The sequence below is a fragment of the Scardinius erythrophthalmus genome (assembly GCF_964197995.2).
Source record: "Scardinius erythrophthalmus genome assembly, chromosome: 8".
NCBI classification, from domain to species: Eukaryota; Metazoa; Chordata; class Actinopteri; order Cypriniformes; family Leuciscidae; genus Scardinius; species Scardinius erythrophthalmus.
In genome coordinates, this window is record NC_138228.1 from 6230497 (window position 1) to 6302585 (window position 72089).

Here is a 72089-nt window from a genome sequence, read left to right on the forward strand (position 1 = left end):
GGTCAGAATGGCTCTACATTTTACCTGAATTTGAAGTTAAATGGAAATCAAATTGATCTAAAAGCTGCATATTGTGCATAATCAGTGTACAAAGACAACATCAAAGACCACAACCTTCAGTCTTCAGGAAACGTCCTATAGACGTATTGCAGATGAGCAAACACTCCACTCTTCCAGATGTAAACACGTACAGCAAATAGATGTCTCTGTGATGTATGTGTGCTATGCTCAGATTGCTGCCAGTGAGTTTTTATTACTGTATAAATGTTCTGTATTCAGGCATAAAAGTAATTTATATTCTACAATGTGCAACAGTGGCATCTAGCGTCCAAACTGTCTAAAGCTGGTAGTGTTCGTACACCTCACTGCAGTGCTGTCTCACTTTTTAGTGCTTTAAAAAAAAAAAACTGCTCATCTATAATGAGTATTATTCTGAGGGTCATCAGTAGAGCTGAAACAGTAGAGCGTTGGCGCTTGCAATGCCAAGGTCATGGGTTTGATTCCCAGGGAGAGCAAGAACTGATAAGAATGTAAATGTGTACCTTGAAATGCAATGTAAGTCGCTTTGAATAAAAGCGTCTGCCAAATGCATAAATGTAAATGTAAACATGGCCCACCCATAAAAGTTGCATTGTGAATCCAAACCAAACTGTATGCTGCTTACATTAAACAGTAGACTTTAAAGTATAAGAAGTCTGAACATTTTTCGTTCTTCAGGTATATATTGTGTTTTGATATTGATTATCATGTTTTTTTGTTCATCTTGCTTCAGGCCCGGCGCCATGGACATCCCAGCTCTATCCATACATCCATCCCAGGTCTATCCCTACACCCATCCCAGCTCTATCCCTACACCCATCCCAGCTCTATCCCTACACCCATCCCAGCTCTATCCCTACACCCATCCCAGCTCTATCCCTACACCCATCCCAGCTCTATGCCTACATCCATTAGATCCACAGAGAGATGGATGTCCAGAGAGGAGGAGCTGGAGGTCATTTGGCTCTGCAGTGAGCTATAGTGCAGTGAGTATAAATTTGTTCTTCACTCGCTGAAATTGAATCGGAATGATCAGGGAACTGAGTGAAATACTTCACACTGCATGCTAAAGAGATTTAAAAAATATAGCTAAAAAAGGGAAAAAATCATCAATCTAATTGAAAAAGTTTGCCGGGTCAGCGAACATCGTTCAACATGTGTTGGTTTTGACAAGACGTTTTTTTTATGCACAAACTACGCATTCTGATTCTGACATTCCTGATTTGATTATTTTCAATAATTTTCTTTTCTTGACTGATCTTTTTTCATAATTTTGGCAATAAATGAATTGTTAAATGAGTGACCTTGAGATGAGTCCATGTAGTCGTCTAATTTGACTCTTATATGCTTATGTAATATATTATAAAAATGTAGTATCTTCTCAGTTGTTTAAAAGGTTATTAAAGGAGAACTCCGGTCAATTTTAACATTGAGCTCATTTTTTTGTACATTTGGAGTGCTGTCAATACAGAGAACAACGACAAAAATCGTTGTTGCCTACACCGTGTTATCCTATTTTTAAAATTTGCACCCTGTTGACTTCAATAGGGCAAGTACTAAACCTGCTTTTAGCCTCTTAACATCCTTGATGTGTCATTACAAGTGCACAGAAAATGTGAGTGATTCCTTCAGAGTGAACACGAGTGGATCTGACTGCAGTAGATGTGAAAGAAATGTATAAAAATGATGTTATTTAAGCCAGCGCAAATACCTTTGTTTACATCCTGTTTTCGGGTGAAGCCCAAAGTAGTCGATTGCCGAGTTCACGCGTGTGATCATAGGTACTAAACCTATGCGCGTGAACTCGGCAATCGGGAACAGGATGTAAACAAAGGTATTTGCGCTGGCTTAAATAACATCATTTTTATACATATCTTTCACATCTACTGCAGTCAGATCCACTCGTGTTCACTCTGAAGGAATCACTCACATTTTCTGTGCACTTGTAATGACACATCAAGGATGTTAAGAGGCTAAAAGCAGGTTTAGTACTTGCCCTATTGAAGTCAACAGGGTGCAAATTTTAAAAATAGAATAACTCGGTGTAGACAACACCGATTTTTGTCGTTGTTCTCTGTATTGACAGCACTCCAAATGTACAAAAAAATGAGCTCAATGTTAAAATTGACCGGAGTTCTCCTTTAAATTATTAAAGTTTAATAATTTAATACATTTGAATTGTGTGCCCTGGCACTGGGCCTGTTTTGGGCCAGTAGTTTTGATTGGTAATTGAGCGCTCAGTGTTTTATAGTACCAATATATAGATAATTATGGATAATAATACTGGCCACTCTGACTCTCAGACTCTGCCTCTGGGACGGCCATTGAATGGCAGGCCCTCCGTCACGTTACATTTTTGTTGTTCCTGATAGTTTGTTTTCCTCTACTTTGTATCTTGTTGGCCTCTGAAATAAGGTGGAGCTTCACTGTAATAAATGATAAAAAGATGCTGTTTCATGACTACCACACTGACTAGTAATCTGATAGCAATGTGCAAGTGTCTTAAATACAAAAACATTAGTATGTAGTTAATTAGTGATTTCCAAGTGAGCAGAGTATATATTCCAGCTCAAGGTTCAAGACCCAGCAGTTGTCAGAGAGAACGCAGAATGAGTAAGCCATGTATTTACTTCTCTATTCTTTAGAGATTTATTCTTCAAACAGGTATTTGAACAGCTGGTTTTACCATGGTTAGCATAAAGGAGGTGTTGGTTTCGTATATGTAGGCACTGGGCAGTCGTTAATGATTGTTTGGATGAAATGTGAAAACGGACATGCTTAAAAACTTGCAGATCTTAAGAAATTGCTGGATCAAGGTTCATTAGAGCTGGTAAAACATTTTTCTAATACTTTCCTAACAGCGGACAAAGAAGATTTACAGCTGACAACCGTCTCGTCTGGGAATGAACAAGGTGTGGACAATCCAGCATTTGTGAAGGTAGGCTCGAGGAAGTATGAGGAAGTTCTCTGAAAAGTTAACAAGTTAAAAAGCTCTTTTTTTTATCTTTAGGAGGATAAATTAACAGATGATCTGAGTGACAGTAATAAAGAAGAGTCAGAGGAGTCAAAATCATGCCTAAGGTGTGGTTGTGAATTTAATCAGTGAATACGAGGTCATTCAGATTACATTGTCACATTATTTATTTTGTAATGAAATTCCTTTGTAATTGCATAATGCGTCATATTAAGCTTATCCTAACCCAATGTCAACCCAGTTATGCTGTTACACCTCACATGTTCAAGATCTTTAGCTATTATTTATTGTTTACCACAGCAAAGCATGCATGCCCATCACTGTCGCAGAGATCTTCTGCAAGACACACTCCAAAATAATCAAATACATCGCTTTGGGAATCTTTGGTGCAGGTAACATATTTTCATCTTTCCTGTTTTACACCCTATAAAATAAAGGTTAAAAAAGCAGATTTCAGTGAACATTTCTTAAAAGAACCATTTTGTTTTCTTTGTGTCATTTTAATAATCAGAAGAACCTTTTTTCCACTTTAAAGAAACTTTTGTGTGTTTGGAAAGTTCAAAAATGTTCTTCATGGATCCATTGATGTCAAGAACAGTTAATCTTAAGAGTGTTATTGTTTCTAATTAAACATAGGGATGCATTATCCATTGGTGATTTCTTTCCCCCTCCCCAAGTGAACAGTGTACAATTTTCGTGTTTTAAATTGTAGGTTATTTGGCATACTTCATTGCTGCATGTTATTTGGACTTCAAGAGGGCAGTGGCTCTGGTTGTCCTCACTTGTCTTGGGGTGTTCATCATCGCGTGCGAACTAGTGAATAAGTACTTTGGTGACAGAATAAGGAGGTTCTTCAAGCCTGCTCAAAGGTGTTTCAAATCCAATATCAGATGGATAAAATGGTGAGTAGGACACTTTGATAGACTATCGTTAAAAGGTTTGTGTCTGTAAGATTATTAAATGTTTTTGAAAGAAGTCTCATTTATTTAATAATGCATTTATAATAATGGGAAATATAATTAACAGTTTTCTATTTGAATATATATATATTAAAATGTAATTTATTCCTGTGATGGCAAAGCTGAATTTTCAGCATCATTACTCCAGTCTTCAGTGTCACATGATCCTTCAGAAATCATTCTAATATTCTGATTTGCTGCTCAAGAAACATGTCTTATTATTATCAATGAAAACAGCTGTGCAGCAGCTGTGCACGACATTATTCCAGGATGGAAAAGCATTTCAGCATTTCAAAAGCAGCATTTCAATGGAAATCTTTTGTAACATTATAAATGTCTTTACTGGTTTGACTGTCAATTTGACCCTTGCTCTAGTATATTTATCTTGGAATGGTTTGGAGGTGGCTGATTTAAAGGAACACTCCACCGTTTTTTGAAATAGGGCTTATTCACCTTCTTTCATACATTTAGATAGGTGGGCAAATGCATTTTTGTCTCAGTGCATGCATTGTTTTAGTTTGACAGGGTTGGCGCTAGCTTAGCTTAGCATAATGAATGGAATCCTTTGTTGCCAGCTAGCATGTCCTGAGTAAAAGTGATATAAAAAAACCCACCTAATTACTTCTTGTGGCCTGCGTATTCACAACAAGTACAAATAGTGATGCAGATTAACACTAGGCGATTTCCTGTGCAGATATTGACTTTGAATGGCATTTAAAATGTTGCAGAGATATCACGCCCAAGTAGCAGTGCTTCGCCTGTGCTTCCCCCTAATATAGTCCTTAATATATAAGTCAATATCTGCATAGGAAATCGCCTAGTGTTAATCTGCATCGCTATTTGTACTCGTTGTAAATACGCAGGCCACAAGAAGTAATTAGGTGTTTTTTTTTAGTTTTTTTATATCACTTTTACTCAGGACATGCTAGCTGGCAACAAAGGATTCCATTCATTATGCTAAGCCAGGGGTCTCCAACACGTCGCTCGCGAGCTACCAGTAGCTCGTGGCCTGATTTGAGGTAGCTCGCCAAGGGGCCGTTCACATATCGCGTCTTTTGCGCGCTCAAGTTCATTCAAATGTAGGCGCGCGTCAAGCGTGCTATTTTTTTCCAGGCGCAACTTTTCAGAATGCCGCACAAACCATATGACAAGAACCGACCAATCATTACAGGTGTTTTTCTCTTATCTGTTAATAAATCTTGTAGCAAAGCAACAGCAAGCATTTTTCGGTGGTGGAAATCTTTGTCGTTGTGGAGAGTGCATGGTTGCATAGTAACGACAGACACCGACCGAATCTTACTACTAATAATAAAAGATAACCTAATCATGTGCATTGTAAATGTCAGTAATTTATCTTCTTTGACTCATTCTTTTTATAAAAAATGATTTAAAGGCTGAAATATGTGAGGTTTATCTTTTTATAAAAACTTTTCGTCACAACTTTATTTCAGCCCGTTCTCATCCCAAGTCGTCATATAGGCCTACTGACGCTTTCAAAATTTCTTCAATATCTGACGCACAAAGCACCCTTAAGCGTCCATATGAGACGCCTAACCCTACCACAGACCTAAATCTACCCATAACCGAAGCGTCTCATATGGACACTAAAGGGTGCTTTGTGCGTCGGATATTGACGAATGTCAGAAAGTGACGATTTGTGTATGAGAATGCGTTGTTTATTTGAACGTGTACATGTTAGTAAATAACGTTGCAAGTCACTTTTAAAATCTGGCTATCATTTTTAATGTTATTATTTTAATATTTATGTAAACAAAAAGTGTATATTGATGCTAATTTTATTTGTTATTTGCTGTTTTTCGACATAAAACTTGGTGAATTGATTTCATTGTGTAGTATTTATAGCCTACTTTTTGAACAGGATTCTGTGATATCCATGATTATTTTGTACCATAAAATGAAATGTTCATGCCATTTCATCTCTAGTCTTGGTCAACTAAAAAATAATCTCTGATTCTGTTCTTTTCTCTGACATTTAAGGGTGACATATTTAGGCCTACAAAAACTCATTTGGGTTTAAAACAGTTTTGATAGTTAATAATATGAGAGTTATGAGGCATTATTTAAGAGATTTAAGTATTGTATACATGAGTAGCTCTCGGCCACTTTCCTTTTTAAAAAGTAGCTCTCAGATGAAAAAAGGTTGGAGACCCCTGTGCTAAGCTAAGCTAGCGCCGACCCTGTCAAACTAAAACAATGCATGCACGGAGACAAAAATTCATTTGCCCACCTATCTAAATGTAGGAAAGAAGGTGAATAAGCCCTATTTAAAAAAAACGGTGGAGTGTTCCTTTAAGAGCACCATTCCCTCTGGAATTTCCTATGGCATTTTAGAAGTGTTTTTTTGTTAGTTTTGTTGCTAAAAAGTAGCCTTATAATGGATACAACTAGTACAACAATGTGAGATATGTATTGTGTAACAACTTGTTAGCCACTTATGTTTTTAAAGATCAGAAAATTCATGTATGAGGTTTTGACTGTGTGTAATTCATTTTGTAGGACAAAATTAATGTTTATCACAGACCTTTAAGTATTTAAATTAATAAATTGTTATTAATATAGAAACAAAAAACAGCCAAACTCTAATATAAATTAAAATGCTAAAACATTTTAATTCAAGATTTAAACTAAAAATGATTTCTAATAATTATTTGGTAACACTTCAGTGGTCAGTGGGTGTTATGCAGTGCACACTGAAGAAAACAGTCTTTAATAAATCCACAAAGAATACACTTATGATACCGGTTTCTGAACAGAAAGAACTCAAGGCTTAATAAAAACACAAGGAATGTAATTAAGGAGAACAGAAGCAGGTGTGTGGAATTAACAGCCAGGGAAACTAACTAGGTACTCAGGTGAAAACCAAACAAAACAGAACTTAACAGAATATGCATGTTATAACAACATTAGTTAACTACATTAGTTAATGAACAACATTTCTACGACATTTATTAATCTAAATCTCGAACCACTGGGGAATCACCCGTTTTAAATAAACACCGAACAGAGGAGAGACTGTTGGCAGAAAGAGAACGACAGAGCTCGTAATAAAACCAGAATCAACAGTAGCTTGACTTTTCGGAGATGATGAGAACTGAGGGGTTTGAAATGTTGTAAAAGCAACGCGGAAATGGCATTGTTATTTCTCAACAGGAGAGTAAGATATTCTATTGAGCAGATAAATCATTTCTAATAATGATTATTATAAAGCATTAAATTGTGAAATGATAATCTCATTTCATTATAGTTGTTGTAGGGCTGTGCTGGGATTTATTTTCAAGGAAGTACCGTGTCTATTAATGAGTAAAGCTACAGTAACGTCTTCAGCTGGTTAAACTGGTTATATCTCTTAAGCCTTGTAGTGATGTTTTACGAGCAATAGGATAATCTCTCTCTCTTTTTTTAGTTACGAGAAAGTACCATATTCATCCGCACAGTCACACAGAGCCGAAGCACATCCAAAACAATGTTCTTCTGCAAAAAGCATGCAGTTTTGTTTTTTAACTGCTAGAGGGCCAAAAGTTGCATAGTGTACCTTTAATCTCAACATTTACTAAGACATTATTAAAATTTAAAGTTGTATTTGTTAATACATTAGTTAATGCACTGTGAATTAACATGAACAAACAAAGAACAATACTATTAGATTAATAACTAATTAATTAGTTCAATCATTGTTAGATCATGTTTGCTAATGCATTCACTAATGTTAGCAAAAGTGTTACCAGTTATTTCTACAATATAATACAAAATAATAATAAAATTGAAACATAAAAATATTAAAATAATAAACATATATGTAGTTCTCCCCTTCAATAAATGAAGAACTTTGAAAAGTTCTTTGAAAACTGTGTTGGACCATGTGAGACCTTTGAAAAGGTTGAGAACCACTGCTCAAAATATAATAAAAATATGCAATGTGTGCATTTAATAATAAAAATATGTAAATCATAACTAAACGCATGTGTCATGGTTGATATGTCTCTGTATGTTGCAGGGTGTTCATAGTAATTGTGCTGGGACTGCTGGTGGCATGGCTGGCCATCGACACACGACAGCGCCCAGAGCAGCTCATCTCTTTTGCTGGTGTCTGTCTATTCATTATTGCCATTTTTCTCTTCTCTGCACACAGAACTGCGGTGAGTGATAAAACACACACACACACACACACACACACACACACACACACACACACACACACACACACACACACACACACACACACACACACACACACACACACACACACACACAAACACAGACACACACACACACACACACCTGTGTTACATGCTTTATTGAACGTGCTTATCTCGGACTGCATTTTTTTTAGACTTTGGAATTCCTGCAAACCTTATCAGATTGTTGAGGCTGTCATTTCCTTACAATAAAACAGTTGTATAGACAATGATTTTAATAACACTGCACTTTTAAAAAAAAGAAAAAAAGTGTGTTTTTGTTCCTTTTTTTGTGGTTGTTAACAAAAACATTGTTTGCATTGAATGCTGTGTAGGTGAGCTGGAGGACTGTCTTCTGGGGACTTGGTTTACAGTTTGCCATTGGCCTGTTTATCATTAGGACAGAGCCTGGTTTCATGGCCTTTGAATGGCTTGGAAAGCAAGTTCAGGTATAACATGAAACAATTATTATTAGTAGTATTTTATTAAATTAGAAAAAACTGAGCATTTTTACTAGTGGCCTCAGACATTTGGACACCTCTAAAAAAATCTCCATCCTACTTTAATATATATATCTTATTAAATTAAGTTAATATTTTATAATCTGTGGTAACTTATTGAAACAAAACAATAATTGATGATTTAAACTACAAGAGAGAAGGAAAAACAAAAAACATTCCCTGGTCTAAATCATTTTTCTTTGTTTTTTTCAGATATTTCTGGACTACACAAAAGCTGGTTCATCATTTGTGTTTGGAGACCTCATTAATGACAAATTTGCTTTCCAGGTTAGTAATGAGACATGCTTGGCATGAAATGCATGGATGGGTTTATTTTTACTACTGAATGTTGCTCAATACTCGCAGGCTCTGCCTATAGTGGTGTTCTTCAGCAGTGTAATGTCCGTGCTGTACTACTTGGGGGTGATGCAGTGGGTCATCACAAAGGTAAAAGTGACTCAGTCCAGTCTTGTATCGATTCAACCTATGAGACCTTTAGAATCTTAACAATGCATAATTCTGTGTCAAGATTTCCTGGGTAATGCAGGTAACGATGGGAACCTCCTCTACAGAGACTCTCAGTGTGGCAGGGAACATATTTGTTGGTCAGGTAATATCATCGTTCACTCTCAGAAAAAAAAGGTATAAAAGCTTACACTGGGGCAGTCCCCTTTCAAAAGGTACTAATATGTACACTTTAGGTACTAATATGCAGTGTTAGGGAAAGTTACTTTTAAAAGTAATGTTACAATATTGCGTTTCTCCCTAAAAAAGTAATTAATTGTGTTAGGTAGTTTTTATGGAAAGTAATGCATTACGTTACTTTTGTGTTACTTTTTCTCACCTGGGCTGGGCTTGCTTGTTTTTTTAATAATTTTTTATTATTGTTTAATTACTATTTTTTGCAAATGTAAAGACCCTTTCACACCAAAGTGAAATGAATAAGCCCCAGACTGAAGGAAATGCAAATTCACGCCTGTACAGTTGAAAACCAAACTTTTAGCTGTGCTGCTATTCTGGATTGCAGAAGAATTGGACACAGGTGAAGAAACTTCAACACTCTGGCTGCATCCGAAATCTGAAACCTACTCTCTTGAGTAGGTACTCACTTTGAATAAGTAATTACTTTGCGACCTCTAAAAAAGTATGTTCTATATAGTATATGAATGTGTGTAGTATGAATGTTATCTGGATGTACTACATTTGCCATGTTGTCAATGTCTCTTCACTGCCATTTATAAATCTCATCCTGTGGCCTCATGGGATAGTAAACTGTCCATCGTATGTACACTTCAGAATCTCGCCCGGAAGTAGGAGGTCATCCAGGTACTTTTTGCCTACTGTGAATTCAGACATACTTCTTTTGTCACATACTGTTTTTCTCCTACTATATAGTAAGTGTGCGATTTCGGATGCAGCCTCTTACTTACTTACGCAATAAAAAAAGAAAGAATCTAAAGTCCTTTTTGCTTATTAGTATGGTTGAATCGGATCATCAAAGGTTGGCAGCAAAGACATTGGTTAATAAAGTGAGATTAAATAAATAAAGTATATTTGTGCAATTTAACATATTTAATTATTGCAGGTTAGTGTAATATTCTGAGTTTGCATTTCACTATTTTTATTCATTTTGAGCAATACTGAATATTGTGCAAGTGAGATGAGTAAATGCATGTTCATATTTAGTCTAGATCTAAAATACCCATCATGTTCACACACAACGCCTCTGCACTCACTCCTGATTTCTATCAACATGATTGAGAGAATCATGTTGATTACATTACATTTGAATCTGATTACATAACTCATGTTCCTAACTAATGCGTTACCCCAACACTGCTAAGATGTACACTTTAGTTACTTAGTTAGTTACTTAGTTAGTTATATGCACCCTTAAGGGATAAATAAGGTACAAAGGTGTACCTTCTGAAAGGGTACTGCCCCAGTGACAGCGTTTCTACCTTTTTTCCATAATGTACATCATTTTAAAATTAAATAAATTGAATTAAATACATAAAGATGCAACATTATAAATGCACTCAAATTTCCTAAAATATTTCTTGCCGAATTTAGATGCGCATCAGTTTCTTAAGCGAAAAGATCCTTTAAAAAGTCAGGCGATTAAACAAATTTGGGTCAATGATAACGTGATGTTTTGATGTGTTTCAGACAGAGGCGCCTCTCCTGATTCGTCCTTATTTAAAGGACATGACCAAATCTGAGATTCACGCTGTCATGACTGGAGGATTTGCCACCATTGCTGGGAGTGTTATGGGGGCATTCATCTCATTTGGGGTATGGCAACATGTACTTCATTTTATTTGGTAAAATTCTCCCATGAAAAGTTGGAATAAAAAAAAAATCCGATTTAGTTACAAGTGAATGAGTTTAGTTCTTAAGCTGCTTTAAAATGATATGTATTGTGAAAAGCGCTATACAAATAAATGTGAATTAAATTGAACTGAATTACCGTTGTATGTTACGTTCTCTATGTGATCATTAAAGTCTCCTCCACACAGATTGATGCCTCGTCTCTGATTTCTGCATCGGTGATGGCTGCCCCATGTGCTTTAGCCATCTCCAAACTATCCTACCCTGAAACTGAAAAGAGCAAGTTCACATCTAAAAGTCAAATTAAAGTTGACTCTGGGTGGGTTCACCTCTCAAATACGCAGTTTAGGTTTCTAAATATTGTATGTTTTGTGTTAACATGTTTTTATCGAATGTCTTGTTGTTTGTTCTCAGTGGTGAGCAGAACGTCCTTGAAGCTGTCAGCAATGGTGCGTCTGCATCTATTGGGCTTGTGGCCAACATCGCTGCTAACCTGATTGCTTTTCTCGCCATTTTGGGCTTCATAAATGCTACCCTCAGATGGTTTGGAGGCATGGTGGGATACCCAGATATCAGTTTTGAGGTGTGTATTACCCAAACCTAGTGCGCACATTGCATTTATTTGATCAAAAATACAGTAAAACAGTAATATGAAATGTTATTACAATTCAAAATAAATGCTTTCTACTTGAAATGCTTTCTATCATATTTATTCCTGTGATGGCTGAATTATTACTCCAGTCTTCAGTGTCACATGATCCTTCAGAAATCATTTTAATTAGATGATTTGCTGCTCAAGAAACACTTCTTTTTATTATCAATGTTGAAAACCGTTGTTCGGCTTAACATTTTTGTGGAATCTGTAATACAATTTTTAAAGGATTCTTTGATGAAGAGAAGACATTTAGTTGAAATATAAATCTTTTGTTTACTGTCACTTTTGATCAAATGAATGCATCCTTGTTGAATAGAAGTAATTATTTCTTTAAAAAACAACAACTTTTGAATGGTTATACAGTGTATATTCATGTTATATCAAAATTAAAGGGTCATAATCATCACCCTACAACTATTTATATTCAAAAGCCAAGTGTTTTAACAGAGCCATTACTTTCAACCCTGCAGTTGATCTGCTCCTATGTGTTTATGCCGGTGGCCTTTATGATGGGAATTCCATACGACGAGTCTTTTACAGTGGCTGAACTTATTGGCACTAAACTCTTCCTCAATGAGTTTATAGCCTATGAGAAGCTGTCAGAGCTCAAGAACAACAGACTTAATGCCACTTTAGTAGATGTTGCAGATCAAACATTTCTCTCAGTAAGTAATGTCTCTTCAAATTGTGTATAAATATGCCGTTAAAAAATATAATAATCAGTCAAATGCGAAGTTTGTCTGAAGCATTACAAGTATGCTGTTCAAACCACTTGCAGGTTCGATCAGAAATCATCTGCACCTATGCCTTGTGTGGCTTTGCTAATTTCAGCTCTCTTGGTATTGTGATTGGAGGCCTGTGTGAGTATCTATTTAAAGCATTTATATGAAGTGTGCTTAAACAATGTACCTTGAGACATCTTTTTGCCATTGTTCAGTTACATATTTTTTTAATAACACAATTTACTGAGAATTTTTTTAATGTTTTTATTCCACAGCTTCTATCTGTCCATCAAAGAAGGGTGACGTATCTGCTTTAGTGCTCAGAGCCTTGTTCACAGGCACATGTGTTTCTCTGATCAATGCCTGTATTGCTGGTAAGCAATCTCTAATTCAAAGTCAAACAAACATCACAGCTTTATGTATCACCACACGCCATTGAGTTGTCATTTAGCAGACATTTTTATTTAAAGCAACTTACGTTACACATTAGAGTCTCCATGAAGCCTTGCTCAAGAATACAATTATCAATTGCTAGGGCTGTTCAATTCCAAACAATTTGGATCTTGATCCCTTCGATTCCTCACTGTTGCTTTTCTTTTTTTAAAAGAATGCTTTATTGAAGCATGTTTCACCTAATCTCACTTGATTACATGATATGATATGAATATATCTTACATGACACAGAAATGTTAAAAATACGTATTACTGACATCATTACGCAACGATGTAAAAGAACGGCTTAAAGGGATAGGTCACCCAAAAATCACCCTCATATCATTCCAAACCCGTAAGACTTGTTTATCTTCAGAACACAAATTAAGATCTTTTTGATGAAATCTGAGAGCTTTCTGTCCCTCCATTATGCCCAGTGCATTATGGGTGTTAATGTTTTCCTACCTATTTGGCAAAAGGGAAGACAACAGCCTTTTATCTCTGTTTTCTGTAGTCAGGTAGCACCAATTTAATTTAATTTCCGCCTTTCTACTGTAAAGACAGCCAAATTTGATTATAAAAAGGGAATTTTTCCAGCACCCCCAGCTGGTGGTTTTGATCATGTACTATCTAGTATTGACTTAAAGGTATAGCGGAGGATTTTCCCGAATTTTAGAAAAGAACCGCCCTCTCCACTTTTTGAAAAAAAATGCACATGCGCAACACTCTACCTGCTCCCGAGAGGGAACGCCTGTTAAACGTGTGCACGAGAGAGCATGCACGAGCTAATCATAGCTTACATTAACTTTTACTAGCAGTGATTTTAAAGAGGCTACATGCAACTTTTTCCCCAAAATAAACGTAACAATAGCCTTTTTATTTGACCATTTTGCATACTGACACCTTGTCAGCTCACGAGTACGAGAGCGAGCAGAAAGGAAGAGGTTCCGTTTTTTGGCCACAGGTGTCAGTCGCGAGTTTAAATTTCAGAAAATCGCATGTAGCCTCTTTAAATCGATTTCTCCAAATAGCATGCCAAACTTTACCTGTCGAGTAGAAACTTCATGACTGAGGCATCGGTGGGAAGCCCAACCTGTGTTTTGAGCGCACGCCATTGTGTGAATCGTGTGCACCGTGTGCACGAGCACGTACGACGGCTTTACGTAAACATATCACCAGGATGATTGACACTTAGGAGGACCAATAGTCTTGACGATCCACCCGGAAAAAGAAAATCCTCAGCTATACCTTTAAGATTGTTATCATTATCATTGTTCTACCTGTAGGTATCCTTTTCGTCCCTCCGCTCGACTGCGTGGATCTGTTTCAAAACACAGCCTTGAACACCACAATGCCCGACATTAAGACTTGCTGTAATGAACTTTTTAAAAGGTAAGGACAGAGAATATTGTTGCATTGTAGTAATCTAAAAGCACTCTGGATATAAATGTGTAAATATTGACTTAGATTTCGATATAATTTATTTATTTATTTATTTATTTTTGCAGCACTATCAACAATGGAACAATTTCTTTCGAGGGGTCCTGGAGTGGAGTGAAAAATGCTACAATTTATTTTGCTAACTGCTGTGATCTCTATCAGGGAACTGTGTGCATTTAGATTGGCCAAGAGGTAACAATACAATACAATACAATACAATACAGAAAACACATCTCAACGGAATATAATGACTTTATTTATTAAATTCCCACATTTTAAAATGTATGTTCAGTTGATATACTGTCACTCTACAAAAATGCTGGGTTGTTTTAACCCATGTTTGGGTCAAATATGGACAAACGCAAGCATTGGGTTTAAAAATTCTAATATAAAAATTTTAACCAACGATTGGGTTTGTCCATATTTGACCCAACCATGGGTTGAAACAACCCAGCATTTTATGGACACAGTATATTTGATCGTTTACCTATTCAAACATAATTTCTTTATAGATATAACAATGTGTTAGAGAACAATGTATGTGTAAGTATTTTATTTCTATGGTTTGTTTTTATGTAAAAGCTGTAAATTTAATTCAATTTGTGTTGTCCTGTCTTACATAAATGTTCTAATCATTTTTGGAAGTTACATCCAATGACGCGATAGATAGATCCACAATAGATATTAAGACATGTGCTATGCAGTGTTTTATTGAGACAATCATGCTGGAATTGCAGTGACTACTGCGTTATTACTGCAATAATGGTCATAGGGCTCTTTGGTCAGGGAAAGAGATATGAAGCACTGGACTCTGTCTTTGGACAGTAAAATAAGTCAAATTAATTTCTACTGCTATTTACATGTTTATTTTACAAAAATAAATAACAAAACACAACAAAAACACCTAAAATACTTATCCTTATAAACATATTCTGCTAAGCTCTCTCTCTAATACTCTAATACACTACAATCCGCATTGTTTCTATAATATAAACCCCTCTTATCGTCTTACCACTATCTGTGGTAAACCTTTATAAACATCTAAACTGTGTTCATGTATGAGTCAGTCTTGCTGTTAGCATGAGCAGTTTCCACAGAATACCGATTACTAGTTCTTGTGAATGGAGTAAAGATTTAGACAGCTACATTTATTGATTTATGTTATTTTAAATGAACATACATTTCGATATGTATGTTGTGTGAGTATCTCTGTGTGTGTGTATATATACCATTTAAATTTTGGAGTCGGTAAGACTTTTTAATGTTTTTGAAAGAAATCTCTTATGCTCACAAAAATATTAGCCGAGTTGTGTGAAGTTGCAGGGATCTAGAGAGATATGACACATGAAAAGTTTGAAAGGTCAGTAGTAAATGGCTTTACTGTGACAAAGTTCATGATTTTCGCACATTTGAGATAAAAACAAAATGATGCTAATAGTTTGATGCCCATATACAACCAAGATTGGTGCACTGGTGTTGCATATTTATGGCCATATTCATAAAAGCAGAACAATCCACTATAAAAAGCCTCTCAGTGACAAAAAAAAGAAAAAAAAGCTGCATTTCTACACAGCTGAGACACGTACATCACAGATGCTTGAGGAATCCTTAAGAAACTCCCTCTCTCATGGTTCCTCAGTCATATAAACTTGACATAGGAACATTTGAATAAATCATAAAGTTCCAGAGTCTATCTGAAAACATTGTTCATCCGTCTACAGGCGGTCCTGGTTTTACATCTATCTCCAGTGATAGTCTTGAAAGGAGATAGCCTCAATTCAGCTCTTAAAAATAAAGTGAAGGTGCTCTCAGGAGGTATAAATGGTGACTTATAGCTGCAAAGCAGTTCACAGTTATATTAAAAATGGCCACAACACCTCTGGTCAATCATCCATTTACTTTTCATGTTTCTATATAGTCATTTCTTCCTTAGTTGTTGCATTTTAGACACTATGTGCAAAGACAATGGACAGGATCCATTTATAGGAAGCCAATTGTCCTGTACAACAGTAGCTATAGATAATTATACAGGCTCCAAACTAAAGTTTGGAAAGAAAATCAAAAAAAGTATGCCCTAGTTTGCTTTAGCTTTGCATTATGTTTTCAAGAGCTCTAGTCCTTCTCTCTACCTCATCCTGACAGGTTTTGGGACCTCCACAGCTTTGTGTTTGGTAGTGGAATTGTTCTCCCCGGATTCACTTGTCTTTTTAACCACTTTGGGGCTTGACGTGCCTTTCCTGGTGGACTGAGGGCTATTTACTTTCTTCTGAAGCTGAGGGCTGGATGAGCCTGTTACACCTCTCCGGGCCAGTAGAGGGCTCCTGGAGGTCTTTATCTTAGGCTGCAGGAGAGAATCCACTGGCTTTAACGGTCTTAGGCTCAACAATCCACAGTAGTAGTTGCACTGATGTTGGGTAATGAACTGCTCGATTATCTTTGGAGATCCTTTATCGGTGAGGCCCTGATACCTGCAGCATGAATGGAAATATTAGTCTTAGAAGAAGTGGAAATATAAGAAAAATGGCTACAAATTTGAATCTTGTATAGTAAAATATACCAACCCTTTAGACTTAGTAGCAATTTCAATGCTTGTGATCTTCGTATCGACACCTGAAACACACAAGAGATTATTTTATGCTTAAATATTGGGAATATATAGCACTAAGCAACATATCAAGTTGCAGTGTTGAAGTAAATTTCTCTTTACCTTCTAAACGGGTAACCAGGATGTTTCCATTGGTCCACTGATGGATCCAATGCTGGAAAGCGCAACACTTCTGCTCCACTTCAGAGGTGGTTCTGGCGATCAGTCTCCCTGTGCGGTCCATCAGGCAGTATTTCAAAAACACACCCTTCAGATCAGTCTCTACTGAAGCATATGGAACTGTATTGGCGGGCCGATACATCAGATGAAGGGGGATCACTCTGAATTTTTTCAGAGGAGAAACAAAGAATAAAATTGGATCATTTCGATATCGTCTCTTATTTGAGCCATATGCATTCCACAGAAACATATTTTAGTCAGTATTACTTCATAGAACATCAAAATCATCATTACTTCAAAATGTTTTGACAGATTTGTAGCACGTCAGAGACAAATTAGTAGTTATCAAGTTCTTAGTCTTAGATACTGATATCTATAATGGGACCTAGTGTACATATTATATATATTCAGAGACAATATTCATAGTTTGAAACGATGTTGTATTCCATGACCTACTCTAATGAGAATCCAAAGTTCTCGATCACTCTGGCCTCAGCAGCAAATATCTTGCAGTACTCCCGAACGGTATTCTGGATTTTACAGTCCTGAGGATAAGAAAAGAACAAAAAAAATTATACTTGAACAAAAAAAACCCAGTCTGAAAGTCATTGTGGTAAAAATCTGTGCATCCCCTCCCAAATTACAGTAATTGTTTATTCACAAATGTTTTTCATCATTCTGACAGAATGTCTGAGAGGCTATTTTTCTGATTAATAATTTTCTGATTTCTATTTTTTATGATTAAAAATATATTTACTGATAACAATTCCCTCTCAAATATTCACATTTGAGAAACTCATTGGTTCTCATCCAGTCACTTCATAAAGTTATAATGACGTGTAATAGAGCACATCGTATCTACTTTTATGATAATATTATGGACCTTTTTGGAGCTTAGCAGTAAAAATCACCACTTTCCCTGAAGCTCTGGCATTCTCAGATATCCTTCTGTGTTTCACTATACAAAAAAATACAGATGAATAAATGTGACCCTGGATCACAAAACCAGTCACAAGTCGCACGGGTATATTTGTGGCAATATCCAATAAAACATTGTATGGGCCAAAATTATCGATTTATCTTTTATGCCAAAAATCATTAGGATATTAAGTAAAGATCATGTTCCATGAAGATATTTTGTAAATTTCCTACCGTAAATATATAAAACATTTATTTTTGTGAGTGAATGCAGCACAATCGCGAACATAAATGGACAACTTTAAAGGCGATTTTCTCAATGTTTCGTTTTTTTTTGCACCCTCAGATTCCAGATTTTCAAATTGTTGGCCAAATATTGTCCTATCCTAAAAAACCATATCAATGGAAAGCGTATTTATTCAGCTTTTAGGTGATGTATAAATCTCAATTTCAAACAATTGACCCATGTGACTGGTTTTGTGGTCCAGGGTCACAAATGATGATGATGCATCTTTTTATAGTTTTTGCTGGGTTCCTATATTAACTATAAATGTAAATTGTGCGATCCAGTAAGACTCTAACCTGTCTGGTGATCTCTAGATTTCTCTCGACCAGGTTGCTCTCCTCCTTGGCCCCATACGCGATGGGATTTCTTACTTTAGTGATGCACGTGGTGCCTGACTCAAAGACAGGGTCCAAACCATAGATGACCTTTGCCCTGCAGGTCTTGTGCACACATCCCTCTCCAATCTGCACCTCTTCCGTCATGATGCGACCAAAGAATTTCTCGCCCCAGTAACCAGAGTCTGCCAGGCCTTTGGTGAACATCATTGGTGTCATCTCAATCTCTTCTCCAACTGAGATTACAGACATATACAGAAATAGAGCATTGGAAACTTAGATGGGTAAACAACACAAAATGCATAGCCATAAACACACTTGATTTCCTTCAGAAGTCATACCTTCTAAATCATCCCTTAAGAAGAATTCTGCCAGTACTGCCCAAAGGGAAACAGAGTAAAGGTAAACATAATAAATAACTCATGAAAAAAAAAAATCATGCAGATTTCTGTTTATTAATGGACCAAACGAGTTATAAATTACTGTCTGCGCTGAGTAAGTAATCAGTGATGTCAGTCCCATATTCATTCTTGATTGAGCATCCATACACTCCACAGTCTCTGCTGGAAGCTTGGACTATGGCCAGTGCCACTGGACCCTCATCCCCAGCACTGAGAGAGAGAGAGAGAGAGAGAGAGAGAGTGAGAGAGAGTGTGTGAGAGAGAGAGAGAGAGTGTGTGTGAGAGTGAGAGAGAGAGTGAGAGAGAGAGTGTGTGAGAGAGAGAGAGAGAGAGAGAGTGTGTGTGTGTGAGAGTGAGAGAGAGAGTGAGAGAGAGTGTGTGAGAGAGAGAGAGAGAGAGAGAGAGAGAGAGAGAGAGAGAGAGAGAGAGAGAGAGAGAGAGAGTGTGTGTGTGAGAGAGAGAGTGAGAGAAAGAGAGAGAGAGAGAGAGAGACTTTAGTTTTGGCTGGTTGGTGGGAAACTTTAATATAAAAACACTCTGGAAAGTGTAACCTGAAAAGTACACATCAATTGTTGCCCCCTGCAATTTTGGATTCCCCAAAATAACTAATATAGTATATACTAGTGCGTTCAAGTCATGTCGAAAAGATCGTATTTATGAGTTGAACGCACATGAATGCCACCACAAAGTCGTAAATCCGAGTGAGAAGCTCATGTTTTTTTGTAAAAGAATTGACAATTTCTTTGTATAGGAATTATTGTAAATACGAGTTTCCAAGTTAAAAATTGGACATGAACGCTCTCGCAAGTCGTATTTAGCACTGTGAAATTCGGGGATAATTTCGATACCCAAGTTCCAGAGTTGGGTGGGCCATAAACTTTAAACATGGCAGAGGGAAGAATGATTGCTTCTGTATGGAAGCTTGTTTTCGCCACGGAATAAAACAATCTAAAAGATAATTGCGACTTTTTATCTCACAATTCTTATTTCTTTTCTCAGAATTCTCTATTCTGACTTTATAACTCATAATGGCGAATTTATATCACGGAATTCTGACTTTATAACTAGTGATTCTGACTTTATAACTAGTGATTCTGACTTTATAACTAGTGATTCTGACTTTATAACTCGTAATTCTGACTTTTTAACTCGTGATTGCGACTTTATAACTCGTGATTGGGAGTTTATGTCACGCAATTTTGAGAAAAAAACTCAGAACTGTGAGATGTAAACACTATTTCAAGAAAAAAAATCAGAATTGTGAGATAAAAAGTCACAACTACATTTTATATTTTTTATTTAGTGGTGGAAACAAACTTCAATACTGCTGTGACTGGTATTCTTTATTAGATTTTTTTATATAATCATTTGAAGTGTACTGTATTATACACAGCAAAAATAGCCTGTATTTGACTGAAATTCCAGAATCTATATTATGACTATAGATTGTCAATCAATGGGACGACAATAAAGCACTTGAATGCGACGAGCTCGTAATCACGACTTCAGAAGTGGGAAGAAGGACATTTTCGATAGCACGTGAAGGTAGCATAAGCCCCAATCTTTACGAGTTGGGCCCTATTTTTTTTTTTACAGTCTATGTTTGGGCCACAATACTACAGTATCCATAGGAATTTTATTTAGCAGTGACAATGTCAGGATTTTTTATTTACAACAAAATAAGCTAATTCCCTGCACAAAATATAATAGCATTGTAATATAATATTATTTGTAACAATAAAGTTTACAGTGGCTTCATAAATGAATAAAATAAGGTTAAAAAGCAAAACACACCTGATGTACATTCCTCGTTCTTCATTTTCTAGAGGTAGAGTTTAAAAACCTTGTGTAGTTAATTAAAAGAAGGTAGCTTACACCGCCATCTTGCTCCGTCGAAAGAGCTTGAACGCACCTGATGTCGTAAACACGACTTCTCAACTCGGAAATACGTACTTCCCAGGAGGACTTGAAAGCTGCATCTATATACAGTATATCCTATTAATGAAAAGAGCCACAAACTTACAGCCACACGAGGGCAGTGTTACAAACACTAGCACAGTTGATGCATTTGAGGGTGCTTGCGTGTGAGTAGCTACGGCATCATTGTGCTGATACAGCATGTGAGAAACAAATTTAGACTTTTAATATCCCCTGATGGTGCAATTGAGCAGTGTTGGGTTACACACTCTCTGTCTGACTGGGGCCTCACCAATCACAGCTGTAGGGTTCATGGACAAATACAAATAAGTGAATGACAAGTCTCCACAAAGCAGAGAATATTGGTAATAACTTTTAATAAATATATGCAGGTTTACTGCATTAAATGCCTCATATAGTAGGACATAAAAAAAAGTAGATAACGCACAATGTCATAACTTGTGAATCTTTGTTAGATCTTTATTGCAACATTTCGGTACTTTGCTCAAATATGTAGAAAAATGCCTGAAAGTTCTTTAACAGAAACATTGCCATTTAATAAATATTTCAAAGCTATGACAGTGTGTGGGATTTCTTTTCTTTCTTTTTTTCTTTTTTTACTGCAGTGGTATTTTTCCATCTATAGCAAATCTGTTGATTAACGCAGTAACTTTTTACTTGTCCTTGTCCTTTTCCCTGTTGTTTTAGGATTATGTATCTTGATAGTTAAAATTTTAGACTGCGTTGAATGACTAGAGGAATTTACCGTCTTTCGATCTCCAAAATCTCCTCTTCATCTCTGTACCACTTGATGGTGGAGTCACTAAGAATGTTAAAAAACTGGCACCACAGCTTCAAGTGGCCGGATGCATCTGAGAAGGGCTCTCCCCTAATCTTGCGGATAACCTGAGGAGCTGAATGGAAAGAGGATCAGGGGTAACAAGGTAAAGATATGTACTCTCTAGTTTTGACTCTTCCCCCATATCAGACGTCCCTATGTGTCTTGGTGTAAACAAGATAACGTCTGAACAGTGCAAAATTAGAACACTTGCTTAGAAAGCAGGAGAATAACCATAATACTGTACATCTAAAAATAAACTATGTCATGCATTCAGGTACAAATATTTTAATCGCTTTTTATGTTGGTCCCAAACTAGAGTCGTAAAATAATTTGGGGGCTTGTCCGGCATTTGAACCTGGCACCTCTCGGCATATAGATTATCAGCAGGGCTTGACATTAACACCCGCCAACCAGCCAAATGCGGGTGGATTTCAGCAATGGCGTCTGTAACACAGACACTCCTACTAGCCACTTTGGCGGTACACATTTTTCAATTGTAGTCTTTTAAAAAGGCATCTAAAATAATAAACTAAGTACAATGTAGTATTGCCAAAAATATTGATTTTTCGATACATCGATACTGAAATATCTGAAACTCTTCCAATGCAAATTTTCTGCAGAATAGATAGACACTCTCTCTCGTCTCTCTGACAGCAAGTTGACACACAAACCTGCCTCCCCTCACTCATTTGTTTCTTTCGCTCCGGATGAATATTGTTGATGTTACAGGGCTTTAATTTCAGCGTGGGATTGCAGGTATTCCGCATAATTTTACTCATTCCCACAGAGTTTGTGCTCACACCCAAAGTGCGCGCACATAAAGCCGCCTCTCAGTACTAAATTGAGTTCTTTTTCGCTGCTAATCGCCCTTAAAACAGTCAAATACACACAAAAATAATGTCAAAATGCTGGTCTTGGTAAAACACGTGTAACAGTATAATCCATGCGGTCAGGTCTTATAGTGAGAGCAGCCTAATATAACCGCAGCCAAATCATGAGATAGTATTAAAAATATCTATACGGCAGGTTTTCCCCATGGTATCGGTGTCAAAATTATGGCCAGTGAAAATTCTTAGAGGCTAGTTACTTTGGAAAACCACAAGACACAGTGGCTGGTGAGCAAAAAAGTTTTTGTCAAGCCCTGATTATCAGTATTGGTCAGTAAAGATTGCATGAAGTGTTAACAGTGCTAAGAGAAGAGTTAGTTCTTCCTTGCACAGATCTGACAACCTTTTCAATGGATGATATGAACAATTTCAGTACTGCTGGATAAACTGAGCTAAACATCGATATCTGTGAACAGTCACCGTAAGAACACACATGTGCTACCTTTGAAGGGGTCCAACTTCTCCTTTTCTGCTGGTTTGCTTTCTGTCTTTGTGCTGTCTGCCACCTCTGCAATCTCCTCCTTAGGTTTTGGCACCTCCAGTGTGGCCTTGCGGCGGGCCAGCAATGGTGAACGTCTTTCTGTGGGAGGTGTTTGCTGCCCACTTTGAAGTTGCAAGAAAGCTGCCCTGCGAGCCTGACTGGGCGACATATACGGACTATCCCTCTTACCCTGCGTGTCAGATCCCTCATCCTCAGACTTGGTTTTGGCAAGGTAGATTTTGCGGCGAGCACCAGAAGCCAGCTCCTCAGGGGTGGCAGAGGGTATTAGGGTGAGACTGTCTCGTCGCTTCATCTTGGGGCTACTCTCACAAGATAGAGTGGATGTGGGTGTGCTTCCTCCACTCTCTTCTCCTCTCTTCTCACTTCCATCTACTGATGCACCCGAGACAGACCCCTGATTCTCTAAGTTTGGATTATTCTTTGCCATAAGCCTTCGCAAGCTGGCAGGACTTAGTGGAGGGAGCGTAGGTCCCACAGGAGCTGTTAGGCTAAGTTTCTCTATGGAAGGTTTGTCCCTTTGAAGCCTGTCAGCTTCAGGCTCTACTCTTGTGTCTTTTGGTTGAGGAACTTTGTCTGGGTCTTGGTTAGTAATACTAGGAGAAGTTTTTGTAGACATATCAGGACTCAGTTGGGACATGAGCTGCTCTCTTGACTTCTCAGAAGTAGCGGCTGGATCATGTTGGTCGCTTTCAGTCTTCAGCAGTGTAAATAAGGTCTCGATATGTCTTTCTGCATTTGTGACAGACATATCTTGAGTCATATCTTGTGAGATTACTATGCCAGGAAGTGAGGGCTTTGAGGGAGTTTGCTCTTGTTTAAGAGGGGTTGCGTTATCATCAGCACATGCTATGTTGATCATAGGGATATTCTTGTCATCTTCCCTGCCCCACCCCACCCTACCTTGTTCTTCTCCACCTCTCACTCTTGCATCTAGATTTTGTGGTTTAACTTCCTGTGTTCTTTCCCCGAAGGGTGATGATGGAGTGCTCCTTGTCACGCCCAAATGGTCTGGAATAACTAAGGCACTGTTGGAAGCTGATTCACCTGATGCTCTTGTTGCATCATCCATCTGTCTTTCCTTTTCTCTAAATATCTGTGCAACCTCTTGTGTTAAAGGTTGCATAACTCGCTCAGGGTCTAATTTCAGCATTTCACTTCTAGGCGCAATAACAGGTTCTTCACGTTTGACTCTTTCTGGCAATGTGACCTTGATTTCTGGGATGAGTGGCATGGATCTCTTCTTTGCCACGTTTTTGATAACGGTTTCTCTTGTATCGGGGAGTATTATAATTGGTTGGACTGCTGATTGGTCCTTCTCTGATAATCGTCTCTCGGCTTGTGTTTTTGTTAGGAGTTTTGGTTTATCTACTTTGTATGGCCTCGACTGAGTTTCCGGAACCTCGGTCTCACCTCGTCTTGGACTTTTGGGGATCTCCATCTCTGGAGTCACAATAGATGCTTCTGTCTCTGGAACAACATTCTTGTTTTGCTTCACATCCTCTTTCTTTGGTTGAATGGAATCATCCTTCAGTTTTTCAGCATTAACACTGCCCTTTTCCTTATCCTCCCTCTCTTTCTCAGTGCTTTTCTCTATCTTATCTTCACCACTATATTTTCCCTTGTCTTCAGCACTCCTGCTCTGACTTGGAATGCTTTTATCATTCTTATCTTCCTCCATTTTAAAGTCATTCGCTGTAGCAGAGTCAGCTGCAACTTCTTTATTATCTGTGAAACTAACATTCAGTGCTGGTATAGATTTTTCATTTGGAATAAAATCAATTTCCATTGCACTCTTAGACACGACAGCGACAGAATCCCCTTCTTGACTTAGCCCCGATGCTGGGGACAATGAATTTTGATCATTAATTTCATATTCTCTTTCACTCACTACAACTACAGGAAGGACTGACTCTTTTATGACAAAGTCACTCTCCGACTTTTGTTCCTCCGCAGATAAAGATTTCCTTTCTATTGCACCATCCATCTCCTCTTTATTTTCCTCTGTCAGGGAACCTCCCTCTAGCGTTTTTATTACACTTTCCTCCTCCATATGAGGAATTACTTTCTCATTTGACTCACAGGGCTCTTTGCTCTCTTCTATCCTCAGCTCCACTGACTGGGACTCAGTGTGCATTTGGGTAGGGACAAAGTCGGCAAGCTGTGAAAGCTGAGACTCTGGCTGGCTCTCACAACACTGCATGCTTTCCAGGTCTGCCATGATGAGGTCTGTCAGGGGGGCAGCGGAGCCCCCCTGTTCCTCTAAAATACGCATTTCCTCAGAACCTCCCATGAGCTCATCCACAGGACAGGCAAATTCCAGCTTTTCAGTCTGACATAAAGGATTGGGCAAGTCCACAGAAGCAGGAACATCAGTGGTGCTGGGTTTAGTATGGTCATCTGTAGCCTTGAGACATAAACGGTTGCTTGTTAAATAATTAACATGTTGGCCTCGTAACAGTGCATAGATTGTACTGTTTTAATTTGTCCTCTTGGCATGCATTAGAACTTTATTGTTTGGTTTCACAGACAGGGTTTAGATTAAGCCAGGATTAGACCTTAGTTCAGTTAGGATATTTAAGTTGCTTTTATAAATGTGGCTTTGAAAAAAGCATTACTAGTGTGCACCTTAAGACAAATAAATCAATATTTTAAGATATCTCAGTGCATGTTGCTTTCAGTTAAAGCAGCTCAAACATACATTTTAGTCTGAGACTATAGGCTTAGGCCTTGTCTGTGAAACCCGGGGTATGTTTATGGCATATGATATTAATTATGGGATAGTAATGAAAAATGTTTTTGTAATAGTAATGTTTTTGTAAAAGCTTAGATTTCAATCAATATAAACAATATATAACAACGTTTTTGATTAAAAAAATATTTATTCAAAAAAGGACACACCTTAACTATTTATTGTCAGTCTGTTTCTTCACTTGTTTTTTGAGCTGTTATATTTGAAACAATATACACATTTGTACTATCAATCTTGTGCAACTTTCCATGTACTAGGAGGAAAAACAACATACTATTTATTTATGACCTGTCAGGTCAACTTGACAACGCCTCCATCTAGTGACATTTGATATTTGACTTACACCATCAAACCACTTTAGCAATGACTTAAAAAACACTTATCAATATGTTTTATACATAATACATTATGCATTTTACATAATTAATGATGCCCATGTTTTAAATTTATAAATACAATGCATAACATTCTAGTCTAGAACAATTTTAGATTTTACCCACAATTCCTTTGTTTTCTTGTGGTAAGTGGTATGTACCGTAATAATGATTTGTCTCCAATATGGGCCTACAACAGATCTTAAAAGGTGAATTTTGTAATTTTTGTGTAATTCTAGCACCTAACAGAAAAGCCAAAATTTTTTTCAAACAAGTTGATCAGACAGACAGGTAGCCCCGCCTCCAAAGTCACACCATTGGTTGAACCAATGTTGTTATGTCCGACCGAGCGCAAACAAACAGATTGCAATTCCATTTGATGCCAAAAGTTGCCACTAGGATCAGCTGCTTGAATGTTTTTCTGTGCTCATCTGCTAATTTAGTATTAAAAGTTGTTTTTGTAAGCCTTAGGTAGATCCCTAAAATCACAATGAAACGGAAGTAGCGACAGATCTTTCACATTGTTATGTTTATCCAAGTGGATTATCGGAAAAGAAAAAATGTAGGGTGGGGACTTGGTTCTATCCGTTGGTTGTTGATTGGATTTTGAGATGTGATCCAATTATGACATCAAAATAAATAATAATTAAACGGATGAATTGCATTTATAACATGCATTTATAAAATTATTTGGTGAATTTCCATTTTTCTTACATGCTGACTTTAAACTATATAACCTTATTACACAATTGTTGTATATAATGTAATCAGTTTAAAATGTTATGACTACAATGTACATGACTACTACGTTTAACTGTAAAAAAAAAAAAAAGACAGAAAATGAACTGTTCAGTAGTGACAGAAGTTGCTTCTCACATTTATAAGCCGTGCATACGACAACTGTCTTTTAACAGAAGTTCCTCTGTTGTGATTCAACACACAAGGATCAAAATTTATGTGCAGGGTTCCTCTAACTGACACACCACAACAACTAACATTAACTTCTTCCCACGAGACGCAAGGGTTGTTGCACTTCCACTTTACATTGGAAATAAAACAGCTGAATATGTTGCATGCCACTGCCAGGTGCAAGCTATCACATGCTTGTCCTGTCTGAGATTGTAGAGCACGTCAATGAATTAAAGGTGACATTCACCTTGTTGACTAACAAACGTGAAACGTTATTAGCATTTAGCCGTGTCTGGTTTTAAGCGATGATGCAATCACTGTGGTTCCACATGCCTTTCTAACAGCCTCATTTCTCTGTAATCTTCAGACATGGCATTTTAGAAATCATGTGAGACTGCCATGTGCATATTAGCTTTTTATAGTTATACGTAAACATGTCCGTAATGCAACAGCTAAAATCTAAAACCAAAATTACTAATAACCATCTTGGGCATCATTTACACACTGAGATAAAGGGTTTACATGCAAGTGGAAAATTTGAGCAACGGTGAAGAATCCTTATTCCAAGGAACAGAACTGTCAGCTGACTTTGGTTTCTCGTAAAATGTAGCTGTATGAGTTTAACAAACAATTACTCTTTGTATGGTATGGCTTCTCTGAGCACAGATTAGAAACAGGTTTATTTTAAGACACAGGGAACCCAAGAATCTAGAAAATGTGAAGAGGTTTTGTCTTCTTGTCTTAGTGTCCAGCAACTGTCATTCCTCATGTCCTGACCTGCACTAACATTAAAACACGCCCATTTAAAGTCAACATGAATATGGCATGGACCCTGTTTACTTTCTTAATGCATGCACGATTTAATGTCTGAAATGTAATGCCTTTCTTTTCAATTATAGGGAGAAAATAAAGTTCCACCCCACATGTTTTTTGGAAGTACATCACATTAAAGAAGTTAAAACTGTTGTAAATGCCATTTTGTGTTGACTTTAAGAATACTAGTTGGTCCTTATGAGTGAATATGATTTTTGTTGTTCTTAAGTGTTGCTGACGCATGCAAACTCCCTTTCAAACTATTCTAGATAAGCTGAAATCCAGCCAGTTTGACTCATGCTCGCTCTGGACATTATTGATTGTCCTTTTAAAGAGACAGCAGGCCTTATTCAAAGTCTTAAGAGAACCGTAAATGAGACAAAAGCAGAGCACAGATAAATATTTCCATGCGAGTTGTGTTTGAGTTTATACAATACTGCTCAAAAGTTTGGGGTCAGAATTTTTTTCCCCAATTGGATCCATCAAATTGATCAAAAGTGACAGTAAAGAAACATTGTTAAAAAAGATTAATATTTCAAATAAATGCTGTTTTTTAAGAACTTTCTATTCATCAAAAAATCCTGAAAAAGTATCACCATTATATTAAACAGCACAACTGTTTTCAACATTGATAATAATAATTTTTTGAGCATCAAATCAGCATATCACGTGACACTGAAGACTGCAGAAAATTTAGATTTGCATCATAGGAATAAATTACACACACACACACACACACACACACACACACACACACACACACACACACACACATATATATATATTTTTTTTTTGCAATAATAAGTAACACTTTACAATAAGGTTTTATTAGTTAACACTAGTTAACTACTTTAGTTAACATGAACTAAGAATAAACAATACTTCTAGAGCATTTATTAATCTTAGTTTCAACTTAAATCTTAAATTCAACATTTACTAATACATGGAAATCAAATGTTGTATTTGTTAACATTAGTTAATGCACTGTGAACTACCATAAACAATGAACGACTGTGTTTTTACTAACTAAAATTAACAAAGATGAATAAATACTGTTACAAATGCATTGTTAGTTCATTTTGTTATGTTAACAAATGAGACCTTATTGTAAAGTTTCACCCAATAATATTTCACAATATTACTGTTTTTACAGTATCTTTATTGGTGAGCATAAAAAATAAAATAAAATCATACCCACCCAAAACTGCAATGAGTCCAAAATATAAATAAAATTTAAAAAAAGGGGAAAAAAGAGAGAACTTTTCTCTTCAACTGTTATGCTGATAATATATTATTGTACAATACAACATTGTAATAAATATTGTATTTAATTAGTAAAGCATTCCCACTAGTGCATGCTCTCAGACTTTAGTTCCCACCTTTTTTCCTATATCCCAAACACTGTGTTTGCAGTTTTGCTCTGAAAATAGTCTATATATAAACATTGCTGACTCCCTGAATCCTCACATGATAAAGTGAAAGATCAAACAACCTCAAAGCTGCCTACTGTGTTCTCTTGGGTATAGTTTGTGTCATCATCTTGGCCATGGACTGGTGTAATTAAACTCAAGTCTTGCTGCACAAATGTACCAACTATAAATAGCTCCCATGTGCTGTGCTGCAGGAAGCCTTGCCTTGGACAAGCCTTGGACAAAACCGGCAGGTTGTAAAGTGAGAAGTGCGATGAACTCACCTTGAAAAGCAGCGAATGAGAAATCTGCAGGACGTCCTCTGGACTGCTCTCCTCTTTTGGCATCTCCTTCTGCTCCTCCACCGAAAGTCTAAGCGTTGCTCCAATGCTCTCAAGATGTCTTTCAGGAGTGGGAGACACATCCTCAGGTTTGTTTGCATGGAATTCATCTGAATTAGAGTTTATGATATTATTAGGGGTGGTTGAATCTTGTGTTTGTTGCAAAGACTCTGTTTTTACTTCCAAGTCCATCGTTTGAGATGATTCCTGGACCAGCTTTGGTGTATCCTGTTCCAAGGTCACCTCTTGAGGAGGTGTTTGTGAGGGAGGGAGGTGTATCTCATGAGGAACTTCACTAGCTCTCAATGTGGTTTCTGCTGTCTCTGTAGACTTCTTGCTTTTGCCGAAGAACATGTCCTTTAAGGAGTGAAGAACCGAGGTTAGAGCTGACTTGTGTTGAGGTTCTGGCTCTTTGTGTGATGGGGCTTTGGTTGAAGGCCCAGATGCAGCTTTTTGTTCTTGTTCCGTTTGCCTCATTTTCTCTCGTTTTCTTTCTTTGGCTCTCTCTCGCTCTTTCTCCCGCTCTATTTCTCTTGATCGGTCCCTCTCCTCTTCTTTTAATCTTTCTCGTTCCTTCTCCAGCTCTTTTTCTCCTTGGACAGGACTAACATTGACGTCCATGATCTCAGGACTCTGATGTTGCTCAGCAGCCTGTGACTTCACAGACTCAGATAAGTATTTTGCCAGGCTCATTCCTTCATAAGCATCCTCTTGTTTTCCGTTGCTCTGGGTGGGATTAATCATACCCACCTCATCAAATCCATTGGTAATACGCTGCTTCTTTTCGTCCGGTTTCTCTTTGGTGGACTGCTTCGTGGTGACCACCTCCATTGGATCGCAGATACGGTTGAGTTTCTCATTACCATTCTCCGCTTTCTTCTCTGTGGCTCCTACAGAAGCCTGCGCCATGATGCTCTCAGACTTATCGTCTATGAGTGCAGGCTGCTCTTCTTCTGTCCCTTGGGAGGCCACGTTCTCCTCTCCATCCTGGGTTGTGGGAGAGGAGCTCAGGGGTTCGTTCCCAGCAGGAGTCCTACGCTTCCTTAGTAAGCGTTCCTGGTTAATCACATGTAATTGTTCCTTCTGGATGTTCTCCTTACCCCGACGTCGACTCTCTTCCAGCTCTCGCCGCTTTATCTCAGCCTTCTGTTTCAGTTTGGCGAAGAACCTTTGGTGGATCATGTACTCGCTCATGGTCCCCACCTCCAGTACCCCGGAACAGGAGACGATGCCCTTACTGTTCCTCGCTGAGGCCTGATAAATGGCTGCATCTTCTTCTGTACAGCTGCCAAACGAAGCAAATGTGGTTATAGTCATTGTGTAGTCACTACTAAAACAGTTAAAGCATTGATTTGGGTGTAATGTCATACAATGTTTTGAAACAAAAGGAGTTGTGTTGCTTTAGAAATGTGAAATGTGTAGAAAATAAGATGACTAGTCTGAATCAAGTAACATACTTGTAGATTTGAAGTGTGTGAATTTTTTCATTGCGAAATATTTCATATTTGGGAAGGCCACAATATCGATCTAACTCCATGTCATCTTTGTACCAGGTCAGCTCAGGAGCCGGGGAACCTGGTGGAAATGTGTGCAAAAATAAGGAGGTTTGGTCTTACTCATTACAATAACATTAATTTAACCCAGAATATATATTATAAATGTATATAAAAAAAGACACCAAATAAGATTATATTGAAATGTCTTTAATATAGGTATTTATACTTAACATTTATTTTCATAATCATAAGTAAAAAACTTACCCGTGACCACACAAGAGAATTTGACATTGCACGTTTCTGACACTGCCTTTGATTTTATGGTGGTCTCAAAACATGGCTGGGTATCTTCAGTCAAATGAGCCATGACGGTACATAATGTACTCCTAGAGATGGCAAATACAGTGTGTCAACTCAACAATCATCATATATTATATCAAATTATTCCAAACATTACTATATGAATCAATAAATTATTTAGCAATACAGCAAGGAGATAGCATTGACATAAAATTGTATTACTAATATCAGCATTATAATATAAAATTAGAATTATTGACGTGACTGGGAGGAAAGGCTGCAGGGTGTTAACAGGGTGAGAGGATATTATTTTAGCCTGACTAAAACATTTTTAGTGCATTTTTCCCATGTACAATATTCTGTGGTTATTTGGGTGGGTGGGTTTTGTTGGATTGAAAGATTTGTACATCAAGCACAATACTGTCATAATCACGCCGCAAATCAAATGCAAATTGGGTATTTCTGAGATTGTAAAACAAACCAAAGGAAAAAAGGCATGTTGGGGAACAGAAATAGTTATCTGAAGTGTAGTTAGATTAGGATTGACCTTTTGAGAAGCTTTTATTACCTCGAAGGCCTGTAGTTTGAATAACTGTGAGTTGAAAAGCTATTTAGAAAAGAGGCAAATCAAAGGGACACTCATCAGACAAGAATATCTAAACTAAGGACTTCCACTGTGTGACACTGATTAAGCCAGGAGCAACTGTAATGAAGTCATACAGTAAATGCTGTTGCTAATGGTGAGAAGGTTGTGGTCTCTTTTGGCAAAACCGTAGTTGAGCAAACACAATACAACCAATGTGGTAACCACAATTACGTCAGTATTTCAGCAAAAACAAAACCATTAAACTGATGACAAACAGATTTTGTGATTGCATTCAAATTACCGTATGCTAAAATGACATCTTATTTAATAAAATAAGTATCAGAAAAGGCAAATGTAGCAAACCAATAATTATGTTCCAATTAAAGCAAATTACATACTATTAATATTATATAATTAATACACATTTGATATTATGTTATCACATTTAATATTTACTTTTTAAGAATTAAAAAAACACCATAAACCTCAAAATTAACATACAAACTGGAGGTATGTATAATTAAGACTTTTCAATTTTTCATAATCAAATAAGGCAGAACAAACACACTCAATCTTACTGAACATTCATATTTTTTTTTTACCTGTTTTCAGGCCTAACGTTGGAAAGGTAATTGCGGCTCTCGGACCTTCCGTTTGCCGATGAAACATCCTCCCCATTTTGGCTTCCAGATCTCCCGTTTCCAGAGAAAGAGCGGGTCATGGGCCTCCTGGATGTCATTGTCCAAAACAAATAACTTCAACAGTCCAAAAAACCCCTCTGGGGTTTCAATATTTCTGTAGAATAAAATTGAGGTTTGTCTCCAGGCTTTTGGAACCAAAATGCAGAGTTCCACTTTGTAACTAACTGGAGAACTACTGAAAAGGAGGAAAAATACAAATCAGTTCAAATTGAGAAATACAAACACTTGAAAAAGTACGAACATTAATAATATAAAATTGAAATTTTAAAATATAGTTTAGGCAGAATCGTTCTGTTTTGAGGACAACTAGTCTCAACAAGCAAACCATTTGTACAGAGTAGTTATAAATAGGAACCAGTGTTTGTTACTTTTAATTTGGTCAAACACGAACATTTGTAATTGATTTCAACCAACACGTATACCGACTAACTTTGAATTGCTTGACAAAAATATATAACAGTATAACACTTAAAGAACTTACCATTAGCATGTTTCTTTGCCTGTTCTTTGGAGTCTGATGTCCCAGTAGCACTAGAATTGTCAATCACAGCAGAGCATGTGTTGCCAGCAAGAACCTATTTATAGCAGGCCTACAAATAGGCGCAAGAGCACATCACATTTTCCACAACTAGCCATTGCTCTGAAGCCACTTGAAAGCAAGCGTCCAAGAAAAAATTGAATATATACATAAATATCACCTGCCTTAATCATTCCTTATCTGTCAGCTTCATGAGATCCTATAATTCTCGCTCTGACTGAATGATAACACTGTTTAGAGATGTGTGAACATGCATAGAAATGGGCTAATGTGTGTAAATGTAGCCAAATTCATCCAATATGGTATGTCGGGTGAAAGTGCAGTGATCTGATGCAAGTGATCTTGATGGCAACTCTTCTTCAGACAAGCTCCAAGCATTGCCCAGGTTTAATTAGGACAACCCCCTCTATGTCACTCTGTCTGTACACCCTCCCCATAACAGTCAACAATCTTTCCCACCGGTCATGTGTCATTGCATCATTTTCCAATCATAAAAGGGCTCCGATTACATGCTGTCAAGCAACAAGCAATCTCACAAACATATCATTCAAACAACAGATGACACACATGCTCACAAATAAAATAATAGAGATGTAAACTTGAGTGTTGCACATAAGTCACACTCAATACACAAATGATTTACTTGGGATTCGAATTGGACACCAAATTAGGGATTTGTGCAACAAATTTAGGGACAAAATTATTATTATTATCATTTAAAGGTAGGCTACACTATATAACAAAACTGCATGTATTTTGTGGAAGAACATTGTTTTGGTTGTGGTTTGGCTCTGCGTGACTGTGGGAATGAATATGACCCTTCACAATAGATATTTGGTGTGTTCGACTTGAAGCAGCGCTGTCATAGGCCTACACCGATTGCTGAGCCACTTCAAGTCGAACACACATATTGCATGGCAATTTATATGTTCAATAAAATACCTTACTCACCTGTTTAGTAATAAAAACGCCATATCCGCGTCGCTTTTACAACATTTTAAATCCCTGTTCTCGCAATCTCTGAAAAGCCAAGCCAATGCTGATTCTCATTGTATTACGAGCTGTCACTTTCCATGATCTATATAAATTAAATAATTAAATACATTTCTATGGATCAGTGTCTTGTTCTCTTTTTGCCAACAGACTCTCCTGTGTGATTCCCAGGAGGTTCGAGATTTAGCATGTTTAATATCAAACTTTTAAAGTGCCAACTATCCTATGCCACTGACACACATATCAATTTTCTCTATTTACGGATATGACCAGACACGCACGTGCAACGTAAGTTCCCGCGAAAACCATCCCAACAGGTCAAACACGTTTTGGAATAAGTATTGATGATTTATTGTATTTTTAAAATGTTGTACAACAAAAAAAGTTACATATAGTCTACCTTTAATCAGATTGCTAAAAACACAAATGGTAATAAAATACAAAAAGGGATCTACAGAACAGCCTAACTGCACAAAAAAAAAAAAAAAAAATAAGCAAAACAACAAGATATATCAGGGTCTTTTTTAAGTGTAAATGTATTAAAAATATTTTTTTTTTTGGAAAAACAGAAAATAATGGCTTTGTTTTAAGGCACATACATTTATGAATATAACATTTCCCTGAAATAAAAATATTCAATAAAAACGTAATATACATCTTCAATTATTCTATACCAAAAGTTATATGTAATTTCTAGTAAACTCAAATAGCCTACCAAATTAAGTTTAAACCAATCACATGTGTCAGATCAATAATCAATCATCTTTCCAGCTCTTTAATTACTTTCAATATGGCGTCAATAAAATATATCCATATTTTTTTCAAGGTACTGTTGGCTACCTGCTGCTCAATGTGCAGATGTTTGTGGGCGCAACTACACTGAGCACAGCGGTAGTGGGAGGGCCAGTCTGTCATTATTACGGGAAACCATTCATTTTTCAGCCAAACTATATTAGTGTCATGTTGTATATCCACACGTCGATACAGCTGACGCTCTGTGCTTGTTTGCATGAGGAGGTTTAGGAAGGAAGAGTGATCGCAGTCTGCAATGAGCATTAGGAGGACAGGTGAGTGTAACACCGAACGACGCCACAAACTAGATGCTGTTACCGTCCGGGGTTGGTTGTCACTTTTAGGGAAGTTGTCACATTATGCCTCAGGAACTTTAATGGTTTTGAGTCAAACGTTCAAAGTTCAAAACACTCTTAAATAAGTCGTTTTGTGAATTATTTCCGCTAAAAAACTAATATGTCCATATCGCCTATTATCCCTTTTCTCCTGTAGCTACTGTAAACAAGTGAACCACACTGACATACATTCATTCACACACGAGTCATCCATGTAACTGAAAGGTTGAACTGTGCTTTCAGTACAGGAGGATTTTTCAAAAATATAATTTGGGGCAAGTTTTTTAAAGTTATAAAATATACAATTTATTAATTGAAATATCTGTTGGCAAAAATGGGTTGATGCTGTTACAAAAAGTCAACATGTCTATTATAGAACTGTATAGTTTTTTTTTTCGAGAGCAAAAATTATTCAATATTTGTTTGTAGCTATGCTTCAAGATATAGTATGGGACAACAGCATACAGAAATTGACTTTCAAAAGTAAATTTAATTACTAGTAAAAGGGTAACAACTTGCCCCAGTCTCATGTCAGAGAATTACTTAAATATTAGTATACATAAAAATCACAAGCTGATATAATTGCTAATGCATTAAGGTATTGTATTGAAGCAGTTGTGTCTTTTTGAAGAATGACAACATAATGACAACTTTTAAGACCTAATCTGCATTTCTGCATTCTATTCACTTCCAAAACAACATATTATAAACCTAGTAATTTCAATGTGGCTGACACACTCTCTCTTTATTAAGACTTCTGCATGGATTGACTGTACAAACACCGTTGAAATCAAGATATGTTTAGTTATTTTAACATTTAATCCTTAACACTGGATTGCTTAGCCAGTCTCCATGAATCATTGTTTGGATTTTGAATGCCACTCTTGTTGTTATGGGCACTATTCATACTTCTGTTTTCTTTTTACACAGGTGGTAATATTCTGAAATGACTGACCACCTTAAAAGAGCAACACTATTGCGGTCTAGGCCCTTCCACACTAAAGAGTAGCGCAGACAGTCATGATAACTGGTGTGTATATTATTATTTTTATGTGTAACTAACTATTATATAATGTTTGCCCCTTTATGAATGTCTACTGTCTAATTTATATATATACAATTATATATTTTTTGGGCAGAAGTTGTTATTCTGCAGCAGCCAGTGTCTGTGTGTGTACCCCCAAACCATGAGGTGACGTTAAGTGTTCGAGCATTAGGCACTGGCTCATTGAATTATCAGTGGTTTGATAAAAGACAGTCAGAGGTTTGTACACTTTATATCCAGTGTTGAGGTTAATGCATTACAAGTAATGTGAGCTACGTAATCAGATTACTTTTTTCAAGTAACAAGTAAAGTAACGCATTACTTTTAAATTTAGAAAAATAAGGAGTAAGTGCAGAAGTGTTGTGTGTGAACATGATGGTCATATAAATGTGAACATGCATTTATTCATCTCACTTGCACAAAAACAGATTCAGTATTCCTCAAAATGAATAAAAACAGTGAAATGTAAACTCAGAATATTACTCAAACCTATGTTAAATTATACAAATATACTTTATGTATTTAATCTCACTTTATTAACCAATGTCTGTGCTGCTGACATTTGATGATCCAGTTCAGCCACGTTAATAAGCCAAAATGACTTTAGATAAACAGCACATTTGTGTTGAATTTGAATTTGAATTGAATTTGAAATTGAATTGAAGTCCAACGTGAGAAAAAGTAAAGCAAAAGTAACTTAAGTTACTTTTTATGGAAAGTAACGTAAACCAATTCGTTACTTTTTTAGGGAGTAACACAGTATTGTAATGCATTACTTTAAAAAGTAACTTTCCCCAACACTTTTTCCATTTATAAATAATTCTATCAATATTGTGAAGAATATATACCAAAATGTGTCAAATAACATTATGCTTCATCGTTTCAGGTGGAAGGTGGGACAGAGCCTGACCTCACCGTCACTCTCCAGAGATCTGGAAAGTATATTTGTAGAGTGAGCGACCTGTTCTGTAACTATCAGTTCACAGATTGGGTAAAAGTGCGAATCCTAGAAGAACCGGGTACTTTCCATTATCTCGTCTTGTCATTAAGCTTTTTTTATTAGCATCTGTATTAAAGATCTAGCCTGAAGTCCATGAACCCCTTGTTATTATTCATCCAGATATGCATTATATTGAGACTGACATTGACTTAACAGTGATTTATTTTGTAAGATTTTGCTCATCGTTTCCATTTTAAGACTGTAGTATCTGTTAGATAACGTGATGCATTGTGTTTAGGTGTTTCTCGCTCATGGAGAGGGGAACCCCATATAGTCATTCAACCAATAAGCCAAACAGTAAAACCAGGGAAGACTATCACTCTCAAATGCACAGCTTTTGGAAAGCCTGCGCCTGCCTACCAGTGGTACAGAAACGGTTGCATCCTTGCTAAAAAGACTACAGAAACACTCATGGTGAGGCTACTGTAACACTCTCTGTTTTTAGCTGTTTTGTTATCATATTGATTCATTTTTATGCGCAAGTTGGGTTCAGGTTACACAGGTCATTGCTTTTAAATTTGGGCATTGACTCAGTGGCACACTTTGTGGAAGTTGTAAGCTGCCTAAAATAATCATGTTTTGCATTTGGTCTTCTTTGTTTAGATAGAAAATGCCAGCGCAGACACTGCTGGTTCATACCTCTGCGCTGTGTCAAATATTCTGGAGGAGAGATGGTCTGAAGCAGCTGAGATTGAGATTGGTAAGAGCCGCCAATGGCTGTTTATGTCAAGCGTTTCAAGCCTATCATTGGCCTACAGTCCACAGCCTTCCATTTTGCAATGGTGTTTGTCCAAGACTTTAAGGGCCATTCACAATTTTTCCATTCTGGAATTATTTTTGTTGTTTATCAGCATCGCTGCCACATTTGTAAAATTTCCATGTTTATTTAAACATGAAAAATAAAAGAGTTTTTTTTTATTTTACTTATTAAAATTGACTATCCTGGAAAAAGGCAATTAACAACATTTGCATTTTTCAGTTTGTTTGCCACTTGTTCATTTACACTGTCAGACCGAAAAGCAATTTAGAAAACCTAAATAAAGGAAACCATCCATTCTTTATCTCTGAGCCATGAATTATTTGTGGTCATTGTAGTTCCACTATAGTTTAAAATTATCGGTACTTTCCACAATTGGTAGGAGTTAAAGACAATCAGGAACTGAACTGTATTTTGAGTCTAAATAGGTCCCTAGATATATGAGAGTCCAACTAAAGTTAGACTGAAACCAGCTCAAGAGCTTCCCCTTTTCTCGTCACATTACGGAACACAAATAATGTGAGTGTTCTGAGAGTTTTTTCCCCGTTGTGAAACTAGTGGAAAAGCACAAGATATTGGCTTCATGATAACATCCAGTAGAATGGTAACTTTTCTTATTTTCTTTCAACTTTCACCAAAACTTTTTCCTCTGGTTTCCCCCACAGCGCCTCCAGATCTACTACCAACGGCCACTCTTATGGGTAGGCCACAGATGAAAGATTTTTTCAGCTCATGTCTGGTTAAAAATAGACTTCGTACTTACCTGTGTTACACATTTCGCCCACCTTAAATATTTCCCCCACAAAACAAACTCTGTCTTTCATGTAGGATTCTCACAGACAGTATATATATTTTGATCCACTTCAAATGTTGACTACTTATATATATATATAAGTGCCATCTGAAATTTGCATCTAGAATGATCATTTTTATAAAGCTTGTATATTTAAGTAATTTCACTTAAATGACAATTAATAGGTAATTTGCATTGCCATTTAAGTGAAATTATTAAACTTAAATATACAAGCTTGATAAAAATGATCATTCTAGAAGAAAATTTCAGATGGCATATATGTGTATATATATGTATATGTATGTATGTGTTTGTAAATTACATTAATCCCCCCCCCCCCAAAGTATTATATAAATTAGTTTTATAATAAAAATAAATAAATAAATATAAATGTAATATTCTTTCTCTAAGCAACTGACAAAGTGGCATTACTGATTGGGAACCTGAACTACAACCACCATCCTGGTCTGATGGCCCCTACCATGGATGTCCATGAGCTGGCCAATCTTCTGCAACAGCTTGGCTTCAGAGTGGTCTCTCTGCTGGATCTCACCCTTCAGGAAATGCAGGCTGCCATTGACAAGTTCTTGCAGCTCTTGGACCCTGGAGTGTATGGTGAGTCACATGCTGTGGGTTTGCTCGAGGAGCCTCTAGGAAATGTCTGGTGTGTTTCAAAACTGCTTTAACTCTAAAATATTTTTTCTCACAGGATGTAGGTTTTATACTGATTGATTTGAGGTGAAAGTTTCAGGTTCCTGGTTACAAAAATTGATGCAGTGTGCAATACCACGCTAATTTTAATCTTATGCATTTCTCACTTTGAACCTGTGGTTAGCAGTGCGAGTCATTACCTCTACCTGTTTTCTGATGGAATTTGTTTAGATGGTGGTGGACAATACACAATCTATTTGAAAATTTTCAGAAAACAAAATATTTTAGTGTTGCTCAACAAACATCTCAGTGACGAGTAAGAGGAAGTTCCATCTGAGTGGAAAAAAGGCTTTGTTTTCCGGTGCTACAGTATCAGTGAATGTCATGGGTAAAAAAATAACCACAGCACTTTCAGCCAAAGGACTTTTTTCAGAACAACATCAGTATGTTGATTGGCTGATAAGAAATGTGTGGGCCGGAGTCTGCCCTGCTGCTTTTATCTGTAGAAACTTGTGGTATAATGTTTCTAGCCAACAGATTTATACAGGTTATTCACCTAACTCATAGGGATTTCATTCTTTGACTCGTATTGTGACCTGCCTCATAATGAAAATAGTAAAATGGAAAGTGTTAAGTTATTAGTCAACTCTGTACGTATTCATGCCTCTGTATTGCTGTGTACAGAATGTGGGTTAGATTTCACTGCTGTCAGTCCCCCCCCCCCCCCCTGAATTCTCTTTCTTTGATTATAACAATATTTCAATATGAAATGCTTGATAACTGCTTTAATAGCAATGGTTAGTCTCTGACAGCATCATCAAAATATGAAATACTGCAAGTAAAATTGTGTAGTTTTCATGTAGTTCACCCAAAAATCAAGATTCTGTCATAATTTACTCACCCTCATGTCTTGGCAAACCTGAATGACTTTTTTCATTTCTTCTGTAAAGCACAAAATGTACATTTTTGGCCATTTCAAGCTGTCAAGGACATAAACGCCTTGTAATAGGATCGTAAAACGGTTCATATGATATAGGCCTATTCCAAATCTTCCAAAGTATGTTGTTATGAGCAAGCTGACGTTTATATTGTTAGTCACTTATTATCTTTGACTCCAGTGCGACCGGATCAATGAGTCATTTGTTTTGTGAACTGGAACAATCGTTTCATTGAAAGTATACTCTCATGAACCTGACCTATCAGCTTTTTTCATTAACTTAAAAAGTTAATGAAAAGAGTTAATGAAAAAAGCTTAGAAGTCGGGTTCATGAAAGTATCTTTTCATTGAAACGATTGTTTCATGAATGCATCAAGAGCTTCAGTAAACAGTGGCTTATTTTTTGGTCCTCGCATAAAGCAGTCATGGATTAAGAAGACTTGGGGCCAGATTTACTAACAGCTTGCACCCGTGCAAACCTTCTTTATGTGTTAAAGGTCCCGTTCTTCGTGATCCCATGTTTCAAACTTAGTTAGTGTGTAATGTTGTTGTTAGAGTATAAATAATATCTGTAAAATTATAAAGCTCAAAGTTCAATGCCAAGCGAGATATTTTATTTAACAGAAGTCGCCTACATCGAACAGCCCGTTTGGACTACATCCCTCTACTTCCTTCTTTAATGACGTCATTAAAACCGTTTTTTGACTAACCTCCGCCCACAGGAATGCTCCCTCAATTCTACCGAAATTCGTTTATGTACTTGCGCACTTCTAATAACTTACTGTGTTTACTCAGCTCTTACGGTGATTTTCTGAAGTAAAACTGACGCTTCATCTTTTGAGTGATGTACAATAAACTTTATTAAACTCATCAGTATATGTTTGATCATCATTCAGACAGCAGACTTGTAGGCTATTAATAAATAATGGATACATACAAGCAGATGACAAATACGTTATAATAACCGTAATTAAACTACTAAACCATACCTGTTTCATCTCTATACAGCACTCTGACTCTGTAGGCATTATTGTCCGACTCGAACTGAACACCGTTACTAAGAGTTTCTGATATTATCATCATTCCGTGAGATGAGAATGTCCTGAGAGACTGAGCGCGAGCTCATGAAGCTCCGCCCCCTGTGTCGTCCAGCAGCACCTCATTTGCATTTAAAGGGCACACACTAAAACAGCGCGTTTTTCTGAGCCCCAAAAAATGACAATTTAAACATGCTGTAAAAATGATCTGTTGGGTATTTTGAGCTGAAACTTCACATACACACTCTGGGGACATCAGAGACTTATTTACGTCTTGTGAAAAGGGGCATAATACGGGACCTTTAAAAAACTACTTTCAGGATTTACTGAATTAGCGCTGAATTGGCGTGGACACAATAATTTTTGCATCTTACATATGCATTTGTAGAAGTTTCCCTTTCAGACGCAGAATTTAAGAGAGGAGATATTCAAATGAATCATGCAAGGTGATTTACTAAGGTTTGCGCTTGTCAATTTACTGGCATTTGCGCCATTATTTAACAGCCAGAACTCTATTTTGCGCTGCTCTTGGTGGATTGCGTTGGTCATTAGGGAAATGATCCGGCTGCGTCTGTGTTTTTCAATTTGCGATTCGTCAAAAAATCACGGCCAGAACTTTCCACTCCAACAGCGCTTTTTTGGATTTGCGCTCTCACGTACTTTACATACTTTGATACTTTTATCATTTTGGAGCTTGACAAAAAGTCCATATTCACTGTGATTAAATCGAAAATAGTGACTTGGATATTCTACAAAAATTCTTCTTTTGTGTTCCTTGAGGGTGTGTAGATGATGTTCCTTGAGGGTGTTCCTTGAATGCCATGAGATGATGACAGAATTTTCATTTTTAAGTAATATTTCAAATAAAAGGTTATGTTGTACAAGAGTAAGGAACTCAATCAGAGAAGGAAAGAAACATATTGCACAATATTGTAGGCCATTGAAACTCCAATTTCTCCTTCCCCAGCTGTTTTTTACTATGCTGGCCATGGCTACGAGCACTCCGGCAGAAATTACCTGGTGGCCATTGACGCTCCGCGACCCTACCGCACTGAAAACTGTGTGTGCGTACAGAGAGTGATGCTCAGTATGCAGGAGAGAAAAGCCCAGCTCAACGTCATTCTCCTGGACACCTGCAGGAAATGGTAGGCTTGTAGAAACATTATGAACTTGTGCGTCTTATTGTTTGCCAGAAAGCAAATAAAAGTATCTTGAATTCTAGATTCTTGGAATAGTTTCGGAAATGTTAAAGGATAATAATCTGCTACACTGTTCAACGTTTTTGCTATTTTATATCCTCCAGGTACAAACAAAAAGGTCCTCCCTCTGAAATTAAGCCTTTGGCTCCTCTGGGAAACACTGTGTATGGGTACGCCACGTAAGTACCGTCATAACTAGGTGACAATTCTTCTAAGCCTTAATCAAAACATTGGATTGCGTTCTTCTTGTGTACTCATGCTGTTTGCTCCTACAGGAGTGAAGACGCTGAGGCTTTTGAGGTCCAGGATGGTGGTAAAAGCACAGGGATCTTCACCAAGTACCTGAACAAACATGTCTTACAGCCAGAGAGGGTGACCCGTGTCTTGGAGCAGGTCTCTGAGGGTGAGTGCTCCTACCAGCACTCTTCTGTTACAAATCTTAAAGGTGCATTATGCGATTTCTGAGAAACAAACAAGTACCTCCCTTCATTGCTCCCAAAATGGACGAACATGCAACGCAAGAGAGGATGTCTCATTCCTCAAAGCAAAATAATTCTTTGTGAAAACAAAGCAAAGATGATAAGGAAGAACAAAAAATGACCATACAGTACACAAGGGTGTATACAAGCACGAGTTTGTTGTTGGTTGTCAGCAGCACATCAGCCCCAGACAAACAATGACACTCAGAACTGTCCTGTTCCTATAGCTAACATTACAACAAAAGCATGTCTTGCAAAACCAATGTTACTCACGTATGGAAAAAAGCAACGCAACTTCTGCGTCTGTTTTCAGGCCTTCCTGCTTAGCTCTCTCCAGCGCTGACAAGCTTTTCTAATATCAGCGTGGGTCCTAAAGCTCTTGCCTGATCACAACCCTCCTTCTTCCAGTCTTTCTTCAAATCTCCCTCTTGCTCGCTATCTCCTCCCACATCATGAGTGGACACGCCCCCTACTGCTGATTGGCTACAAGTGTGTTGTGCTTCTTTGTCTGATCCACTTTCAGCATTTCTCAGAAATCACTTACTGCACCTTTAAGCAAGGCTTGGACTACTGGAGTTTTAGGCTGAATAATCCTTAATTTACTCTTTTCCATGATCTTGGTTGGTTCCAAATGATCTTGTAATGTGATGTGTTTACTAATCAAATGTTATCTCCTGATCTGCCTGGAGACACATCTGGACTGCCCTGATAATATCAAACATGTTTGGATTACACTTTATTTTAAGGTGTCATTGTTACAGTGTAATTATACATTTAAGGACTGAGTAATATTAATTAACAACATGTACGTACTTACTATAGGGTTAGGGTAGGATTAGGATTTGGTTGAGAGTTAGTTGCATGTAATTATGCATTATTTAATGTTAATACTATGGTAAGTACATGTAACATGTGTAACAAGGACAAGAACGTGTTGATTATGACTTTGATTACGTCAGTGCTTTCACAATAGCCAATGAGAGACAAGTCTATGAGGAGACAGAAGTGAATGATAGACCTTTTCACGTCAACCACGAAACAAGCTGCTGTACAGCGGAGATAGAGGAACAGTTTGTGGAAGTGTGGCAACAACCCGACTGCTTGTATAACGTGTCTTCAAAAAACTTGACACAATCGCCTCGGTTTTAAACGTACCAGCTAGTGCTAGTAAACATTAGCTGTTGAAACGTCAATAACTATCTGCTGCATACATATGAGGAGATCACATGAGAGACCATGCGAGATCACCTGATCCGCTCCATCTGGCATGATAATCTTAATCTTGTAGTGTGTGTGTGTGCATGTTTGAGAGTTGAGAAATCTGTGAAGATTCTCCGTATGTGCAAGATGCAACCAGATTTCATAGTTGTTTAGGATTTAAAAACTCTCGTAGTCTGAGCCTAGCATTAGTGAGCCGCCTTACTACCTACTGCCTACATAGTCAGCACCCTTCTAAGGGTGCGTGGGGTCATATTTATCATTGTTTGGCGAAATACAGTCGTTTCAATAGAAATCCACTCGATCACATGGATAAAATGAAACAGAATTCGTGAAAAAATAAAATGGATCTCATAGGGCATCATAGGGGGGAATCTTGATACGATAATGTAATTATTAAACTTCAAAAGGCAATGATTTAGCTAAATGAGTCATAGGGTTAGAAGTTCAGATCAGACACTAACCAGAACGTTTGATCAATAGCAAAACAATGCTTCCGCTTTGATTGATTTGACTTCACCCATGTTGTGAGATGTAGTGAACAATTGTCACAGTGTCTTTCAGTACTTTTGATCATTAGCGGATTTATACTTGGAGCACTTATGAGAGCAACAACCGGTTGACATCTACTGTGTGCCAGACATTGGTTTCCTTCGTTGATCCGTACCCTCCACGGCATGATGTGAACATGAATTTATGTTTTAAGGGTTGAGATAATCCCCTCTCTCCCTGCAGAGGGCTTATTTGGTTGTTTGATTGGTCTCTTTGGTAACAGCTCTTGGCTTTTTATATTGTAGCTGCCAAGGCATGTGACCTCATTCTCTGGCTGCTGTGCTCAGGTGGGGGAAATTTGAGAGCGCTTAACCTAGGGGCGGCTGCTGGTTTGCTCCACTTACCCCCTGCTTCGTCTCGTATGCTTGTTGCTCTGTCTGCACCCTGTCCCACTGCCATTATCACTGTGTTTGTCATGCCCACAAGTACGAGACGACTTCATTCCTCAATAACGATCATAAATCAATGCTTCGGCACTGGTTACTGTGAAGCACACAGTGTGGATTTACAGTATATTCCTGGCTACTGGTTTCTGTACTGATATAGTTGTTTGAAGTAGTACAATTTATGGTAACATTTTATTTTTGATGTTCCCCTTTAGAGATTCTGTTGACCAGTGCCGGTCCTCCCTATACGCGAAGTAGCCAAGTTGTGTAGGTCCCCCGAACCACCAGGGGTCCCTCTTGCTCTCAAAATGATTTAATGACTAGGGCTGTGTTTTATTTTTATTTTTGTCTTCCAGCGATTATGAAAACACAATGCTGCATTCCGTTCCGTTCCTTTAAAGTGGTGAGCTGTCACCCTTCGTACGTAACATACAAATCAGTCAAATTGTGTAACTTGACTGTCGTAATATAATATAATCTCCTGCTGGACGTGCTTGATACTAAAAAAGAGTTAAAAGCGTATTGAGCTGCGAAAGAGACTCTGTTCCCCAGGTGTCTTTCTGTGCGCGCACTCCAGGACGAAGCGAAATGCGGACGGTATAGGCTACTTTAAATATGTCAAAAGGTCCATCTTGGTGAGTTTTCACTTAAACACAATCAGTTATGACTTAATGTAAGTGAACATGGGTCTAAACAGTTGGGAAGTAATCAAATGCGTGTCAGTGTATTAGATCTGTGCATTTAGTCTTAAAGTGACAGCAGCCTAATAAACCTGCTGCTGTCTGCCATTTAATGTTAATCAAACAACAAAAGGAAATATGAGTCATTCACTGCTCTTCACTAAATTACTTTAGTAACTTTAATAATAATCAATGTATTTTTATTTTTATTAATCAATTTATGTAGGCGATTTTTTATTTTTTTTTATTTTTTTTTTGTAGGCTATACTGTTTGTAATTTTCTTCATTTTTTTTATTGTATTACTGAGTGCTTCAACTCATTTGTTTGTTGACCGTGAAACTTCTTTGAAAGAACAGATTAAGAGGTTGGGGGTCATTTTGGGTTTTTTATGAACGCACTGACAGGGGCCCCATCACAAAGTTTAGCTTAGAGCCCGCAGAAGTTTAGAAACGGCACTGCTGTTAACTACAAGTAACTTTGCAACTACATGTCAACTAACTCTCATTAGAGTAATTTGTAACATTATAAATGCTTCACTGTAAACTTTGATCAGTGTAATGCATCCTTGCTGAAAAAAAAAACACCTCTTACTGACCCCAAACTTTTGAACTGTAGTATAAGTGTTAAATAAATCAAAATAAAATATTTAAAAAGATTTGCAATATAAATAAAATCAAATATGATCTAATATTATTATACAATGCATTTTTACTAATTTCTTAAATCACTTGAAATTTCACACAATGAAATTCAATATGTTTTTGTTTTACAGTGTTCTGTTGTGGTACTATAGAAAATGACCAAGCTTTTACAGTAAAATTGTGTGCATTATTTTGTGACATTACAATTGTAAAATCCTGTCAGTTTTTTAACAGTGCTTCTGCACTCAAAAACAGCATCTAGTCCATTCTTCTTATTTGAGAGTAGAACATGCTGAAAATGTAATAAGCGTTTGTAATATTAATTTTAGCAATTTCACTTCATTTTTTAACTTCCTGTTTGACTGAACAACTTGCCGAGTCATGTTTGCGTCATGTTTCAGTGTATGTTGGCCACTGATCACATGGCAAAAGGGACTGCAGCTGTGTAGATCATATATTTATTACTTATAGGAAAAAGTATCCTCTGGTTTCTAATGAAAGCTTTTGTTCTCTTCCAGATCTGGGAAAGGACCCACTGGTACGTGGAAGGCAGGTGGTAGAGATCAGGCACACTCTGACAGAGCCACGGGCCTTGACCGATCCTGTGCAAGCGTCCGGACACACAATGGAGCTCCGGCGACGGGATGCTTGTTGGAAACAGGCTAATGGTATTTCGATTTTTATTTTATTTTTAAAAAACAACTTCATATTGTCATCAGAGGTCCTTTTCTTACATGTATCTCGTGTAAACTAACCAACAGAAATAACCTTCATTAAAGGGGTTATGTCCAACATCTTTATTTTCTACCTGAATTCCACTTATACTAATAAAGTATTTCTTTCTTTTTTTCTTTTTAATCTTATTGAAAACTTTTGAGCGGTAATGTATCATGATTTCCACAAAAATATTAAGCAGCACAATCTGTTTTATACAGAAATTATAATGATTTCTGCTGGATCATGTGACACTGAAGCCTGGATTAATGGCTGCTTTACCATCACAGGACTAAATTATATTTTAAAATGTATTTAAATAGGAAACAGATATTTTAAAATGCAATAATATTTGGCCATTTTACCATTTTTACTCTACTTTTTTCATCAAATAAATGCAGCCTTGGTGAACAAAAGAGACGTCTTTCAAAAATATATGTAAAAAACAAACTTTTCACCGGTAGTGTATAATGTGAGTAAAGGTCTCATGTACCAAAAAAGATATTTTAGCTTTATGGCACATAACCATTTTCCACCCTCTTTCCAGCAGTTTTACTGCTGTACTTTTAAGAACTTCATTTAAAAGATGTTCTTGACAAATCAGTTTAGATTTTTTGAAAGCTACATTATTCTTACATAACACATTGGTCTCTTTTATTTAAAAAAATCAAGGAAATTTCTATTTTTGATTCCTGATGTGAACCCTTTAAATACTATATTCAACATCAGTGATGATAAAGCAGATTTTGAATGCAATGGAAAAGAAGTCGGTGTGTGTGTCAGTGCCTACGCTCAAAAGTGCTCCATCACCCGTAACATCACAGTTTGTGACTTCCTCTTTTGTGGGTTAGATCGTGATGTATGACTCATGGTAAGAGCCCCGCTGAGGGATCATTCATAACCATGTGTCTGCATTAAAAGGAAATAGATGTCCACCCAAAAAGTGCCGAATTGCCACCAGTGAGCTGACTTAAACTGATTCCATTTTTCACTTTAGACTGTGATAGCTTTTATTTGTCAAGTTAAACAGCTTAAACAGCTCACATTTAAATATGAAACATGCATTCTGACACCTTTACACATGCTTGCATGTACCAGCATATACAGTATTACTATATGACCACAGGAGAGTTAAATATGTTTAAATGTTTGTATTTCTTTTTATGGACGCTTTCCAAATATTTTGAAAGAAGTCTCTTATGCTCACCAAGGGTGCATTTATTTGATCAAAAATACAGTAAAATAGTAATTTTGTGAAATATTGTTGAATTTATTATTGATTTTTATATATGTTAAAATGTAATTTATTCCTGTGATGACAAATTATTCCAGTATTCAGTGTCACATGATCCTCCAGAAATCATTCTAATTAGATGATTTGCTGCTCAAGAAACATTTCTTATTATTATCAATGTTGAAAACAGTTGTGCTGCTTAATATTTTGTGGAAACTGTGATACATTTTTTTCAAGTTTCTTTGATGAATAGAATGTTTCAAAGAACAACATTTATTTGAAATTTGACAAGTAAATATTCCTTGCGGAATAAAAATATTAATTTCTTTAAAGAAAAAGAAAAATCTTACAAACCTCAAACTTTTGATATACAAGGCCTTTTATTATAAATAGTCATAATTTAGCAGCACTACATATTACTTTTGTAGTGGCTCATATAATAGTTATACTGTATTTAATAATATACTTATCTACTTTATGGACTTTGTCATGTGTGTTTCCTGTTTTTTTCCCTCATGATGTAAATGAATATAGTTTGCATTGCTGTGTATTTATGTGTATGGTGATGTTTTCCGCAGTTCTTCCTGGCCGAAGATCTCTGGACTTTAAGCGCTGTGGTGTTCAGGTGGAGCTCAGTTTCTCTGCCCTTTTTTCCAACGTCCTGGTTGTGTTCGGTATAGTGAGGAACACAAACGCCGTGGCCCAGGACTGCACTCTGATTCTTGAGAGTCAACCAGTGAGTCGCAGCTTTTCATGTCCTCTTTTGCTGACACAAACACATACACATGCATAGAGAAGGAGGATATGAGAGTCGGGATGGGAGAGACCAGAAGAGGAAAGAGAGCGGATTCTGTGGTATTTTGTATTTGAATTTGCCTCTTAAAGTCCTCCAAACTTAGGACTGTAATATGGAGGTTCATGCACTGAACACTATTACAGTATTTATTAATATTATGGTTTTTGTTGCAGTTTTATTAGCAAAAAAGATTTAACATTAGAGACTTGATTTTTATTGCTCTTCTGCAAATGTGAAGTTCACTAGTGTTAAAGGAGTTCAACAGAAAGGAAGAACAGTAGGATGACTTTAAAACAAAACTGTGAGTCTACTGACCTCTAGGGGTGAAAAAGTCTAATACTTCCTTGTGTACATTAACAGCACGACGGTCACTTTACATGGCTCTATAGTGCTTGTTTGTTTGATTACAGTTTAAATGGTGATATGTTTTTATTTTATTTTTATTTTTAGCAAATGCAAGACATTTTTTCAGCATCTGGCAGATCGGAAGAAATGGACTCTCTCCTGGTGAGCATCGGTGAAACTCCTGACTGCACCCTCAGATTATGTTGCCTTCAAAGACTCCAGGTACATTTAAGGAGGTTTTCTCTTTAAAATAGATCTGAAATGCATTTTAAAACATTGTGAAATGAAATGAAATACATGTTCAGTTTCAAAATACTCGGTTGCCAACTGGTCAATCACAAACCCAAAATGGGTCACGTTTATTCTGTCAAGTCAAGCCACTTTTATTTATATAGCGCTTTATACAGTACAGATTTCAAAGGAGCTTCCCAGTGATAAATGTAATGATGCAAACAGAATTCAATTCTGCTGTAAAGCAGCTCTAAAAAGACAATAGTGTCATTGTTCAGGTTCAAAGTAGTTTGGTTCAATAACTGTTTAAACTTTGTCCATTATAAACTGGGTTCAATTCAGCTATAAAGCAGCTCTGTAAAACACAGTAATGTCATCGTTCTCATCCAATAGTGTCAGTGCAGTCTTTATTGCTGAATATTATATTCTGGAGAGCATGTTATATGCAAATGATAAAATGCAACCCAGCATTTAATTATGCATAGTTAGGAAAGCAACATAAAAAGGCTTATTCACTTTAAAAATTTAAATAGCATTTTGTGTGGTGGGACATAGAGAAACCAAACATTTATATTATATTATATTATATTATATTATATTATATTATATTATATTATATTATATTATATTATATTATATTATATTATATTATATTATATTATGTAACACTTAAGGTCAGATTTGTTAACTTTAATGCATTAGTTAACATGAACTAACTATGAGCAATAATATTTTAACAGCATTACTTGACCTTAATGTTAGTTAATGCAAATATAATTGTTCATTGTTAACGATACAACTTTTGATTTAAAAAAATGTATTAGTAAGTGTAGAAATTTACATGAACTTAGATAAATAAATGCTGTAGAATTATTGTTTATTGTTAGTTCATTTAAACTAACATAGTTAACTAATGTTAACAAATTAAACCTTATTGCAAAGTGTTAACATATATAATATTACATAAATACATTATATAATATGTTATAATATAATGTTATAATGCAATATAATATTTGAGATATATATCAAATATATGATATGATAATATATGATATATGATATGACATATCACATCATATCACATCATAATAATGTTTTATTGTAGGGATATTATTGTTGCTGTTGAAACCAATGATGTAGAAAAATGCATTAAATATGGATGTCAAAAATATTGTTTAAAGCCATTTAAGAAATGCAATTTATTCAAACTTTTTAGGGATCTCTGGTGATCAAGGTGAAATTGCACTACACCCAGACACAAACTAAAGAGCGTCTCACTGAGAGCAAAGAGCTGGACATAGGCAGACCTCTCATCGCCTCCTGCAAGATGAATCAGATGAAGCCGGTGGACAGGAGACAAGAAGCGTTCGTCCATTCTGTGGACCACATACCCAACATAAGATGGCCTCATCATCAGAGCCATCCTCGAGCTGGTCGGCCCTACACACGCAAGGCTGAGAACCGATTACAGAGCTCAGCCAAATCCAGCTCCATGAGCAGCAATGAACCAGAGGAGAATGATGAAAATGACTCGAATGAATTCACTATGTGACGTTCCTTCTTTTTACAAACACACAGTAAGGCTTTGTTTTGATCCAACAAAGGATTTTCTTACATTAATTGTTTACTTTTGCCTACTAATTATGAATTGTGATAAAAGTGTATGTGTGTGTGTGTGTTTGAGAGAGAGAGAGAGAAAGAGAGAGCAATAGAAGGAAGAAGTTCTCATGCTAATATAGAAATATTTATATCTAATTGTTGTAAATCAAATCAAGTGTAATATTCTTAAATAACCGATAAAATGCTACTTCTGGAGTTTCCCTGTGTGATCAAATTTCATATTCAAATGCAGTCTAGGAATTGATATCGATATTAAAATCATTAGATATATTAATTCATTTGTAGAATTTGAGTAAAAACGCAGTCATATTTCTGTGATATTTTATGCAAAACATGGTGATGGGATAGAGGAAGTATTTAGGTCATAAATTCATTTCTATTTTCAGTTACACTATTCATATTTAGTGATGTTATTTTAGGTTGCATGAAACAAAAGAAACAGAATACATAGAATTATAGATTGTTTATGCAATAAAGATGATCTACAGTATTTATTCAATACCAAGGACCACATACATAAGACACTTGTACTTATAGTCACATTAATAAAAATATTTTACAATAAATAATTTGCAGTTGCTTTATCAAGTAGATGTTTTCAGTGTTTTTGTTTGTTTTGATTGATAATATGTGTGAAATTTAAGCATTTTGAAATGTTGCATAATATGACAAACTGTCATTTTTAAAATAACACTACATATCTCCCAATATAGTTTTCTAAATCATTATGAAACTTGAACGAACACAATATTTAAACATATTAAAATATTTTCTTTTTCTAGTTCACAAAATTCACAAGTATATTCAATTTATACCTTCTCAATAAGTGTGTAGCCAGAAAAATCTCATCAGCCGGAGATCTTATAATCTCGATATTTCGTAAGATACTTGTTCGATTACTTGTTATTGATGCATACTAGAGTCATACTGCCAAACACACAAGAAAATTATTCGATTACACTTTATTTTAATGTGTCCCTCCCTGTTACAGTGTAAAGTACTGAGTAATGATAATAAACTACATGTACTTACTATTGGGTTAGGTTTTTGGGTTACACTTTATTTTAAGGTGTCATCAGTGTGATTATATATTTAAGTAGGCTGACTAATAATAATTAACAACATGTAGGGTGAATTCAGGTTGATTGGGACAGCTTTCGCCATTGAGATGACTGGAAAAAAGTATCCCAATCAACCTACTTACTATACGGTCAGGGTAGGATTCGGTTTTGTTTGAGGGTTAATTCTTGCATGTAAATATGCATTATTTACTGTTATATAAGTATATGTAACAAGGACACTGTAAAATAAAGTTTTACCGGGTTTTGTTTAGGGTTAGATGTAATTATGCCTAATTTATAGTTATTACTATAGTAAATACATGTAACAAGGACACGTTAAAATAAAGTGTTACCGATTATAGCTGCAGAAAAATAAGTGTATTTCCTTATAACCTTACTACTACCACCTTTGTCCAGCGTGTTATTGGACAACAACGACCTCCAAATACGCAGCACCACCCCAATGTTTCATTGTCCATTTCAAACGAGTCTTTATTTTGAGGGCGTAACCATTGGCTAGAAGAGGTGTCAATCAGCTTCTCTGGTCCCGCCCCCTTGCTCAAATATCGAGCGGTGAATGGTCAACAGACGGGCTTTCTGCTACTGTCTGCTCGTGCTCGTAACCACAGACTTCATCTGGACCTGGATGCGTTCGTGCTGGAGGAACCTGTTCGCAATAACCAACAATAAAACACCCGCGGCGTTCATGTCATCGGAGAAAGATGCTGTCGGCTTCGGTTAGCGCGTTTTACCTGGGCGACCGGAGAGTTTGGTCGATGTGACATTGCTTGAGCTTTTTTTTGTTCTGGTCCTGGACGCAGAGCAGCGATCGTGCGGTGAGAAGATGATGTTGAGTCGGCTGATGAGTGGCAGCGTCAGAAACCTGGAGCGAGAATACTTGTGTACGGTCAGATTGCTGGATGATACGGAGTATACCTGCACAATTCAGGTCAGTCTCATCAGCACAGGTGCTGCCGAAAAACAGCGATCTGCAGACCTTTTGTTGCAGGCTGGGAGAAGCGTGCGCAGTGGGTTTAATAGCAGGTGCCAGCAACATCCCCCCTAAACCCGGCAGGTTACTTCTTCTAAGTGCTGCAATGCTCGTTTGAATCGAAAAAGTCTTACAACAACAGATTGTTTTCGGGCTTGTTTTGCTCTCATCATTCATGACTGTTGTTGATGATGTGTTGCATTCCCATAAATCAGAACACCACACACTGAAGTGCTGCTGCTCATATACTGGAATCTGGTCTGTTTATTTAAATAGCTTTGTGTATTTTAAACGACCTGTTTCTTTTCTATAATCTCTATAAGGGCACTCTCAAATATGTGTGTGGACCCATAATGGGTAGGTTCAAGATGGTTTGGGAACGTCCTGAGGGATGTTTTGGTGTAAAGGAGTAGTGTACTTTTATATTAGGTGTCTTTAACTACTATGCACTTACATAAGAAAAAATATTCTTTGTTTTCTTTGTATACAGTAAGTCAGTAGGCCACTTATTGTGTTCATGTTGTATTGCTAAACACTTTAGCTGCTATTGAGGTGGGATACGGGTAAGTTTAGGGACAGGTGTTGTGGGATGGTTAGGTTTAAGGGTAGTTAAAAGTGTAAGAGAGGGGTCAATAATGTAATTACAGCTGTAATTACATTCACGCATTTTCACACACAATAACTGTATTTTATCAAACAATGTCAATATTAAAGACACTTAAAGGATTAGTTCGGCCAAAAAAATGAAAACTATCCCATGATTTACTCTCCCTCAAGCCATCCTAGGTGTATATGACTTTCTTCTTTCAGCCAAACACAATCGGAGTTATATTAAAAACATATCTGGCTTCCAAGCTTTATAATGGGAGTGAATGGTACCATTTTTTTTTTGAAGCCCAAAAAAAGTGCATCCATCCATCATAAAAGTAATCCGTAGTGGCCTTCTGAAGGAAAGTAATGCATTTTGTAAGAAAAATATCCATATTTATAACTTCACAAACTATAGTTCTGGCCGAAGAGCGAACTCTGTCCTGACGGGATAATTATTATTTTTTGGTGAACTAACGCTTCCATATAAAGTGGCACCAAAGTCTATCATTCTTTACAAAAAGTCTTTTTTTTTTCTGTGGAACACAAAAGATGTTCTACAGAATGACAGCTTCAGGAAGAAAGATACAATGAAAGCAAATTCTGCATGTACATCAGCAGCATCACTCTATGCCTGGACTGAGCATCTGAGACTGTAGTGAAAACATCAGGACTGACTTCAGAGGATCTATTTATGTGAAAAGCATGTGTCCCCTTTACAGTTTATTATCATAGTATTGGATTTGCTCCATAAGCAGGAAAGTGTTGTATGGATTCTGGCATGATGTCAACACTACACATCCATTAATAATGTATGCTTTGGTCTCCAAAACTGCCCCTTGGGTGCTTGTAAATCAAGCAGTTTATTAAAGCAGCACGGATGGCTGGCTGCTAAGCACTGGCTGGACAGGAGTCTGTGAAATCCTGCAGATTATGGGAGGTCTGTTACTCCGGGATGAACGGAGGGTTACATCATAAACACTGGGGATACGGAAACAACCAAACCCAATTATTTCACTCTTTTCTATTGTAGCTAGTAGATTTTTCTCAATGATCCATGTCAAGTCAAGTCACCTTTATTTATATAGCGCTTTTTGCAATACAGATTGTTTCAAAGCAGCTTCACAGTGATAACGTGAAAATAATACAGTTTGTTTCTAGAAGAAAATTGCGTCATCGTCCACCTGAAGTAAGGCAGATCAATAATATTGCTGAATATTAAATGTCCCCAACTAAGCAAGCCAAAAGCCAAGGCAACAGTGGCAAGGAACCGAAACTCCATCAGGTGACACACGTGACAGAATGGAGAAAAAAATTTGGGAGAACCCGGGCTCAGTCAGGGTCAGTTCTCCTCTGGCCAATGAGCGAACAGTGTATGATTGTGATTCATGCAGCATTACAGGTCAGAAGTCAGATTGGATCAGAACATTCAGAATATTATCCAGTTCCATCTGGTTGGAAGTCGGAGTCATCACGCTATGGAGACGAGTTTGTTGAGGATTAGTGCCGATGGCTGTCGTATCGATGAGGTCTTCACAGGGCTGATGAGACTGGCACCTCAGGGCTGCGTCATGGATGGGTCCAGGCGCAGGTCTACCATCTGATCTGGATACGGCCCGGATCCGGCTGAGTTCAGTAAACCGCGGAATAAACAGAAAGACTAACATTAGCGTAGATGCCATTCTTATGATGTAACAAGTACATATAGGAAGTGTCCCCGGTTACGGCTGATCTAATTTATGCAGCATAATAATCATTTAACTGATTTGAATAATAGATATGCATAATGTCCTATATGAATGCCAGGTAAAATAGATGTGTTTTTAGTCTAGCTTTGAACTGACAGAGTGTGTCTGTTTCCCGGACAATGTTAGGAAGACTGTTCCAGAGTTTTGGTGCTAAATATAGGAAAAGGATCTACCGTCCGCCAGCAGTCGATTTTGATATTCTAGGTATTATCAACTGGCCGGAATTTTGAGATCGCAATAGACGTGAAGGACTATAATGCGTTAAGAGCTCGCTCAAGTACTGGGGAGCGAAACCATTTAGTGTTTAGGGAGCCAATGCAGTGTTGACAGAACCGGGCTTATACGGTCATACTTTTTGGTTCTTGTGAGAACTCGAGCTGCTGCGTTTTGGACCAACTGGAGTTTGTTTATTATGCGTGCAGGGCAACCACCCATAATTACGTTATGGGTTAGCATTACAACAATCTAGCCTTGAGGTCATGAATGCATGAACTAATTGTTCTGTATTTTTCAATGAAAGCATAAGTCGTAATTTAGATATATTTTTAAGATGGAAGAATGCGGTTTTACAGATGCTAGAGACGTGGCTTTCAAATGAAAGATTGGTATCAAAGATGCAACATTAATAGTTTTCCCATTTCATATTTCTTTATAGAAACATTACTTGCACTGGTAAAGGTAGTTTTTCTATAATATTTTGAGAGAAGGTCTATTTTATTACCCTGCTGTCCTGAAGAGAAATAGTCAAGTCAAGTCACCTTTATTTATATAGTGCTTTTTACAATAGAGATTGTATCAAAGCAGCTTCACAGTGATAACATGAAAATAATACAGTTTGTTTCTAGAGGAAAATTGCCACAGTTTAAATTCCTTATTTGTTTTTGATGAACATTGTTGGAGTTTTTACAGGGACACTCAATTGACATTGTGATTTGGTGTGTTTTGCCTATTTTGGTAGGAATATTTATGAATTTGTCATAAAATGATCTTGTGTAATGTCAAACATGGAAGATTTAGCCCAAAAACTGTAGCCTAAGTCATGATACTGTATACAAGCTAATTACAATGATACTGTCATGATACTGGATACAAGCTAATTATTCTATTAACTTCAATTAAAGAAACAGATATTGCATAAAACTATAGATTAAGTTAATGCAACCAAGATGATCTCTTTTGTTATTTTTGGTATCCCTATTTTTTTCCCCCAAAAACACAGAGATACTTATATTTATCTGTATATTTATACTGTAGTACATGTTTTCAGTGTTTTTTATTTTATTTAATTTTTAATTTATTTATAAAATGTGAGACATTTGAGAAATTTTGCTTATGACAAGAGTTTTCAAATAAAATCCTACACAATATTCATATTAGTGATTGAATGATACTAGTTTTTCAGTGGTTGAATGTTGAATTATTGTATTTGGTTTCCTAAGTCCTAAATACGTGGTTAAATCTTTCCAGGTTGCAACTTTTTGTTTATGAATAATATCAAAAATTATAATAATAAAAAAGTTGTTTAATAAGAGATAATTAACCGAGACAGGTGTGATTTCTTTTAATAGGAGACTCAGACACACATGTTTTCTTGTATGGAGCTGTTTGTCTTTCTTTGAGAAAGCCTTTGTTTCATGTGTAGCTCGAAATGAAACGGGAGCCGGCAGATCGCTTTCTATTACAGTCAATCTGAGAGCATCCTATTTCTCAGCCTTCAGAAGTCTGAGAGGACTGTGGCTCCTAGATGACACACACACTCCCTCAGGGCTTTCATACGGTTTACACACATCAAGACAATCATTGCGTGTTAGAGAGGATTAGAAGAAGGAAATAAGGGAGGAATTTTTCAAGAGCCATCCGAGGGAAGACTTTAAACTGCCTTTATGAGGAACGAGTGTTTGTTTTATTGCCACAATCCAACATTTTGTTGACCTGTTGATGTTTAAAGGCCTTTCGGGATGGTTTTACAGTACAAGCGAGAAAGGTTTCAGTAAAATGGAAAGAAATATCAAATCCAGGAATGATTTCTCAATCCTTGTGATGACATTTCCTTAATCCTTAAGACATTTTCTTGGCTCACTAAAATATATGACGACATCCTATGTAATACTGTAAATGTGGATGATTTCATGTCTTATTTTTTAAATATAGCACAAAAGTACAAAAAAGGCAGATTTTGGTTTCTGAATGATATCAGTACTTTAAAGCCATAATTATTTCGTGCTACAGATTATTGAAGAAAAAAAAATGGTTACATTTATGATAAAAACTGCCAGTTGTAATTGCCGCAAATTCACAGTGACAATTATATATTTCCTTAAGTGATGTAATATATCAAATGTACTAAAATTCCAAAAGCTGCTTTGTACTGTCAACATACAAGCTGGTAAAACAGAAAGCCACATGATGAATCAGAATTCATGCACAGTACATAAAACATGACCAGTTCTCACATATGGACACAAACATAAAAATGACATTTTACAATTTTTCACCCTAACTTATTTTCTTTTTATTTATTTTTTTACAATTTTTTTTCTGTAAAAGTTATAAACATTTTTACTGTAATAATTGAATTGAATTATTTTTTATTAGTTCGAATAGTTTTAGTTCAAATAATTTAGTAACACTTTACAATTAGGTACAGTAACAATGCATTAACATTAATTATCAATATGCTATATCTATTACAGTATTTATTAATCTTTGTTAACGTTAGCTAATAAAAATCCAACTGTTCATTGTTAGATTTTTGTCTGCTCAGGTCCATTTAATAATACCGGACAACTTTTGCTTTTAATAATGTATTACTAGATGTTGAAATTAACATTAACTAAGATTAATAAAAGCTTTAGAGGCGTTTTTTATTGTTAGTTAATAGGGCTGCATGATATTGAGGAAATATGCGTTTAAATAATGCGATATTCCATATGCGATACGATAATGCTTAAAGTGTGTAAAATAAACTTAAATTATATTTAAAATATATTTAAAATGATATAACCTACATACATGTTTCACATTCTTTTTGTGACAAGAAAACATCCCTACAACTTCTGAAAGTGAACATCAGTGTTTTACTGTAGCATAAGAAGTGTAAACCACGGGGTTTAGGGGTTCAGGTTATCTTACATTAGGTTTATTCAAAAACAGAAACTGAATAATCAAATATTAAAATAAAACACTGCTTAGTTTTCACTGTATGAATTAAATATAAACTGATTCTTATTAAAGCTACAAAAGTTATTCAGCCAAGAGCGGAGTGATTTTCTCTTTGTCTTTTGTTCATGACCACAGTTATTGCAAGCTGTTGCGATATGCATGTCGCGATATATAGATTTGTGATATTTCGATAATTTCGATATATTGTGAAGCCCTATTAGTTAGCATAGTAGTTATCTAATGTTAACAAATGAAACCTTATATTGTATAAATATATTGTTACCAATATTTTTTCCCAATTAGCCATTTAACAACTAACAATGAACAATTGTCTTCCTTGTCGAAAATGCACATTTTCTGTTTTTAGATATTTGAAGTAAACATTGGGCAAAATTGGATTATATTGTGAATATATTGTCATTATTATGTCGTCAGTATCGGCATCAGCACCACTTTAAAGTAAGTTTTCTGTGGTATTTTGAATCTGGTTTGTTGAATATCTGAGTGCTGATTGTATCAGTAAGCCGTGTGTGTGTGTAGGGAGTGCCAGGCAGGGAGGTGAGCAGCCAGCAGCAGGTGTGTGTGTGTGTGTGTGTGTGTGTGTGTGTGTGCGCCGTGTGCAGCAGTGCCGTGTTGACGTAATGGAGGAGAGGCTGTGACAGAGCATGCAAGCTGCCAGCTTTTCTTTCTTCCTCTGCATGGATGTGGCCAGGGGAATAACCCACCGAAGCTTGAGCGGCAGAGGTTGAGAGTGCACAGTCATTGTTTATCGTCCTCTCCGCCCTCCGCTGCTCCCTCTGTAGTCGCTGCAGGCCTGCCAGCTCGGCCGCGGGGTTCAGGACACCTACTCCGGGGGAAGGAGCAAGTGAAAGGCGGATCTAGGTCAGCCTTTTATTCTCTCCCTCGCTCCCTCCCTCTTTACCCCAAATATCTTGTTCCCACTATACTGAGATGCAGTCCCTCCAGGAAGTGCTTTCATCGTTTCCTTTAAAGCTCCCCGGTGGCTTCAGACCTGCTTGTGAATTGGCCTAACTTGTGTGTTTCTTTTGTCAATCAGCAAACACACTCTTCATATTTTGCAGCAGCTCGGTGGAAGATTGATTCGCTTAATGCCGCTAATGTGCTTTTCAAAATGCTACCCATGTTTCCATGCTGGTACGATCGTGAAACTGAAGGTGTGATGTGGGGAAATTAAATGTGTTAAGTGTAGCGTATTGCTGCTAATGTGATGCTCAGAAATGCTGACTACAGACTTTACTTACCGGGTTTATTTATGTTACGCATTTGCTTAACTCAGGCTATATTTAAAAGGAGAGTTTGCCTGAAAATGAATTAAAATCTTCTTCATGTCATTACAAAAACATTTCATTTTCTCGTTTTTCTCAAACCCAGCAGGATGATGATGCTTCCAGTGAATGTATATGATGACCAGGGGCTGCCAGACTTCAAACATGAATATATAACAATTAGGGGTGTCACGATTCTCCAAATGATCGATTCGATTACATTTTCGATTCTAAGGTCACGATTCGATTCGATTCTCGATTTTTACATTTATTTATTTATTTTTTTTTATTTTTTTTTAAGCACAGGTTGCTTAGGCTAGACTAGGTCTGGGCGGTATGACCAAAATAATTTTTTCACGATATGACTCATTTTAAAATATATTTCACAATATAGTTATGCTATTCTGGAGAAATTGACAGAAAGGGCTTTATGTATAATAAATAAACCCAAATAGCCTACTTTAGAAATGAAAAGTACTTCACCTTGTTTGATTTTCTTTTTCTTTTATTTGGTAAAATGATTTATTTGGTAAACTATTTTGATAGCTAAATATATTAAACAGAACACAACCATCAACTTTTAGATGAACTGCCCCCAACTGATTGATTTTAAATACAACTCGTATGTGCGATTAAACTTTAAAGAAAGTATTGCTGAATAACTTTTCAATCTCATGTTATTGTTTCACTTAATCATTCAGTTTATAATATCTGATATTTTATATTGAACTATTCTATTCATAATAAATTAGTTACTTCCTTTTAATTGTATAGGATATTAGTAATACTAGTGGTTTAGATGTGTTCCTTCCCCGTTAAAGTTTTGCCATGCTTATACTGCGTTTTTAAGGGGCTTGTTTTGCTCTTTTTGTGATATCTGGCAACCCGTCACCTGGAGCTTAATCAATAAAAGTTCAGAAGTGACTAGAAGGAGAGCAGCAGTAATAAAAACCTTACAGCAGCTACTGTTAGCATTGACTAAGTAGTTTAAATTATACACACCTTGAAACTGTGTCATTATTTTACCGTAGCCCGGTGAACCGCGCTCCCTCTCAGTGCGTGTGCACGCGCGCGTCTTTTGTATCAGTAAAATACGATCGAGTTTGAGCGTCCTTAAGTTGTAATCACGTTTTGAATCAAATGTAGATTTTATCAGCTGGTTCAGTGGCCAATTGTTTGGATTTAGAAAATATAACGCGCGCTGTACATTTTGGCTCAGATACAGGATAATATTATACATTCGCTTTAACTAGCAGGCTGTTCATTACCATGGCAACCGCTTGCGCGTCCTTTCTGAACGTAACTGTACACATAGACAGATAGATACATTATATAAGGTTATTTCTATTCGTTAGAAGAATATTGATATATGAACTTCTTGTAAAGTAGCCTAAGCCCCGTTGCGAGCATGTACGTCCCTCTAAACTTTCTGGGTGCTGCATTGCGCTCTAGTTGACTTCTGTTCTGCAAGCCGACCGCACCGGACGTGACATGGGGGCGTGGCAGTATCGACGATTCAATTTTTTAATTCGATGATCGAGGTTGTGGTTTAATTTCGATCGATTTCGATACAAAATCGAAATCGTGACACCCTTAATAACAATAAAGCATAATAAATGTACCATAACAATAACCCATATGAATGTTACACTATATTCCATGAAGGACTGCACAATATTGGAAAAAAAAAACTTGACTTTGTAAGTTTTTATTTATTTATTTGTTTAGTTTTTTTGCAACAAATACATTATATGAAGAAAAATACATTTTCTAAATAAAAACGGAAAAAAATGTTTCCGCAAGTTTTTGAAAACGATATCTTTATCAACTTCGTGTAAACTACAAAAATGGAAACTACAGTCTATAGGCACGTAGTGTTTCTTTACAAAGTGACATCGCCAACTACTGGCCTGGCAGAATAATACATTTTCGACAAAAAAGCATTTTTTTGGTCATTTTCGGCATTATCATCTGTACGCGAAAATGAGAAGGAAAAACGTTTCAGTTTTTAGTACATCTTTGTCGTGTAAACGGATCCTTAGTTAACATCTGCATAGAAAAGAAATAAATAAATCAAAATAATTTTAATAAAATAAATTAATAATTTAGATAAATAAATAATTTAAATAAAATTAATTTGGGAGAAACTTACTTTTTTTATGTATAATCTTTACAAGAACCAACTCGAACTTTTTTCTCTAAGCATACAGTGAAAAAAGTTGTCATAGGCCTAATTTTTTTACCCACTTTTTTTTATACTGTAGTCATTCAACTGTGCCAAAATTGAAAATATCTTTAAGAAAAATAACCTGACGACAAAAAACATGTGGAGAACTTATTGTGCAAATGAGCCGTATATGAAGGACTGTGCGTCCATCCCTCACAGCTTTGTTTTCATTCGTAAAGAAATAAAATATGAACGATAGGCTTTCTCTAAGGGTTCGGTGTGATTGTTTTGATATTGTAAATCACTCCTAAATCTTCAGATCTTCCTAATGGAATAAAAATAAAAGTAGACCTGCATCAGTCTTTTGCCTAAAAAAGTTTGCCATGACTAGCATGACCCTAGATGTTCAGCTGGCATGAATTATGTATTGTCTCTCTATCTCTGAGGGAAGAGTGAGCTCTCATCATAAGATGCCCTCGCAGAAGCCATTTGAATTTCACTGAGGCGGCAGCTCTTCGCGTCCCTCTCCCTCGCTGTTGTTCTCAGTGATTGCAGGCAATTTATAAGCTTCTCACATCTACAGGTCACAGTGAAAAAGCACACACACAACCACGGCTAGGCTGCAGTTAACGGTGAGAACACGATGAGAGTGTGTTTGTGCGAGTGGGTTGAGAGGGAATCAGAGAGAAAGAGAAACACAAATTAGCACACGCATGTAATTGTCCTCTAAACACAAACACAAATAATGGAGTATTTGTGCTTTTAAGGTTTGCCATGAAGGTTATGTGCTTTTCTAAGTGTTATTCAATGGGTTCCTTGACTTTCCGGCTTCATATTCCTGTGAGGACATGTGGGCATCTCTACTTATCGCTTCTTGTGTTCTGGTACCCTGGAACTCTAATTAGCTCTAATTGCAAGTGCACTCAACCATGCTGAAGATGCATCTCTGAAACCCATTGCCATATTGCTCTTTCTAACCATAAAATGTGTTGAGGAAATGCTTTCGAGGTGCAGTGTTGCGTTTTAGAGGGAAAAAGAATTGTGTGTCAGCCATTTGCAGAAGAACATGCTGTTATTTCGAGGTGAATGATCCCACAGTGTAAAACATGAGTGTGTTTACCGTGCAAACAGCAAGTACTTTCCTCTCGGATCACTCAAGCACATTTAGGAAGATTTTACAGGGCCTGCGATGAAAATCAAGGCACCATCTCTCCAAATGCAATTCCAATGTAGTTTTTTTCCCCAAGAGATTTTTATATGTATATACTTGTTATGTTATGGCCATGCTATGGAAGTCCAAATCAAATTTCCCAGAAATGAGACAATAAAGTATATTCAATTACATTCAATCAATTCAATATAACTGCAATATAACAGAATAATAATAGAATATATATTATAATAGAATAATAAATAATAATAATGTTAAAAAAGTCGTATTGCTCATATGACGTTTCCCTTGGATTACAAAAATACATTCTGATCACTGGCGGTCAAGGGGTGGCAATATGACCAAATTCTTATGAGAAATTTTATTTCACGATTAACGACATATATCACAATATAGTTATTTTGTGTTATTTGATCTCATTTCTGCTATGAAAAATAAGAAAAAAGCAAATTACAAACAATAGGACAAATACAATACAAAACAAATAAGATTAAAAAATTACAGGTGCAATAGGTTTATTTAACATGTAATTAGAATTAGTACAGAAATTTTATAATCAAATGTAAAAGTGAAATATTGCATAGTCTTCACTGTATGAATTAAATATAAATGTATTCTTGTTGCACTTTATTTTACAGTATGTGTACTTGCAGTGTAGAAAGTACTGGTTAATATAAAGTAACTACATGGGTTATGGTTTGTTTTAAAGGTGTAGGTTCAGGGTTAGTACCTAGTTATTACTCAGTTATTGTAATAACTATAGTAAGTACATACACTCACCTAAAGGATTATTAGGAACACCTGTTCAATTTCTCATTAATGCAATTATCTAATCAACCAATCACATGGCAGTTGCTTCAATGCATTTAGGGGTGTGGTCCTGGTCAAGACAATCTCCTGAACTCCAAACTGTATGTCAGAATGGGAAAGAAAGGTGATTTAAGCAATTTTGAGCGTGGCATGGTTGTTGGTGCCAGACGGGCCGGTCTGAGTATTTCACAATCTGCTCAGTTACTGGGATTTTCACGCACAACCATTTCTAGGGTTTACAAAGAATGGTGTGAAAAGGGAAAAACATCCAGTATGCGGCAGTCCTGTGGGCGAAAATGCCTTGTTGATGCTAGAGGTCAGAGGAGAATGGGCCGACTGATTCAAGCTGATAGAAGAGCAACTTTGACTGAAATAACCACTCGTTACAACCGAGGTATGCAGCAAAGCATTTGTGAAGCCACAACACACACAACCTTGAGGCGGATGGGCTACAACAGCAGAAGACCCCACCGGGTACCACTCATTTCCACTACAAATAGGATAAAGAGGCTACAATTTGCACGAGCTCACCAAAATTGGACAGTTGAAGACTGGAAAAATGTTGCCTGGTCTGATGAGTCTCGATTTCTGTTGAGACATTCAGATGGTAGAGTCAGAATTTGGCGTAAACAGAATGAGAACATGGACCCATCATGCCTTGTTACCACTGTGCAGGCTGGTGGTGGTGGTGTAATGGTGTGGGGGATGTTTTCTTGGCACACTTTAGGCCCCTTAGAGCCAATTGGGCATCGTTTAAATGCCACGGCCTTCCTGAGCATTGTTTCTGACCATGTCCATCCCTTTATGACCACCATGTACCCATCCTCTGATGGCTACTTCCAGCAGGATAATGCACCATGTCACAAAGCTCGAATCATTTCAAATTGGTTTCTTGAACATGACAATGAGTTCACTGTACTAAAATGGCCCCCACAGTCACCAGATCTCAACCCAATAGAGCATCTTTGGGATGTGGTGGAACAGGAGCTTCGTGCCCTGGATGTGCATCCCACAAATCTCCATCAACTGCAAGATGCTATCCTATCAATATGGGCCAACATTTCTAAAGAATGCTTTCAGCACCTTGTTGAATCAATGCCACGTAGAATTAAGGCAGTTCTGAAGGCGAAAGGGGGTCAAACACAGTATTAGTATGGTGTTCCTAATAATCCTTTAGGTGAGTGTAGTATGGACACAGTGAACAGGACTGTAAAATAAAGTGCTACCTTTATTCTTATTAAAGCTAAAAAAGTTATTCAGTCAAGAGCAAAAGGTAATTTTTTCTTTAGTTTGATTCACATTAATGACACAGAGCTGCAGGTTTATTAGGCTGCTGTCACTTTAAGACCAAACGCACTGGTCCATTATACTGATACTCATCCAGTTTACACCCAACTGTTTACTTTCACTTGAGCCATAACCAGCTGTGTTTACATGAATACTCCACACGATTGGCATTTTGACATAATTTTGAGCATTCAAGCGCAATAAGACGTGAAAGAGATATGAATTTGCGATGTTTCATCACACTGAAGTGTCAGTAGTGCTATATATTTACATACTGCGATATAAACGATATAGCAAAACGATTGACAGTTTATACCTTGGTAATTATATATATATTGTCATACCGCCTAGCCCTAACTTGCAGGTTTTCTAGATTTATAATTTTTTTTATTAATTTGCTGCAGTGTTAACCCTGTCCATAGTGAAATCTCTTTGGTTCAAAACAATTCTGCTACACAAAGCTGTAAATTCACCAGTTTTACCACTTTATCTGCAATTCATATTTGTGTGCTTTCAAGCAGCAACTGCTTCTGATTATTGTGATCGTGTTTCTAAAATGGGTTTGAGCCCTGATTTACCGCCGCTGGTTCTGCTCTCTTTGGCCTCCTCCTCCATGTCGGAAATCATCTTATGAGGGGATGATGAATGAAATTAATGGCTCTGTAATCTCTTGCTGGTTTGAAAAAACAGCGTGTGTGAGTGAGAATGTGTGTCGGCTGGTTTAATGATTCAAGCCTGCTATGGCTATATCATGTGCGTGTGTGCGTGCAGCGTATATAGCTGTGCATGTGGGAGGTTGAAGAGGACTCGAGTAAAGAAATCTCACTCATAATAATCCCTGGCCCTTTAAGGAGCTTTATTTTGAACAGCTCAGGCTAAAAGTGGGATGTGTCTTCCTCATCATGACTTTCTGCCGATCAGCCCCTGCAGCGAAACCCTTGCGTTGGGTAAATGAAAGACGTCTCCTTATAATTATCTTGCTACTTAAAGAAAATAGCTAAAGTTGATAATCCTCAAAGTGAAGATGTCCGATTTGAACCCCCAGACTGATGTCATGGATGAAGTGGAGCTTGAAAAGCTAGTTATTGAGAATGCTCTCTTGCATATTTTAGACGCTCTATATTGTATTTCTAAGTCAAAATATTACTGATCTTCCATACGGCCTCTTCTTAACACTGTCATATGAACACTTATGAAGGGTGCTTTTTTAAAATATAAATTGGGGTCCAAAAGATTTGTATTTATTTATTTATTTATTTTTAAAAACTTTTTTAGGGGGAATTTGGGAAATTTGGTAAAGTTTTGATTTAAAATAAAAGATGAAATATTTAAGAATCAGCTCTATTTTGGTTAATAACTATTTTAAAGGTCAGATTTCTAAGTAAAAGGAAGTTTTGACTTTTTAAATTTTCACTTCACATTTTTTATGATGATAATGTAAAAAAAAAAGTTTGCTCTAGTTGTCTCTTTTGGACTCCTTTTGGACTTGATAAAATGAAAAAAAAAAATATATATATATATATATATTTTTTTTTTTCATTTGATCAAATCTTAAAATGAATATCCATTTTGTATACTGTACTTTATAATGTTGTGATAATTGAGCTCACTTAGAATTTTTGCGATTGACTTTTAGTGATCTATTTTTACTTTATTGGTAATTAATTTGGCTTGTGTTAAGAGCAAGTTATATGATTAAAATGTAGAGCATTCCTGTGTTTTAGTAGATATTTAGTACACACGTAGTATGTAAATTTGCAAACAGAAGGAAAAGGAATTCAACAGTAAGAGGCCGAGTGCTCAAATGGTCTCAGGGTTCTTCACAGTTGCTAAGGTGACTCCCAAACAACATGTTCAAATGTGTTTGCTAATAGTGTAAATGTCCCTTTTCACACACTGTAACAATAGACAAATGGTCTTACACTGCAAATAAATAGATGGAATCTTTGTTGTTCTCACACTGACCTTTCCCACCAGTGGCTTGTAATGGAAACCTGCCAGTAATGTGGATGTGAGTGACGTTGTACAAAGACCTCAAGCTCTCTGTCTTTCCCCCTGTACCTGACCTCATTCTCTCTTTCCCACGCCATGCTGATGCTTTTGTCACCCAACTCTGAGATTCTGTAGAACTATTTGTGCAATATTAAGGTATAGTATCTAAATCTTGGTGTCCTTTTCAGTTTACTTCGAAAAGAATTTGTCCAGGTTCCTCTGCCCTGAAATTCTTGTAATTTAATGCTGGTGATTTCATTGGTCGGCTTGTTCTTTTGGGGAAGCTCGACTCGTTTCATTGGCTGGCTCTCAGAGCAGACCATAAACTGTCTTTTTTGTATTGGTTAATGTGCTCCTTTAGTGATTCTCTCTCTGCAAAACCTTTACTTCGTTTCGTCATGAGCTCTTTGTATAATAGCACTCTTTCAGCATGGGAGTTTAGTGCTTCTAACCAAACTTCCCTTATTGTCACCAACAAGGAAGGATTCTAACTAACCCTACAGTCTTAAGTGATGCTGTATACTAATCTTGAATAAAATTATGTGAAGCTTGTTCATAAATGCCAGTTAGGAAAGGATTGAATTTCAGGTTTGTTCGCTGGAATCTGCATAGCAAGTGGGGCCATCACATGAACCATAAATAGATGTGATTGAAATTGCAGAAATATGTTTGAACATTTCATTTAATATTTGACATCAAAAAGTTTTGTACCCTATTTGGCTTTGTTGATTATATACAAGTGTTTTAATTACAAAGTAACCTTTTTTGATTAACTGAATATTGTTGCAAATTCTGCTATTTTTAAAATGCTGATTTCTTGCCGTTATTATCAATTACATAGGAAGTTACGCAATACTTTCCCCAACACTGATTATGATATTATATACATTATATACATTATATATATAGACATTGCAATGTCTTTGCTGCTGACCTTTGACAATCCAATTTAAGAGGCGTTGTGTGTGATATTAACCATGGTTAATAAAGTGAGATTAAAAACACAAAGTGTATTATTAAAATATTAATAATTGCAGGTTTGTGTAATATTCTGAGATTGCACTTCACCGTTTTTATCCATTCTAAGGAATACTGAATCTGTTTTTGTGCAAGTGAGATGAATAAATGCATGTTCACATTTAGTCTAGATCTACAATAACCATCATGTTCACACACAACGCCTCTGCACTCACTCTGATTTCTCTCAACATGGGGAGAGCTGTCAGTCAATAAATGAGAAAACAAAGTAACTTCAGATATTTTGTTTTTAATTTAAAAGTAAGGTGTTTCTTTACTAGTACTTGAAAAAAGGAGTCTGATTACGTGACTCATGTTACTAACTAATACGTTACCCCAACACTGTATACAATATATTAAAATAGTATTGCATGAACAATACTATTTTTTATCTTACAAAATATATCATAATTTATTTATTATTAAGGTATAACTACTGGCACAACTGACTAAAAACAGAAGAAAATGTTTTTTGTTTAGCCCTGAAGTTCATTCCAGCGTAGTAAATTGTAGTAAGAGACACGACTTGGATAAAGAGACAGTGTGTCTCGGCAGTGGAGCAGTGCGGTCTGTTCCCTGGCTCAGTATTGCTCTGTCATCACTGCACCAGTGCAACTGAAGACACAACGTCTGTGACAAACTCACACCACTGCTCTTTCTCCGCTCATTTACGATAGTGCCACTGTAAATGCTGCACAGCATGAAGTTCAGGCATGTGAGATGTGTCTTCCTCATCATGCATGTGTTTGTTTGTGGATGTGTATGTGAGACTGTCTGCTCACAGATCATTCCACACTGTTGCTACGGTCGGGATATTAAAGATTAAAATGTGTGCTAGGACTGAATGTTTTATGAAGAGAAACCTCACTAGTGCGTGGCTGGTGTTTACCCATGTCATGGTGCAGGGAAGATGCTATTGGCTGAACGAGAGGATTACATCAGAGAGAGAGAGAGAGCGAGAGAGAGAGAGAGAGAGAGAGAGAGAGAGAGAGAGAGAGAGAGAGAGAGAGAGAGAGAGAGAAACAGAGTTTTACTTTAATGTTTACTCCTGCAACTTTGCAAGATGCAACTTTAACTGAGAAACAAAATGACAAAGGTGACTGAAGCGACATATTTTACATTTACATATAAAGATGTGCACACTGTTAAATGCTGTACAGAGGCAGGAATAATGTTGTGAAATGTTTTAAATATTGTATGAAATTATACAATTTAAAATGAATTAATTATGGCAGCTGGATATAACTCGACAGACTGGAACAGATCTCAGGGGTCTCGAGACCTGACTTGACTGTTTCTTAAAATCTTGGCGCTCATGGTGCGAGATGCTGAAAATACATCGCAGTGTAGTGGACTAATAGGACATTATACATTTGTACATCGTTCAAAAGTTTTGGGTCAGTAAGAATCCTTTAATGTTTTATCTGTAATGACACTGACAAATGCTAAATCTGCATAGACATTAGGGCTGCACGTTTTCAAGTTTTTCATTAACCGTTAACCGAGGCCCTTAGCGGTTAATACTCGGTTAACCACAGTGTGCGCGCCGCAACCCCGAGATAGGCGTAATTTGCGGGTGGGAATGTCCCCAGCACCACTATTTTCTAAGGTCGATATTGTCCCCACCACTTTTGAAACATCTCGCGGGATGAATAACGTTACCAATACAAATAAAAAAACACATCTCCAGTTAACTAGCAGAGCATTCATTTCGTTCGTTTTTTTTAGGCGATCTAGCGCTGAAATATTTTGTTTTTTAAGTGATCAAAGTGCTCGTTACCGCTGCGATCGAGAAGGGTCTTGTAAAACGTGCTGAGGTAATATTAATTCGTGGCCACGAAACAATTCACCTGAATATTCACCAATTCACACACACACGAAAAAAAAAAGGAATAAAAAGATGTACGAGAATAGTCGGCCTTCACTGAAGAGCTATTTTCACTAGTGAGAAAAACAGTTTAATAATTATTAATTCGTGGCCACGAAATAATTCACCTGAATATTCACCAATTCACAAAAAATAGGTCTTTAGCATTCACTAATTAATAATATCAAAGTCTGTTTTTTGGCCACGTTGTAATTCGTTTAATCAAAATGAGGGAGGGAATTAGTTCAACGTGTCCACGATTTATTAAAACGAGGGAACAAATAAGTCGTCGTAACAACTAATTATTAAGATCAGCGGACAGGGCGCATAAGAACAAGCAGTGAGAGAGCCCAGGCCGCGCGCGCGCGCACTCTCACCGCCCTCAAACAACACGAGCGCTGTATTGCTCTCTCTCCCTCGCGCATATCAACACAATAGTAAAAGGTCGGAAGACCGATTGTGTTTTATTGATTAGTAGTTTGTTCATATAAAGTGTTTGATTAGCAAGTACATGTTTAGGAAATGCATAATACAAAATGTATGGGTTAATGTAACGGTAAACGCATGCGCGGGTAACTGCTGGGGTAAAGCTGTGGCTCTGCAGACAGATATTATTGTGCTGCGATCAGTAGCGCGGATACTATGTTTGTTTCTGGCTCGCGCACAGCCTTCACTCTCGGACGCGCGCTTTCTTTCTTTCTTTTGCTTCATATTAGAAAACTGGTCTAGCGGTCTCTGGTGGTGCAAAAATGTATTACAACTAAATTAACCGAGCAAAATGTTTCACTCGGTTACGCAATTTTTAACGGTTAATCGGTTAACCGGTTAACCATGGACACCCCTAATAGACATAAAGGAGTCATGACATGGATTTAAATATGTTTCTTAAAGCTTATAATGTTAATAAAGTTAAAAATAACAAATATAAATGTGGAAAAAACGTAATTTAGAGACAAAGCATTATGAAATAATATACAGAGCTGCATATTTTATTATGTCTTTTATGTGCCATTGCACCTAAGTGAGTTTAGTTTAGTGATCATAGATATTCATCAACACATATGATATCAATATTTATAGTCTGATAAACATTAAACTGTAACAATGTCCGGGCTGACTTATTACTGCCATGACATTTTAATAGGTGCCGCCAGCAAAAATATATTGCTGCATACACTGCAGATGACA

General features: G+C 36.7%; 4 protein-coding genes across 7 annotated transcripts in view; 3 read left to right on the plus strand and 1 right to left on the minus strand.

Moving 5' to 3' along the window:
• Positions 1-782: 782 nt before the first annotated feature.
• Positions 783-14460, plus strand: slc28a1 (solute carrier family 28 member 1; the record flags this gene model as incomplete). Its single annotated transcript, XM_081372718.1, has 19 exons — positions 783-994; positions 2594-2652; positions 2901-2977; positions 3050-3120; positions 3314-3405; positions 3726-3915; positions 7988-8129; positions 8504-8617; positions 8882-8956; positions 9035-9115; positions 9198-9278; positions 10838-10963; positions 11188-11318; positions 11414-11582; positions 12125-12319; positions 12433-12514; positions 12652-12750; positions 14095-14200; positions 14317-14460. The coding sequence occupies 19 exons, from the start codon at positions 783-785 to the stop codon at positions 14426-14428; spliced, it is 2214 nt and encodes a 737-aa protein (XP_081228844.1). The 3' UTR covers positions 14429-14460.
• A 480-nt stretch (positions 14461-14940) lies between these two features.
• alpk3a (alpha-kinase 3a) lies at positions 14941-33616 on the minus strand. 2 transcript variants are annotated; one of them, XM_081372087.1, is made up of 15 exons: positions 33480-33616; positions 33259-33367; positions 32679-32952; positions 31455-31576; positions 31152-31269; positions 29638-30979; positions 23040-25503; positions 21636-21783; positions 19035-19162; positions 18893-18928; positions 18513-18787; positions 17469-17557; positions 16956-17173; positions 16810-16858; positions 14941-16716 (listed from the first exon to the last, which is right to left on the minus strand). In XM_081372087.1, the coding sequence occupies exons 3-15, from the start codon at positions 32813-32815 to the stop codon at positions 16374-16376; spliced, it is 5469 nt and encodes a 1822-aa protein (XP_081228213.1). In that variant the 5' UTR covers positions 32816-32952; positions 33259-33367; positions 33480-33616; the 3' UTR covers positions 14941-16373. The 2 variants fall into 2 exon arrangements, with proteins under 2 accessions (XP_081228213.1, XP_081228214.1); XM_081372088.1 differs by lacking the exon at positions 33480-33616 and having other exon boundaries at positions 33259-33386.
• A 1498-nt stretch (positions 33617-35114) lies between these two features.
• Positions 35115-52786, plus strand: malt3 (MALT paracaspase 3). 2 transcript variants are annotated; one of them, XM_081371750.1, is made up of 15 exons: positions 35115-35375; positions 36366-36465; positions 36575-36699; positions 37367-37499; positions 37719-37894; positions 38084-38180; positions 38903-38938; positions 39442-39645; positions 42623-42800; positions 42959-43033; positions 43130-43257; positions 47330-47479; positions 49338-49495; positions 50006-50122; positions 51351-52786. In XM_081371750.1, exons 2-15 carry the CDS (start codon positions 36456-36458, stop codon positions 51684-51686), a joined length of 1923 nt encoding a protein of 640 aa, XP_081227876.1. In that variant the 5' UTR covers positions 35115-35375; positions 36366-36455; the 3' UTR covers positions 51687-52786. The 2 variants fall into 2 exon arrangements, with proteins under 2 accessions (XP_081227876.1, XP_081227877.1); XM_081371751.1 differs by having other exon boundaries at positions 35187-35375; positions 36578-36699; positions 51351-52344.
• An 873-nt stretch (positions 52787-53659) lies between these two features.
• Positions 53660-72089, plus strand: part of frmd5a (FERM domain containing 5a) — a gene marked incomplete at its 5' end in the record, with an annotated part of 107947 nt that continues 89517 nt past the window's right edge. Inside the window, one exon of one of the 2 annotated variants that reach the window (XM_081372669.1) lies at positions 53660-53764. In XM_081372669.1, the coding sequence (XP_081228795.1) occupies positions 53660-53764 (105 nt within the window). The remainder of the gene's footprint in view (positions 53765-72089) is intronic. The other variant, XM_081372670.1, reaches the window with a different exon arrangement.

Excerpts from the sequence above, each read along its gene's own strand:
- malt3 (XM_081371750.1), top strand. Across the intron at positions 37,500-37,718 it reads GCGAATCCTAGAAGAACCGG|GTGTTTCTCGCTCATGGAGA; the intron begins GTACTTTCCATT and ends CATTGTGTTTAG. Across the intron at positions 50,123-51,350 it reads GTTGCCTTCAAAGACTCCAG|GGATCTCTGGTGATCAAGGT; the intron begins GTACATTTAAGG and ends CAAACTTTTTAG.
- alpk3a (XM_081372087.1), bottom strand. The coding sequence starts at position 32,815 with ATGACATCCAGGAGGCCCATGACCCGCTCTTTCTCTGGAAACGGGAGA. Across the intron at positions 31,577-32,678 it reads AACGTTAGGCCTGAAAACAG|GAGTACATTATGTACCGTCA; the intron begins GTAAAAAAAAAA and ends TGCCATCTCTAG. Across the intron at positions 31,270-31,454 it reads ATTCTCTTGTGTGGTCACGG|GTTCCCCGGCTCCTGAGCTG; the intron begins GTAAGTTTTTTA and ends CATTTCCACCAG.